The sequence below is a fragment of the Lactuca sativa genome, chromosome 1, assembly GCF_002870075.4.
Source record: "Lactuca sativa cultivar Salinas chromosome 1, Lsat_Salinas_v11, whole genome shotgun sequence".
NCBI classification, from domain to species: Eukaryota; Viridiplantae; Streptophyta; class Magnoliopsida; order Asterales; family Asteraceae; genus Lactuca; species Lactuca sativa.
Window position 1 is genome coordinate 150,767,775 of NC_056623.2, and position 72,089 is coordinate 150,839,863.

The window sequence follows — 72,089 nt, forward strand, 5'->3', positions numbered from 1 at the left end:
AAGGAATTGTGGAACTCGGGCGTAGAAGTATATGATTCCTACATGAAGGAAATTTTCCAACTCCGAGAGATGATTTACTGCACCATAAGTGATTTTCCAGCATATGGAAACTTGTCAGGATATACCACAGAAAGAGGAAAGGCATGTCCTATTTGTGAAGATGACACATGCTCGTTATCGTTAACAAATTGTAAGAAGAATGTATTCATGGGTCATAGAAAGGCCTCTTCTAATAAAACATGTGTATCGTACACCAAAACATTTGTTCGATGGTAAAATTGAAGACAGAGTGACAAGACCACCAATGAAGGGAGAAGATGTATTATCATGAGTTAATGACTTGAACATTGTGTTTGGAAAGTGTTGTAAAAAACCCGCCCTAAAAGTATTTGGAAGAAGAGGTCTATTTTTTGGGAATTGTCATATTGGAAGCACCTGGAGGTCCGACATTGTCTTGATCCGATGCATATTGGGAAAAAGGTTTTTGAAAGTTTGATAGGCTTGTTATTGAATATTCCTTGGAAAACAAAGGATAGTATCAATGATCGAGAAGACTTGGTCGAAATGGGAATTCGGCCGGAACTTGCACCTATTAAGAATGATGGAAAGCATACGTATGTACCACCAACTTTTTATACCATGTCTAAGGCCGAGAAGACCAAATTTTTTAAATGTTTGCATGGGGTGAAAGTCCCATCCGGCTATTCTGCTAACATTTAGAAGTTGGTGTCGATGAAAGACTTGAAATTGCTTGGTATGAAATCTCATGATTGTCATGTTTTGTTGACACGTATGATTCCTATTGCAATTCGTGGAATAATGCCAGACGGAGTCTGACATGAAATCACAAAGATCTGTTTATTTTTTAACATGATTCATTCGAAAGTGATTAACCCCGAGGTGTCAGATTCATGGCAACGCGATATTATCATCACTCTTTGCCAACTCGAGATATATTTTCCACCTTCCTTTTTTAATATCATGGTACATCTAATATCCCATCTTGTAAGAGAAATTAAGGCTCGTGCTCCGATATTCTTATGGCACATGTATCCATTCGAGAGATATATGGGTTTCTTAAAAGGGTTTGTAAGGAACCGACATCAACCAGAAGGAAGTATTGTTGAAGGATATGCTACAAAAGAGGTAATTGAGTTTTGTACAAGCTATTTAAAAGGTGTGAAAAGTATAGGGGTTCCACATTCTCGACATGAGGGAAGACTTGAAGGGTTTGGGACAATTGGATTGAAAATGGTAGTTCCAGACAGAAACCGTTTCCACATTGCACATTTTACAGTTTTACAACACATGACAGTGGTTGCTCCATACATAAATGAGCACAAGTTACTGTTAAAAGCAAAAAAATAAATAAAAATAAGAGTGATAAATGGTTGACCACTGAGCATAATAAAACTTTTTCACAATGGTTGAAAGACCAGGTGAAGCAAAGTTATCGGGGAGAAAACATGGATCCGTTAGTAGTGGAGTTAGGGAACAGCCCACAACATGTTGTTGCAACATACTAAGGCTACGACATTAATGGGTATACATTTTATACTAAGAAGCAAGATGATAAAAGTACGCGTCAAAATAGCAGGGTGACGCTAATAGCCTCATCGACAGAATTTTATAGCACAAATCAAGAAACAAGGTCGAGGATAACTAAAAATTCTTATTATGGTGTCATCCAAGAAATTTGGGAATTGAATTATAATTCCTTTGCTATAGCAATGTTGAAGTGTAAATGGGTCAACAATCGACAAGGTGTTAAAATTGACAATGACTGTTTCACACTTGTTGATCTTTCCACAGACGGTTATGCATCTGAACCAATCATTCTAGCAAAACAAGCTACCCAAGTATTCTTCATGGAGGACCCAAAAGATTCGACATGGCATATTGTCTTGCATGGTAAACAGCGTATAGTTGGCATTGAAAATGTAGTGGACGAGGAAGAATACAATCAGTTTGACTAACTACCCCCATTTTCTATAAGTATCCCATCTACAAATGTCAATATTGATGATACTGCTTATTTAAGATCAAATCACAATGAAGGATTATGGATTGCAAAAAACCGCAAACGGAAAGCAAGAAAGCTAATAAACTATTTATTTGTCGTGAAACAAAAAAAGTGATTATAAATTTTAGTACTTTATAATAACTATTATTACAATTTGTATTTTTACAGTAACACGTCCTGAGAAAAGACATTAAAATGGAAAATAATGGAAGATACTTGAACATGATTCAAATTATTTTGAGAATTTTGGTAAGTTATAAATAATTCTAGTATTTTTGGTTAAAATATTATATGATTTTCATTGCATTTAGTAAACTACGTTAAAAAAATGCTCTATAAATGTTATATTTATTTATGTGTATGCATGTAGATATGTATGTATCTATACATTTATAATATTAATATTTACAGATGTAGTATAAGGATTACTTGGCTATTTAAAAAAAAAAAAAAAAAAAAAAAAAACCTCATAAACTTTCATACGGATATTTATTGCGTTTATAATCATTAACACCTTTATGAGTATACGGATTCTTAATTTATATGCCAAAGGTACTCATAAATTTTATAAAATGCTAATTTTCATAGACTCACATAAAAATGGGTGTGAGTTCCAGTTGCTCCACGATCAAAAATTTGAGGAAAACGCTACTAATTTTCGAGAAACCAGTACCTCATGATCCATTAGATCATGGTAGGTGCAATTTTAGGCGCGCATTTTTCCCCGCTATATTCAATTTTAAGGTTTAAGGCTTGAGAATGCAGTTGACGGGGAGACCATAGATATCAAATAAAATTCCGTGAGAGCATCAAAGGGCAAACCACTGTGACGAAAGCAAGCAGAGAGCAGTTCAATCGTTTTGTGAGAATAGGTAATTCTTCTAATCATCATTTTCCCCCATTTCATCAAAAAAACCCAAGATACAGGCACAAATTAGTGTGATAGTATCAAAAAATTTCAAGTTCTTTTCTTTCCTGGTTTCTGTGCATATAACAAATTGTAACTCCTGACTTTCAAGTTAGGGATTTAGTATTTTGTTACAGAAAATATAACTTATAATTGGTATTCCGGTTCGACCCGAATGACTTCAAAGATGGATTAGAATGTGCTGTTTGTATATTAGAGCTCGATGAAGGAGAAAAAACTCAGAATTCTAGCAAAATGTAGCCATGGGTCTCATGTTGAATGCATTGATATGTGGTTTCATTCACATTCAACTTGCCCGATGTGCAAAAACCATGTTGTTTCCGATCAGATTGAACTTTCAGTCAAGCATTTGTTTGAAATTCGTCAAACACAAGAAGAATCGACAGAAAATGGGGATTCACAAACTTTCCTAACAAATATCTTGTTTTGGGGAGATTAAACTGAAGTTAGCACGTTGACTTCTCAATTTGAAGAAGCCAACAATCATCATCAAACACCTATTTCAACTTCTAAACCATCTTCTTCTTCACCATATTAACAATAACTTCCTTAATATGTATATCTGAAATTATGTTACTTGGTTTTGTAGGCATACAATGGATCAACCACAAATAAAAAAAAAAAAAAAAGTGTGAAACTGATAAGCGGAAACCCGAAAAACCAAGTGGATTTGGAAATTGAATTTGATGAGCTAGGCCAAAATATCGGAGCTACCCAATCTGTTTAGCAATTATTGTGGAGTCATGGTAAGGACGATATCTATCCTCATATTGCGTTGGGATGAAGTTCCTAAGGCTGAAGTTGATGAATTGTGGTAAAACATTAAGGTATTTCTATGATCCTGTTAATTGTACTTTCATTTAATTCATATATATATATATATATATATATATGTGTGTGTGTGTGTGTGTGTGTTACTAATATTTATTGTAAAAAAACAGAAACATTGGAATATAGAAGATGATAGGCACAAAAAACAAGTACTAAAAATTTGCAATCAGGCATGGAAGGCTTACAAGAGAAGGCTTGTTACCGAATACCTAAAGAAGGGTAAAAATCCATACCTAGACGAGCCTACATGGAACGCTTTTGTTCAACTCAAAACATCACCGAGCTTCCAGGTTTTGCTTACTTTACCCCTCTTTATATGATAATAGGACATTGTAATATTTCTAATTCTGCTACTTCTTTCCAGGAAATAAGCAACAAAGCTACAGAGACTACAAAGTTGAATAAGTATCCGCCTCGGATAGGCCCACGTGGTTATGGTGTTATGAAACCTGAATGGGAAAAAGAGATGGAGTCTGGTGATTCAACAGAGCTCCATAATATAAGAAGTGAACGTGCAAGAAATTTTATCCTTGCTAGGTTAAAACATGATCCCACAGGGATATACTCGTTACCTACTGATCTCTAATCCTTGGCATCTGAATTGGTAAGTTAAGTATTCATTTTGTAATGTTATCATTTATATTAAAACTATTTATGATTTAATTACCCTTGCAATTTTATTTGGACTAACAGATTGAAAAAGATACCCAATTATCTCATGGAGATTGGTTTCCTGGACCTGAAGCCGATGTGCTTACAGAGGTGTTAGGACCCGAGCATCCAGGTCGTACGAGGTCTGTTGGGCACAATGTTGGCTTGAGACAATCCATGCCTATGATTGATAAGAAAAAAAGGAAGAGCCATGATAAATGTAACTTGGAAGATATTAAGGAGAAGATGAAGATCGAGGTTGAGGCTATGATGGAAGCCAAGATAGAAGAGATGAATGATCAGATTGAAGAGATGAAAACATATATGCATTATTTTCTCTCAAAGAATGAAGGCATACACATTACCAGTCCGGTGTTGAAGAAAAATAGTGTTGTCTCGACTGTATCAGATGAGTTGGATGGGATAAAGGTAATCATGTGTTTTTTTCTTATATACAAGATATTTGATCATATATTAACATATACATTATATGTTTGCAGACTCCTACTGCTTGCGAATTAGTGATACCATACAGCGCGATGAACTAGAAATATGCAAAAGGGATGGTCTTTCCATATGGGAATGTACAAATACATTCGGTTCCTTTAAATGCAAATCATTTGAGGGTATTCATAGACAAGATCTATGACCAATTTGATTGTATCCCTCTTCCTGTCTCAACCAAAGAAGCGAGTAAGCTGATGAGGTGCTTCATGGTATAGTTCAGTGGCCAAGGAATGCAATTAAGATCATTCAGGTACATAGAATTATCATTAACATTTTTTAGTATTAGAGTAATAAATAGTTGCGCAAACATCTAACTTGTTAACAGTCCTCACAGTTCAAGCCAAATGTTGAACAAGATAAACAATGTTTCCTCTCTACCGGTAGCTATCGACTCGGTAATTTCTCCAACCTTATTAGTTATTATATGTATATGTTAAATTGTACCAATATGTGATAATCAAACAATTTTTTAATGTTCATACAAAAACAAAGCAACCTCGCATAACTAAGAGTGTGCAAGTGATCTCAAAGGGTGTTCTGAAGAAGACCCAGCCAACAAAGGCAAGTTTGATACCACATACTTCTAATAAGCAAGTCGAGCTAGAAAAAATGCCCCTACTCATGAGAAGAATGTATAGATATTTGATGAATTGTGAAGCTCCTTATGATGCGATTTATGTTGAAGCCGAACTAGGGATCCTTGGAGCTAAGAAAATTGAAACATACATTTACCCCGAGGAGATTTTACGTCTGTTAGTAAACAGTGGCTTGATATTAGTGTCATAACTTGGTTTCAAATGTAAGTACAAATAATAATGTTTAAATTATTTTTGTTTATAGTCTTTACATTTATAATGTATATGTTTTGGTTTGTAGCATGTTACATTCAATGCTTGAAACATGTGGTGGGAATAAAGTGAACAAATGTGCTTTCATTTCCCGGAGTGAGATTCAGGCAATGGTATGTGAGTCAAATTGTGAGGGTGTTGTAAGTTACATTGTTGATGCAATGCGCTTCCATGAAGACAAACAGTTTTTTGTCGCACCCTATTGGCAAGGGTATTGAATCTTACTGCTTTGATTTTTATTGGCTTTACTTCTTTATTGTGTATACTAAAATGTATTAAGATTACTAGATTGCATTTGATGCTGCTAGTAATCTGCCCTAACCAAGGCATAGGGTATGTCTTGGATTCTCTAAAAAATCCGAATGAGAAGCCCGTGGAGAACTACATAGTCGTGAAATATGTCGAAGAGTAAGAAATCTTTTTGTATTTTCGACTGTTATTTCTTTCTATGTTTTTTTTTTTTTGTAATCTTCATTTTAGGGCTGTGGAAAGGCTTAAGGAAGATATCGACACAACAAATTCAATGAATTGGACACTCGTTGAGGTAAAAGTACTTTATGGGTACCCTGAACCTGCTTCTTGTTAATTTTTTTTTAATAAAAACTAATACCTGGAACACGGAACCTGTTGTTCCATCATCAGATCAAAACCATAGGTTCAAAGTAAAGTTCTCTAATCCTTTATTGTTCATATTTGTAGTGCAACCAACAACCATCAGGTTGGGAGTGCGGTTTTTACGTCATGAGATGGATGTTTGAGTTCGTGTTGACTCGACAAAATGAATTCCCAAACAAAGTATCTTAAATCTTTGTGCAATTTGTCTAATATGTTAAACATTCTTTATTAAGTTATAATTTATTTTTTAATCTATATATAGAACAACTAGAACGATAAAAATCCGTTTCCGGATTGGGTGTTAAATGAAATCATCGTTATGTAGAGTTCAAGGTTTGAGAGTAAGTATTTGAGTCAAGTGCCCCTTTGAAAGGTTAGTTATTCTTACCTAATTGTTTATTATACCATTTTGCTTTAATGTACTTGATTATTATAACATTGCACTTGCATTTCATTTTATACAACATTGTACCTAAAAAAACTCATGAAGACATTGTACTTTTAAAAATGAACCTACTGTAGCATCGTACTTTCAAATCTTTATCTTATTAGGACGTTAAACTACGAAAAATATATATTGTAAAAAAATACTTTGAATTTGGAGGATCTTGCTATTATGGGATATATGTCTCAATGTATAACAATAGGAAGAAATGATAGTAAGATGTCTTAATAAACAAATGAATGACTATGTTGCTATTTCCTGCAATAAACTTAGTTTTTTCTTCTCATGAGAGTTATATGTTCCCTTTTTTTCATTAGTTGCAACTTTTAGTTTCTTTTCTTCTCTTATGTGGCAGGTATGTGGCTGCAATTATGGAGTTTGACATCTACCAGATGCATCTATTTGTCTTTTTATATATTTAATTTTCATTGATTAGGATGGAAAAATTTGGTTTATTGCAAATTATGTTTGAATTGGATATTGTTAATTTTAGAAATTAATGACTAATCATGCTTTTGTTTTGACTTTTATATACATTCTGATTGTTCATGAAATGTTTGTGTGTATAAATTATTTATAGACATGTTTTTTTTAATAGAAAATTGTCATTATTATATTTAATTTATGAAATATATTTATTTAGAATGTCCTTAGGCAATAAGAAACCGTACTTTAAAATATTTTATAAGGAATACGGTTACATTGAAAGAGTAGTATTCTATGTGTTTCGTTAAAGAATAAGGCTATTTTTAAAAAACCCTAAAACCGTATTTTATAATGATTATAGAGTATTGGTTTTGCAACCGTATCATATTATCTTAAAAACCGTACTTTATTATGATTGTAGAGTACGGTTTTGCAACTGTACTATATTATCTAGAAAACCGTACTATATAATGATTATAGAGTACGGTTTTACAACCGTATTGTATTACATGTTCGAATAGGAAACCCCCATATAGACTAAGGCTGCAAAACCGTATTCTATGTTTCGTTTTAACGATATTCTATGTGTTATTTTGTAGTAGTGGGAATGTATAAATATTAAATAAAAATAATAATTTACTCAACATACACACAATCATACATAAACACACTCATACATAGTTTAACGTTTTGAACCATGTATGCGGTGTTTCTTTAGCATCCTTCATGTCTAATCAAGAAACTAGTTTTGTAACTCTTGGACAACATGTTCTTGCAAGTCATCTAAAGTAAGTTCAAAATTCTTTTAAAAAGTATTTTTTTTATCCCAGGGTTAATTTTGTCATTTTGTTTTTTTTTAAACTATATTCAGGGTTAGCATGCATTATGGACATTCCGATGTGTTTGATAAAATGGTCCGTATAACTCGAGGTGGTATTAGTAAAGCCTCTCGTGTCATCAACATTAATGAAGATATATATATATATATATATATATATATATATATATATATATATATATATATATATATTCACTCTTTATTTCCTATTTTCTTATTTTTCATGATATATCTTAATATAATTAAGGTGGATTAGTGGGCTACATTCTTCTAAGTGTTAGTAGTTAGTTCATGGCCATTTCATGGCTTTTTGCTCCTTATTTGTTCAATCCATCTTGCTTCGAGTGGCAGAAGTGAGTTCTTTTCTTCTTTTTATAATTTAGACATCATTTTTTATATTTTATACCCACATTTTTACCTTCATTTGTTTTTATCATTTATAGGACATTAGAGGACAACGAATATTCTTGGCATAATTTTTATTGAAAAGTAAGCTGTAAAAATTTGTTGATATTGAAAACATATTTGGAACATCATTTGTTTGTTATTTATTTTAATGATTTTATAGGCAGATAACCATAATGCCTTGACTATTGCTAGCTTTGTGGTCCTTTTTTTTTTTTTTTTTTTTTTTTTTTTTTTTTTTATGTAAGTTAAACATTCTGTTTGTGTTTTGCTTTCTTTTGTATTTTCTTTCTCTTCATGCTAATGTATATGTTTGAATTGCAGATCTATCTTTTAGACGTCCACATATTTTACACTATTATATTTGTTGTTGTTGGTTTCTTTCTTGGAGCTAGAGATTGTCTTGGTGAGATAAATTTACCTTTCCGTCCTTGTGTACTCACATAATATATGAACATCACTAGGAAGACATGTATATTTATTAAAAAAAAACTAACGCATAATGTATATATGGCATACTTAATAAAAACTAATTCATATTATCTTTAATGCTTTGAGATTAGGCCTTTAAAATTTGCCCACAAAAACTTTGATAGGTCCCCCAAAGCATTCATGGATAATATCCACATTTCAGACATGTGTTCTTGTTCTCCGTATGTAACAAAATTTGTTGAATTCCATTTTTTGTTATATTAATGTTTAATTTTATTTTGAATGAACTCCCTTAAAGTAACTAATTAGGTTCTTGTAAAAGATAAGTTTGGTTAGGGGTGACCAAAAACCAAACCGACTAAAGAAAAACCGATAAAACCGCAATAAACCGCAACAGAAAAACCGAAACCGATGCAAAACCCAATGGTGCAGATTTAATTTTTGCAAAAACCGAAGGTCAACGGTGCGGTGCGGTTTTTATCCAAAAAACCGGTCCGCAAAAACCGAACCGCACCGCAAGCATGTATATTAATAAATCAATTAATATATATTATATACATGCTATTTAAAATACTTATAAACGATAATATATTTATTATATGTTTACTTTGTTTTTGTGTAAGACTATATGGGGTACAAAACAAATTTTCTATTGTTAACCAAATGTACTAATCGACATGTGTAATAAGATTGTAACAAATTAAGACAAAGTTAACCAACCTTCGATTATTAATTAGTTTGTGAGAGTAGTCACATGGTCTTACGCTTTAAAAAACCGTACCAATAAACATAAAAAACTGCATCAAAGTTTAGACATGGTTTAAAACCGAAACCGCACCGATACAAACCGAAACCGCATTTAAAAACCGTAAAACCGAACCGTTGCAAAACCGCACCCAACGGTTTTAAGAATGCAAAAACCGCACCATACGGTTTGTGGTTCGGTTTGGCCTTAAAACCGCACCATGCTCACCCCTAAGTTTGGTGATGCTTGATTTCACCCTTTTGGAATGAGGTTGTAAAGAATCTAAGAGAAGAATATTATATTATTAATTTGTGAGTTTTTGACTTCTATTACGTGACTCTTATTAGGTGAAATATTACTATTTTTCCATCATAATAGCATTCAATGGCATTCAATATGCAACTAAAAGTAGCATGATTTCTTCAATCATATTAGCATTCAATGGCACAAACACAAAAAAAAACTTTTATTTTACTGTGACAAACAAAAAAGGACCACTAAAAGCCTAAAACCGGCAGTGGCATAAAAAGTGTCATTATAAGGTTTTAGTCGGAACGTTTCTAATGACACTTATTATGTGTGCCGCGGATTCTTTGGGATGCCTTTAGTGGCATTTTTTGAGGTTTTTAGTGGCACATTTTGTGTGCCACTAAATGACATATTTTTTTAGCGGTATATATTAATAAACATTGTGCACAAGAACCAGTTTATTACCACCAAAATAAGTGTAATATGATCAATTATGTTGTGCAATAGACTTTATTTTTTGGGGAGCGAGATAAATATGCATAATTAATTAAAAAGATCGAGCCCATTATTGGAAAAATCTTGATCATGAACGTTTGGAAGATCCACTCTTTAGGACAATATAACACCAAAACAAAAAGTACCTTTATTTTAATTAGAAAACATAAAAACGAACTAAAAGAAAAACGCATTAAATCGAAAAGCTGTAGATGAGAGCAAAGGTCATGTGAGTCAGAAGTGTAAGTCTGTTTCAGGGGGTTGGTATGAAAGTACCTTAGTGGCCATCCTCCATTATGCCAAACTTCCTTTGAGAAAAAGCTCTGAAGTACAATAGCTTATCTAATGAAAAGAAATAGATTAAGATTTGACGATGATTGCAATAAATCAAAACATGAATTATATATTACTAAATCACTATCATTTAGTTATTATCAGTGGTAGATCAACACTAATATTTAAGAATGACATCTACCTTAACATTCAGGGCGCCTTCTCCATACAATTATCATATTTGAGTAGATTCTTGTCAATGTAAGGTAGTGGCATTCGGCTTCTGTTTAGGATGTATTCTCCGGTTGTTACCTGAAATCCTGTGAGATCTCCACCAATAATGTGATTCCATGACTTGTAATAAGACAACGCATCTTCTCCATCTGTGTCTCCATCATCATACACAAAACTAACCCCACACTCCTTTGTAACTTCATTAGCAAAAAGTAATGGGTTCCACGTCACAGCAATAGTAACTTTGTCACCACATTCCATCTCATTTATCCCAAACATCCAATGGCTTAACAATGTTAAAGACTTTACACCGACATTAAATAATCTGTCAATGTAATGTTCATATATCCAGGTGCGGTTCTGTGTTATATTACTAGTTATGATAACCGGAACACCAAGGAACTCATCCTCTATAGATCCACATGTCAGCACACAACAGAAATTCAATCCTTTGAGGTTGTTAGGAGATGATGGGATGGTAAATGATATTGATGGGCCCATGCTTTTCTCCGTAATCCAATTCGGCATCTCTTCACCTCCATAGATTGTGCTGAATATTCCAAATTCATAAAACATCTGCCAAATACAACCACCTTCATTAATCACCACAATAATTATATATGCATAGATATTCACAGAGACATATAGTTGACTAGAGCAAACCTGGATTTCAGATTCCTCTCTTCTACCGTCAAAATAAGTTCCTAAGCGCCTTCCAATAAGAAAGTCTAGCTTCGTCCAACCCAGTGCACGTAATACCGTTTCCTCAACACCTTCCATTGATTGTATTTTGACTAAGCCATTAATTTCAAATGAAGAAGATGCTAACAAATTCCGGTTTATTACAAGCTCGAAATGGGACATTTCAGGATCAAATACAACTTTTCGTAGCATAGGCTTATTAGAATCATTATAGAGTTGCATAAATCTTAGTGTATGTGGAGGATGCTCGACCGACATCAACATATTACAGTTTACCATACTGAGTATCTCAATCATAGGAAGGCTTCTCACACAACTCGGCAGCGAAACAATAGGATTGTAGTCTAAATATAACTCCTTTAGCATGACTAGGCAACTAAAGTCCACGGGAAAGGATTCAGTCGACAAATTGTTATCGGCAAGTGACAACCTTACTAAAGATCTTGGTAAAGGAATCGTAAAGAACTTCAAATCACTTGGTATAGCCTCAAGAACCACAGAGGAAGATGTCTTTGTGTTTGTGCCAATGCTACTCTTGAGTTGTATCATTGAATTTGTATCTCTAATCTTGATTTGAGATTCACCGAGACTACATCCCTTTAGCAACAATGTTTTAACCTTCTTCAATAAGCCTATGCTTCTTAGAAGCTTTTCAAGCTTGTTGCAGTAGCTCATGTCAATGAGGACAAGTTCAACGCATTGATCAATTGACTCACAAACCTCAAGCAAACCAATGCAACCTCTAAGTATTAACCTCTCAAGTTTAGGGAAGTGGCTAAAGCCACCAAGAGTATGGAGTTGTTCACAGAAACTTAAATTAAGAATCTTCAACGATCCGAGCAACCTTTTTTCTTTTGAGCATGATCCAATCAATTGCTAAAATTGAGATAAGTTAGAATAGTAGTGAATATTATCAACTCAAATATAAAAGTAATAAATGGATATAATTTACCTTTAGCCTCTTATGAAGTCGTTGTGGATAACTGTAACAAATTCCAAATGATTCTATATTACTATATGACATGTCAAGAGCAACCAGATTTTCCATTGGCAAGTCTGAAGGTATAGACTTCAAAGGGAACCCATGCATACACAACCATCTTAATTCTTTTGGAAAATTCTTGTATGAGCCGGTTATTTGCACATAATTGAGTTGTAGAAGCATTAGCCTATCCATCTTACTCAATACATTTGTTTTCAAAGCAGATGATCCATTTAAGGTCTCTTTCTCATGCATTCTCATGTCAAGGGCAAGGCCTAGAACATTTTCTATACCCTAATAAGAAAGGGGATGAAAGAATATTTTTAAATGTAATAGAAATGTATTTAGAAATATAAAATGGTTTAATATATATATATATATATATATATATATATATATATATATATATATATATATATATATATATATATATATATATATATATATATATATATATATATATATATATATATATATGGCCTCTAACCTTTTTTTCTTTCAGCATTTTGAGTGACTCCTCATGACACCATAATCGACTTTGTTCCCATGGATTGTCAAGTGCTTCTTTACGTGCTAGGAATCTTCCCATCTCTTGAACCAATTGATGCATAATTAATTCGATATTCATCAATTCATTATTCCATCTCAAACTAAGGAGGCATTTGTCAATAAGATTCGTGAACCCAGATCTTGTGTCTATATCACATGCCTCTAATATTGTTTTAGTAACATCTTTATCCATTCCAACAAAAAAACAAGCAATATGCTTAAACAAGTCTTTATCATTTTTGAACAACAAAGAGTCAAAGCTCATTCTCAAGACATTACTTATAGGGGGGCCGTTTTCTTTCTTTAGCCCTTTTATGTACCCCTTCCAGTAAATTAGATCTCGATTATGTAGACACTTCCCCAAAACTTCAAGAGCCATTGGATGTCCTTCACAATACTTCACTAGCTCTTTTGACATCTCTTCGTAACCCTCCTTGGGATCGTTGCACATGAATGCATGAAAACACAAAAGTTTTTGTGAATCGATCTCAGATAAGCCTTTAAGCTTGTACATTGCATGTTTGGGTTTTATGTTCGTTTTGAATAGTGCACAACTCTTTGTCAACCATGAGTCTTTTGTTGTTATCAGTATTTTGGTTCCTGCATGAAAACCTTCACTTCGAAGTAAGCTATCGAGTTGGGTGAGTGTACTAATATCATCTAGAACTAAAAACATTTTTTTTTTTGCTAGTACATTTGCTATCATTGATGTGTATAAAGAATTATCATGAACTTCAACTGAAATTGGTTTTGAAATGTCATCATAGAGTTGCTTTTGTACATCAAACATTCCATTAGATTTTTCGTCACATCTCCTAGTGATATCTTCAATGAATCCGCTTGTGGCAAATTCATGAGAATGTAGCACATAGACATATTTGGCTAAAGACGTCTTCCCGATCCCACCAAAACCGAATAGAGTAAGTATATTTGTTGTATGTAAAGAGGCATCTTTCAACCATGAGGTGACAAATTTAACGGAATTTTCCATCCCAATAAGGTGTGGAAGTGGCATCCTTGAGGATATGTGTAATCTACGAAAGATTTCATTAACAATTTCGTCAATAAGCTCCACCTCTAGCCTGAAATTTGATTTTAGTAAGAACCAAAAAATATAATCCAGAAAAACTAACATGGCATACTGGAGATTTAGTTTTTAGAAAAATCTAAATCAAGGTTATATCATAATTCATATTATCATGTTCTTTAATTAAGTTTTCCGACCATAAACATTATCATATATTCACTTCTACCCATATAAGCATCTAATATGCAAAGTGATAATTATTATCTATAATAAGACCAGAGCTATCAATGTAATACAAGATTCCAAATATTATTTTGTTTGTACAAAACCATCAAAACCAAATATCCATGTGGTATTGCGTGAATCAGATGTCACTGAATGGTTATAGCTAGCCTTTGCTATTTACAATAACATTTATATATCATAATAACATATTATATGATTAGTTTATAACCCGTGAGAATCACAATTATAAAACTAATTTAACTTTGATATTAAAAAATCAAAACTATTAATCAATTATTAGGGGTGTTCAAATGCGGATATCCGAAAAATTCGGATACTAGATATTGATATCCGTATCCGTATCCGAAATTTCGGATACCCGAAATTTGGATATCCGAATTTTCGGATACAGATTCGGATAGGTGTACGGGTATCCGAAAATTTTATCTTGCTATTATTTCTCAACCAATAAAACAACTATAAATAAACCTTTTAGCATAAAGTAGACTAATTGTATGAACTTAAATAGTATATAAACTCAAAAATACTATACACATAAAATGTTAATGTTTTTCTTCATCATTAATGCATAGTATCCAAAGATCCATTTATCACTACAAAGCTTCCAATCGTTTCCAAACAGTTTTGGTTAATTTTCAAACATTTCCTACCTTTCACTAAATAAACTTCATGTAGTCAATGAAAAACCACTTTTAAAATGCTTACAAATAAATTGAATATATAACAAAGCTACGATTTGTGAATTAAAACTTACTTTTAAAATATGTATAGTGAATTGAAAATGATAAGAGGTAGTAATGGATTCAGTATGAATTTTTCGGATATCCGAATTTTTCGGATATCCGAAATTTTCGGATAATATCGGATCGGATTTTTAAATTTTCGGATCGGATATCGGATATCGGATTTTTTTGAACAGCCCTAACTAAGTGTAACGTCCATGTATTACATGAGTTCGTTTATGATGAAAATTAAATATAAAATTCTAAACATTTGAAAAGTTTAAATTTATAAGAAAAATAAGGAAAATATTCAATTATTAAAATTAAAGTATTTTTTTCTTTTAATTTTAAATAAATAATTTAGATAGATAAATAAAGAAACTAATGTAGTTTTAATTTAGAAATTTAGAAATTAGAAAGAAAGTCAATTAATGAAGTTGATATGCATTTATTATTATATTTATTATAATTATTATATTTAAATATTATATAGAATATTTTAGAATAGAAAAAACCATAAAATGATATGTGGAAAAAAAATTATTTAAAATAACCATAAAATGACATGCAGCAAAATAAATGAGAATGTGACATGTGACAAAAAAATATTTTTATTTATTAGAGTAGATTTGAAGGTAGTAAGTAGAATGATATAAAAACTAGTAAAATTAAAACCATCTTAAATGTGGTTTACGAATTAAAAGACAAAACTGCAAAAATGGTCCCTGTGGTTTCTCATTTTATGTGGTTACGGTCCAAACATTTGAAAAGTTGCAGATATGGTCATTCTCAACAAGTTTTGTTGTGGTTTTGGTCCCTCATCTGTTAGTTGGCTGTTAACTTCCTTAAAATGACAATTTTACCCCAGGGACCATTTTCTCAGTTTTGTCTTTTACCATACTATAAGGACCATTTTTGCATACATTCTTTTTTATTTTATTGAATTATTATATATTAATAGCTATTATTTTTAATATATAATATTATATATTAATAAATATTCTTTTATTGGATTATTAATTTATTTTAGTTGATTTCGTTTAATTTTTTTTTGTTGGAGTAATTCTTTTTTATTGAATTATTATATATCAATACATATAGTTTTTAATAAATAATATTTATGTCATAATAAATATTATATTATTGGATTATTAATTTATTTTAGTTAATTTTTGTAATTCCTTTTCTTAATTATTTTTCATTGGATTATTACTTTTAATTTATTATTTTATTCATATATTAATATTGTTTTTTTTATTATTAATTTATTTTAGTTAATTCTATTTTTAAATTTTTTTTTGTCGAGGTAATTCTTTTTTATTGAATTATTATAAATCAGTACATATAGTTTTTAATATATAATATTTATATCATAATAAATATTATATTATGGGATTATTATATATAACAAAACAATATTTTTTTTGAATTATTAATTTCTTTTAGTTGATTCTTTTTATAATTTCTTTTTTGTTGGAGCAATTATTTTTTATTAGAATATTATATATCAATAAATATTAATTTTAATATATAATATTTATATTATAATAAATAATACATTATTGGATTATTAACTTTTGTAATTTCTTTTTTGTTTTTTCGAATTATTAAATTATTGAATTATTACTTTTAAATTTATTATTTTTTTAAGATAATAAATATTATCGTGTTGGATTTTTATTTTATTTTTAATGTATACTATTAATTGTTTTTAATTTTATTAGCACTACAAAGTTGCCGAAATACATAAAAGTATCACTTATCATCCTTAAAAATTGGCAGGTTCACCTCCAAACACCTACATCGGAGGTTCAATAGATACCCTATCCTATTCCACCCAGCAAACGCTGGTAGCCACCTGCGACAACCACTTCATAATCCAGTGGAATCCTTCATATCCCACATATTGCACAACAAACCCCTATAACAATTATAAGTGGTGGTGGTGACCGAGTGATGGTGGTGATATTTTCCCTATGGTTTCTCATTATAAGCTACATGAAATGAAAGTGTTTGGAAGTGGTCCTAACGATTTCGATGATGAGAGACGACGATTTGGCGTATCCCACGATTTTGTGGTGGAACCAATAAAATTAACGAGAAGTATTATTATAAATTAAAAATAAATTAATAATCCAATAAAATAATATTTAGTATATGAAGAAAATAATAAATTAAATGTAATAATCCAATAAAAATAGTTTAAAAAAAGAAATTACAAAATTAACTGCAAGAAAATAATAAACCAATAATCTAATATTTATTATGATATAAATATTATATACTAAAAACTATATGTACTGATTTATAATAATTCAATAAAAAAATTACTTCGACAAAAAAAAAATTAAAATAGAATTAACTAAAATAAATTAATAATCCAAATAAAACGATATTTAGTATATGAATAAAATAATAAATTAAAAGTAATAATCCAATAAAAATAATTAAAAAAAAGGAATTACAAAAATTAACTAAAAAATTAATAATCCAATAATATAATATTTATTATGATATAAATATTATTTATTAAAAACTATATGTATTGATGTATAATAATTCAATAAAAAATAATTATTCCAACAAAAAAAATAAACGAAATCAACTAAAATAAATTAGTAATCCAATAAAAGAATATTTATTAATATATAATATTATATATTAAAAATAATATCTATTCATAAATAATACTTCAATAAAATAAAAAAGAATGTATGCAAAAATGGTCCTTATAGTATGGTAAAAGACAAAACTGCAAAAATGGTCCCTGGAGGTAAAATTGTCATTTTAAGGAAGTTAACAGCCAACTAGCAGACGAGAGACCAAAACCACAACAAAACTTGTTGAAAAGGACAAAATCTGCAACTTTTCAAACGTTTGGACCGTAACCACATAAAATAAGAAACCACAGGGACCATTTTTGCAGTTTTGTCGAATTAAAAGCATATAAACATCATTAAATGGATTATCTAAATGAATTTATTTATAACAAAATACTAAATGCACAGCAAGTTGAATGGTCAACCTACATATATCTATACTAACAAATAAAATTCATTTTGTCACATTTTGTTCTCTCATTCAATTAACCATATTTCATTTTGTCATAATTTTGAAATATTTATTTTACATTTGTCATTTACTTTATTTTTTAATTTTTCAATATATCATTAATTTAGTTTTCATAAATTAAACATATCAATATGACTATTAATTTGAAATTTGAAATTTCAATTTTCTTTTCAAATAAATTTAGAGTTTAAACTTTCGTATTCAACATTTTGTTATAATTAACCTATTTAGTACATGGGTCTAACAGCTAAGCACATAATTTTATTTTATATTTATTTTTTTGCATGTTTTTTTATATTTTTTTCTGATAATTTTCATTTATTTCAAATTCCAAATTCCAAAAACTTATTATTTAATCATTCGTATTTAACATTTTGTTTTAATCAACAACTATGGCATACATGTCTCACAAATAGTGAATTAATTTATGAAATCACGTAATTGCAAAACATAGATTCAGCAACTAGAATTTACTTAAGACATCCAAATTTAAATACATAAAAAATATGCCTATTTATGAAGAAATGTATTGAAATTCATAAGGAAAAAAGATGATATTGACTTTTCATGTGCTAATTAATTAATATTAAAGGTGTATGGAAATATGGGTAACAAAGTGGTTACCTGCCATTTGCAACCATCCCTTTCAAATCTACAACTTCCGAAAGCGCTTTATTCCATAGGTCTATCTTTTGAGCCCATTTACTTCTTTTATCTGCATTTGTCTCTGCCTCCATCATCCGTCTATGCTTAGTCATGGCATCTCCAAAACTACTTTCTTTCTTCATGACATCGGTGGGTGCAACATGATAAAAGATGGGGATTACAACAAGGTTGGATGTCCTTCGTTGCTCAAGGATTAGCACCAACTCATCAAGGCACCACCTTGAAGTGGCATAATGCTTGGACAACACAATAACATAAGCCCTAGATGCTTTAATTGCACTCTCCAATTCTGGTTTAAGATCTTCCCCTGTTTCAATCTCTTCATCATCCAAGAAGGTAGTGATATTGGCATGCACGAGGGCATTATAAAGGTGATTTGTGAAACTATGACGAGTGTCAAGACCTCTAAAACTTAAAAACACGTCATATCTATGACATTGAATTGATGAAGAAGATGAAGATCCTTCTGAAAGATCAGAGAGAACAACCATGATGAGTTATGGGTAGAGGACCGTTCGCCCTCCCCACGATTTTGTGTATTTAATTCTTGTTTCTCCTTATATGTGGGTGTATCCCAATAAGTTCAAAACTCTTACTCCAGATATCATCAATTATCAATTGATTTCACCGTTTATCTCTTGTGTCTCTCAAAAAGTAAGTATTGTGTTGTTATGTTTTTAAACCCACGCTTTCCTCACCTCTGCCTCAATCTCAGGATCCAATACATAATGTCTCTACTGAAAATCCAAATTATTATTAGCTTCAGAACTTAAGTATAATCAACAATTTAAACCTCAATAATGATACCTTATATTCTACAAAATAAAAAAATTGAAGTGCTTAAAAAGCAATACATATGCACCTCCAAACTTTTCCATGTGAATTTTAAGTGTAGCGTTTAAAGAACAATCTTTTGAAATTTGAATTGATCTATCCAAATAATATGAATTTGAAACTAACAAGTCACACTGCATATTAACTTTTAATTACAAAGTCTATGGTACATGAATCTTCATAGGTAAATGCACTTGATACACAAATATATATACATATTACTATCAATTGTCAGTAGCATCTTCTTTTTGAAAAAGATGTGTCGACTTTTCTTTGAACCCCCCCCCCCCCCCCCCCGGGAACAGGAGTTCAAGTTAACCTAACCTGAGTTTTAACTACAACCTCATATGAAAAGACTATCAACGGTATGCCCAAGCACGCAAATGAGAAACTGGCCAAAAGTTATCGTATTCAAAAGTAGATATTATCCGAGTTTCCTCTTCTGGTGCAACTATATATGAGCATGTCAATGAAGGGTTGATTATGTGACAAACGTGACTTAAGTGAAAAAGTGATAAGGGGAACATCACCAGTCAATTTACCATTATTCAGTCGAAAATTTAAGCTTGTTCATTATCAGTGTTAGGCTTACAGTTCAGGATCACAAAGAATCATACGTAGAGAATCGTGTTTGTGAATTAGAAGATATAAAGGAATTAAAAGAAGTACATGTTGGACTCTGTAGTACACTGACTGAAATACAAACTGAAAAAAAGTGACTGAGATAATCGAAATTTCAATCCCCTGCTAATGAACAAACAAATGATTATGATGTGATATACGATTAATAAGATAAAATTGCCTACAATACCTTATAAGAATGCCTTCATAGTTCCCTGCCTATAGAGCTACAGGGGGACCTGAAGCGGCGAGAATAGCTAATAAACCAACAGCGACGCGACAAAGAAGGATGACGAGAAAAAAACTACAGAAGGAAAGACGGGAATTTGCCGAGTATACGGTGAGTCAACGAGGAAGAAAGGGAGAGGCGAGAGAGGAAAGACAGAACGTTGGGTTGTGGAGAGGGCATCACGTTATGTTTATTTTTATTATTCTAATAACCAATTGCTAATCAATATTTCAATATATTACACTATATATCAATTTGCAACGTGGGTGAAAGTTTCTATTGACCGTTTGCAACCTCTTCATTTTTATAAATAGCATATTTTATCTTCTATTTTTTAAATATTTTATAAAATTATATTTTTCATCCTTCTATTTTTTTTAATGTCACTTTAACGCCTTTCATTTTAAACTTTTAGTCAAGCTTCTCTAGGTTTCGACATACATTTTTTTATTATTATTTTTAGCGTTTTTGTTTTTATTTTTATGTACCTTTCCTATGTATCACATATAATATGATTTTTTTTTATTTGAACTTTCGTCCGTTAACTTACAAAAATAATCTTATTTATTTATTTTTATGTATATGTTGCAATGTCGGTATAAATTCAAATTTACTTACATTCGACGTAGATTTTATGTACATTTTCGTACTTATTGTTATGTAAGTTTCCTATATATGAGTTCAGTCCCATATAATCCGTTTTCATTTAACGGTATAAATTGAAGTTAATTAGTAGTAGTGGCACCAACCTTCTATATTTATCTAGGAACAAATATAATACAATTGTTAAAATTCAACTTACAAAATAGATTATTCTCACTATTGGGACAATTTACTAGTTAATATTATTATGAGTAAGTTGTTGGGATAATTATACAAATTTCAATTTATCATGTAAAACTTTAAAAATATCTTCTTTTGTTATTAGTCCATTTTTTGTTAAATGTGTAAAAAACTATGATCTTGGAAAATCTCGACACCAAAATAGGTGGAGACATAATATATTTATAAAACAATAATTTACACATTGGGTACAAGAGAAAAGGATAATTGCATAATACACACTTAAATATTGCAAATGCTTATTTATCACTAATACCCCCCCCCCCCCCCCCCCCCTCAAGCGAAAAGGTGGTGGTCCTAGACGAAGATGGGAACAAAAGAACTCAAGTTGAGGTCGAGGAAGACTCTTGATAAAGCTATCTGCCATCTGAAGGTTGGTTGGACCAAATTTTCTATAGAGTTTGCCTGAGGCAACGAACTCACGAATAAAATGATAATCTAAATCAGTATGCTTAGCCCGATTATGTGAGACCGGATTTTGGCTAAGAAAGAAAGCATTTATGTTGTCACGTAATAAAGTTGGATGATCTGGAGGTAATGCATGGAACTCGCGAAGTAGATGACTTATCTGAACGATCTCGACTGCCTTGTTTGCCATAGCTCTATATTCTGATTCATAACTTGAACGAGAAACGGCAGATTGTTTCTTTGCACTCCATGAGACAAGATTTCCACCTAGAAGATTGAGTAGCCATACGTGGAGCGTCTAGTCTCAACACATCGAGCTCAATCGACATCAGAATAGCCAATGATGGAGGATGTCTTTGATTTAGTGAAGTAAAGACTAAATGAAAGAGAACCCTTCACATATCGGAGAATACGTTTGACCCCTTGAAAGTGAGAGACTGTTGTAGCTTGTAAAAACTTACTAACTTGATTCACGGAATAGGAGATGTCTGGTCTAGTGATCGTCAAATATTGAAAGGACCCCATAAGAGACCAGTAAAGTGTAGGATCTTTGAAAGGAACACTAGCGTAGTGAACGACTCGTGAGGAGCCAAGGATGTGTGAATCAGTTTTGCATCTAGAAGATCAACGCGGTCAAGTATATCACGAGCATATTGAGACACACATAAGAATAGGCCATCATTGGTGTAGGCCACCTCTAGTCGCAGAAAATAATTCAAGTCACCAAGATCCTTTATTGAGAATTCATTATGCAATCGATCTATAAAGGAAGTAATCATCGATTCTTGATTGCCTGTTAAAATAAAGTCATCAACATAAACTAGAAGATACATGATACAAGAGTCGTGCTTAAAGATGAATAAAGAGGTGTCAGTGCACTACATGAGAAGGCATTTTAGTAGAAAAGCACTAAGTCGTTGAAACCAAGCTCGAGGAGCTTGTTTAAGCCCATATAAGGCCTTATCTAGACGACAAACGTGATCGGAAACCTGAGTGTCAACAAATCCTGGTTGTTGCTCCATAAAAACAGTCTCACTTAAATGGTTGCGCAAGAATGTATTTTTTAAATCAAGTTGATGTAGTTTCCAATGATGAATTACCACTAATGAAAGAACAATTTGAACGGTTGATGCTTTCACAATCGGGCTAAAAGTATGAGAGTAATTGAGGCCCAGAATCTATGTAAAGCGTTAAGCCACAAGGCGAGCTTTATACCGCTCAATTGTGCCATTAGAATTATGCTTAGTGCAAAAAATCCATTTTCATCCAACCACATTTCCCGATTGAGGTCTAGGAACAACTGACCATGTTTCATTTTGTCAGAAAGCATCTATTTCTTCGTGCATTGCTAACATCCATTTTCGATTTTTGGATGCCAACTTGAATCCTTTGGGATCATGAGATGCAAAAAGAGCCGAATAAAGGCGGTAAGTGTCAAGATGGGCTAAATCAACCTGATGACACAATTTAAAAATTCTATCTCCATCACGGGTGATCATCGGGTTAACAGGTAGAGAGTTGTCAACAATAGTAGTAGGAGCGGGTGCTGGATCAGCAATAGTGGGCTTAGGTGTTGGATCAAAGGCCGGTAGGTCCTGGTTGACGAGTGGAACGGATGAGACAGGTTCTTCAATTGAAATAGGCCTAGTGGAGGTAACTGAAGCATACCCAATTTGAATAGAAGTGAGAGGATCCAAACAACATGAGCATCCAAGTGCAACGAAAGTATATTATAAAGTATTTATTGTAGTTGGGGCTGCAAGTGAAACAATAAGCACGAAAATTAGAGTAGTGTGGTACTTGAAAAAATAATAACTCAAATGGTGATTTGCCATCCAAAACATTAGTAGGTAGCTGATTTATAATGTAGACGGCCGAGCTAAAGGTGCCAACCCAATAAGCATTGGGAATATGACTATTAAAAATCATTGTCAGTCTACTTTCTACAATATGACGATGCTTTATTTCCGCCCTACCATTTTGTTGTCGAGTGCAAGGATAATAAAGACGTTGAAATGTACAATTAGCTTCAAATAAAGAGCGTACGTTGTGATTCACAAATTTTGTTCCGTCATCACTTTGGATGATTTTAATTTTTCTAGAGAACTGAGTCTGGACAAACTTCATAAAGATTGTTAAAACAGGAAAAAAAAAAAAAAAAAAAAAAAAAAAAAAAAAAAAAAAACGGATTTGTTTTTTAAAGAATAAAACCAAGAAAATATTGAATAATCATCAACAAAAACCACATAATACCGATAGCCATCCATGGAAGAAACTGGGGAAGGTCCCCATAAATCACAATATACTAAATCCAATGGATATAACGAACGTTTATCATTTAAATCAAATTGCAAACAATGTCCTCTTGAAAGTTGACAAGAAGAACAAAAAATTGGTTTTGGTACAAAGATGTACCAAATAAATGTCCCAAACTATTTAAAAGCAAAATTGTTTCAAAAGCAACATACCCTAATCGGCTATGCCATAGTTCATAAGAAGCCTTTGACCTAGATTTTGAAACCGCCATCAAAGCATTGTGTCCATCATGAAGAACGTATAACCTATTCTCACATCTTCCCCGGGCTAAAACCTATTTGGTTATTCGATTCTGAATATGAAAAAATGATTGAGAAAACACAATGTCCACAGGATTATCGGTTCTCGGTTCTCAATTTATTAATAGATAAAAGATTCTTGGCAATATTAGGAACAATCAAAATATCTTTCAAATGAACATTAGATATCATAGATGAACCCGTATGAGATATAAGTAGAACATTACCATTAGCATTAGTAACCTTGGCATTACCCAAGTATGGAATCGGATTAGTAACATGTTCTTGAGATGGTGTCATATGGGAAGTGGCCCTAGAATCAACGTACCAATCCGGAGTAGATGTATTAACATGGCATTGAGCATGAAAAGCGACTGCAAGATTTGTAATGTCCAAAAAATAAGACCCGAAATTTTTAATGTTTAGATTAATAAAACAACAACCAAATACATTGTTATAAAAACAAGATTATCAAATGTATCAGTACATCCTCAATATCATAATAAATCACAATGATGTGGAAACGAGTGGTGTGTGTTTTGCAATCATCCCGAGCTCTTCCCTTTGGAACTAGAAGTACCTGAAAAATCAACTGAAAACCGTAAGCACAAAGCTTAGTGAGTTCCCTAAAATACCACATACCATACATAATAAACACATAATGGGCCCCGCCCGACATCAAGCCTCGCTCGGTATATAGATCAGGCTCCGCCCACCATACATATAAAAATATAATACAAAAACACATACAAATGCAATAATCACAAAGATAAATAGAATACAAAATGGTCATCGGGCCCTGCCCGGTAAGCCTAAAAGTACATAACACATGCAAGGGTCACTCAGACATCTAGCATCCTAACATAACAAAATCATGGGCCAGTATTAGTGCCTTCGAACCGCTAAACACAGTGAGAAAACTCACCTCGCACTTTCAACTCTCACATAAAGAATCTTTGGATATTGGCTTGCTAAAATCCCCACACTATCAATACCAAAATAATCACCCAATCAATAATTGGATCCCAATTCACATAAAGAGTCTAGACTAGGGTAAAACACATTTTTATCCTTCCCTATGTTTGGCCCAAGGACCAAGCCCAATCCAAATTGTCCAAAAGCCCAAAATTCCAAAATAATCATACCAAGCCCAATTATGGCCCAACTTTCCAAATTGGGCCCAAATATCTTTAATGGGACTTTTCCAAGCAAACCCAAAACAAGCATCAGCCCAAAAACCTAATGGACCAAAAGGCTCTAAGCATCAAAATCCAAAAATGGCTCAAAATGAAGCCTAAGCATCCGAATCCCATCCTGCTGAGTACGCGGGGCATACTCAGCACGTACGCGCGGTGTACTCGCTTTAGGGGTTGTATACTAAGCATACAGGCTTGTATGCCTAGCGTACTCCTCCATTTAGCCAACGTCCATTTTCCAACTCTTAATCAATTAAGACCTCTATCCAAACTAAGATCTAACTTCCTTAAGATGGTTTATCACATAAAGTTGCCAACTTTACATGCATGCATGGCTTAATGAGGCTCTTAGAGCTCAAAAGAGCTTAATAAAGGACTTAATGCATGCATGAGACCATAAAAACCATAAATTTTGCACCTTTAAGCCTAAGGAACCCTCCAAACATCCAAATCTACAACATTTAGCTTCTAAAACGACCTTAACCCATCAAGACCAACCAAAAAAGGACAAAGAAGCATAAAACCATAACATGAAGAGATCTAAGCAAAGAGCAGACAAGGTATGAACTTTATACCTCATAAGACTTGCAAAATGAGTGTTGATTCTGGATTTCTAAGCTTCACACTAAGCAATGCACTTTCAACCTTCTTCTATCCCTTCAAAACGAGCAAAATAAGCACCAAATTCTTCTCAAGAGCTCAAAGAATCGAAAATGATGGCTAAGGGTTTAAATTTAAGGTTTAGGAGGTATGAAGACTAGTAAAGAGAACAGCCCTAGGGACCTAAGGAGGGTATATAGGGTGCAACACCCTAAAATAAGAGTTTCATTAAATCCTTGTATGCTCAGCATACAAGGCTCGACTCCGCGATCAAACCTCCCCTTAGTATGCTAAGCGTACCATGCAGTACGCCCCGCGTACTAACCCCAAGGAACAAATTGCAATAATTTGAAATAAAAAGGGCTAAAAGAAAAATATCCCAATTCAAGTGTTACAATTCTCCCCCTCTTGAATCAGACTTCGTCCTCGAAGTCTGCTACTCCAAATAACTCCGGATAGTTCTCCCTCATCTCATCTTCCGACTCCCAAATCCACTCTGAACCCTTTCGGTGCTGCCATTGCACCTTCACAAACACTACAACCTACTTCCTCAAGGTTTTCGTCTTTCGATCCATAATCGCCACCGGTCTCTCAATATAATTCAGGCGGTCATCTACCTGAATATCCTCCAATGTACCACTATAAAATCATACACTAAGAACTTCCGCAACTCAGAGAGATGGAATGTGCTATGGATCTGACTGAGCTTATCCAGAAGATCTAAATGATAAGCAACCCGGTCCATCCGGGCCAAAACCCTAAACGGATCGATATACCTGGGTCCCAGATTGCCCAGCTTCCTAAACCAGATGACACCTTTCCATGGTGACACCTTCAGGAGAACCATATCCCCCACCTGAACTCTAAATCTGATTGGCGAATATCGACATAAATCTTCTACCGACTCTGAGCTATCTGGAGCTCACTCCGAACTCGCCGAATCAGCTCAGTGGTCTTGATTAGCACCTCGGTACTCCCCATAACCCACTGACCAACCTCGCCCCAACAAATCAGGGTCCTACACTTCCTCTCGTAGAGCATCTAAAAAGGAGGGCGATCAATGCTAGCATGATAACTGATGTTATACGAAAATTCCACTAAAGGAAGATATGTATCCCAAGTCCCACCAAAATCCAAAACACACGCTAGCAGCATATCCTCTAGGGGCTGAATAGTCCGCTCGCTATAACCATCGTTCTACTAATGAAATGTTGTGCTGAAATGGAGACGAGTGCCCAACTCGTCATGAAACCTCCTCAAAAACCTGGAAGTAAATCGGACAACTCTGTCAAAAAACCACCGGAACCGGCACCCCATGACATTCCACAACCTCCCTGATATAAATCTCAGCCAATTTTTTCTGTAGAAATACTCTCCTGAATCATAATGAAATATGTGCTCTAGGTCAACCGATCCACGATGACCGAGATCGAATCCACTCCACCCGTAGTCTGGGGTAAATTCATGATGAAATCCTATTGGATTAGGTTTCTTGTTGGGACATGATTTGTGGTTTATACTTTAATTTACATAGCTTTTAGAGTTCTCGTTCTAGGACCAAAAACACCATGAATTCGGTGGTGTTTGGACCAAAATCATTAAGTGATTTTGGTTGGGCTTTAGGCTGGGACTTTGTAATTAGGTCTAGGTATATATATTGTATTGATTCAGCCGTGTTTTGAGTTAGTCATTCTAGTTGTTGATTTCGAGATTTGAGAGAGATAGAGAGAGACGAGAGACATATAGAGTCTTATGTACCAGATTATAGATTAATATAGTGTGTATTGAAGATTCAACATTGTATTCTTATTTTATATTTACAATATGTGTCATTCACTTGTTTGAAATTCCACACCAATCTAGTGATTTGGATTGATACCTAGATCAAGGTTTTACAATTGGTATCATAGCAAGGATTAATATCAATCGATTTGGCACCGTTTCTTGAAGTTTTTTGTTTTGGAGTTTTTTAGTTTTTTTGATGAAAATAATTGTTCTTCTTCTTCGTGTTCATCATTTTCTTAGAGTTCTTCACTATTTTTGGAGGATATTACGTTAGAGATCGTTTTTGGTAAATTACCAAATTTGGGATTCATTGGATATGGAAACACGATCAAAACCTTGATTTCGGTTGGGTTTTACTGTTCTCAGTGGCTGAATAATGTTCTCGGTAACAAGATATAGGGTTCTCGGCTTGGAAGAGTTCTCAGGAAAGATATATTGTTATGGGTCAACTATTTTCAGTCAGGCCTTTCGGTCAAAGAGTTGCCCTTCAAGGTTCTCGGTCAACAGGGTGTTGACTATTGGTGTTTTCGGTCAAAGAGCATTTATTTTTGGTCTTCGGTCAAAATCAAATTGCACAATTGGATTTTTACTGTTGGTAAATAATGAGCTCTTACAACAGTTCAATCACCACTTTTAGTACCAAGGAGGTTAGTGAAACCTCAGGCTCTTAGTCCTGTGAAGATAAAGTTAATAAATATCTTGAGCAAAATGAGTTATTAGTTAGAGAAGTTTTTGATCTTAAAAATGAAATCTATGAAATTAAGAAATTAAACAAGCATCTTAAAGAAAAACTAGAAGCACAAAATAAAGACCTAATTAGAATTAAAGATTATCATTTTTCCAAAGAGAAAATTGCCAACTTAACTGTTGAACTTGATGTGTTAAAAGCTAAATTTCAAGATGCTAAATTTAACTTTAAGTAATTTGATGTGTAAGTGAGATAGTTGAATCTATGATAGAAAGACAATTGAAATGGAAAGATAACTAGAAAATGGCTTAGGGTAGCATAGTGTTCCACCTCCTTTTAATGATAATTATGTTTATGCCTTTAAGACTATAGAAATAGAAAAACCTGCCCAATATGGCCAGCCCCTGTATCAATTTTAGTTAAGACTGAACAGTTTGCCCCACTAAAAGTGTTGAGGTGAACGATATTGATGTTTCTACTTCATGTGCAGAGAAAGTAACAGTGCAAGACGGGTGCGAGAAAAACAAAGATAATTCTCGTTTTGTGGGAAATTCTTCAAAAACTAATATTTTGTTTCCTGATGTTTCTAATAATTGTGTGAACCAAGACACTAAGTATGTTGATTTTGTTTTCAAAAACTTGTGGTGATGTTAATTTAAATTTAAATTCGATTAATCCAACTACTCATAAATATAAGCCACCAGAACAAGTTAAACAGACTGCTTGCTGTAAGTGTGCCCGTGGAAAGAATCTGAGACAAGGCATGGTCACGCAACCTGGGATGGGCAGCAACAACTTCCATGTGAAGAAACAAACGTGTTTCCAATGTGGAACACCCAGTCACATTGCTAAAAATTGTCCACATCGTTCATATGTTCCCTATTATGAACAAGGTTGGAAGAACGTGCCAAGGGGGAGATTTTCTAAAAGAAATCCTTCGAGGTCACGTTCACGCAATGGTGATTGGAATGCCAAAAAGGCCAAGAATCAGACTCCCAAGGACAAAAAGGGCATGTCAGACAAGAAGCCTAATTCGACAGATGGTTCAGCTAAACCGAAATCGGTGAGGGCGAATTCATCTCAAGGATTGTCCTCTAGCTCACACTTATGATTCAAGTCTAAATTGAAAGGTAGTTCCATTTCAAAATCAAGTGTTGAAGCACCCATTAGGTTAAACATCAAAATGCTTAAACCTAATTACCAATGGGTTCCTAAAGGTCACATTTCAAAATCGTCCAAAAGTCTTGTAACTTCTTTATGTTTCTTATCTGATAAACAAGGTATGTCATGGGAAAGAATATCTCGTGTAGATAGTAACGGTAAAGCCGGTTTCAAAACGGATTGGGTTTCCAAAACTAATTAATCCCGCACATTGTGTGCTGGAACGGCTATGGAGGAATATCATTAGACATTGGTATGTTCATAGTGGTTGTTCCAGGCACATGCCAGGAGACATCTCTCAACTGCACGACATTTAGAACTTTAATTGAGGGTCATCTAGATGCAACATCAATTGTTGGATTATGGTTTGAATATTCTTGGCACTCCTATTTTCTGTGATAATGATGCTGCTATTCAAATTTTTAAAAATCCAATTCAGCATTCTAAAACCAAGCACATAGATATTAAAGTTCATTTTATATGAGATTGTTTTCAGCATAAACTTGTTCATTTGGAACAAATCCACACTGATAATAATGTGGCTGATTTGTTTACAAAACCTTTTGGAAAAGCTCGTTTTGATGAGCTTGTGAGTTTTCTTAAAATGTTTCATTTTGAAGACTGACTGAAATTTTTATACATTTTGTATTTTATTTTTGTTTTTGTTAAATTTGTGCATATTTTTTTTCCTTCTTTCTCCTCTATGCTCAAATTTAGGGGGGATTAAAACCAAACAAAAATCATAAAATTCAAAATTTCCAAAAATATTTTTATTTCTGTTTTTTTTCTTTTTCAGAAAAATCAAAAATCCAAAAATATTGTATTGTTTTTTAGCGTATTTTAATTTTATTTTTACTTTATTTTTATTTCTAAAATTGCTTTGTCTTGAAACATGGATGAGCAAGGAAAAGCGACCTAGAAAGAAATTGACGGTCATTACACTTCACACTACTTTCACAAGGAATTGATGGCTTGCAAATCTAAACTGTTTAAGTTTCTTGATCTCATTGTTACAAAGTGCTCTAGATGTCCGAGCTTAATTGCCTTGGTTAATCTAATGCAGCCGAAAGGCACGCACTCACTCTCATTAAGCTAGAGAAGATGGGAAGTTTTTATGTTCAGGTCGGTTTTGGTAGTATCTCTCTACGAACTGTCGTATTCAAGGAACTGAAGGCATGAAACTTTACAAACTGTCAGTTAGGCAGTATCTTTCCAAGAACCGTCATATTTAAGGAATTGAAAGTTTGAAATTGTACAGATTGTCAAAATTGGTCTTCTCAGTTATCTTTACCTAAGAACTGTCATGACACCAGGGCGATTTATCCAACTGGGAAATAGATATCGCTGAACATCCCGCACAGTGTCTTGACATTCTTTTTGCCATGCAAAACTACGGAGACTCAAATATATTATCGGATACATTCTCCGCAGGTAATGAATTAAAGGTTATTGACACTAGGGCGATGCACCTCGCAAGGCACGATTATCATTGAATGTCCCGCAAAGGGCCTTGACCTCGTGTCATGCTAAACTATGGAAATATGTCTTCGAATACATTTTTCGCAGGAATGGTTTTGTTAGTTATTCCTCATTAACTCTCACTGGCACTAGAATGGTACACTCAGTTGAGATTCAGAAACCATTGAACGTCTCGCCAAGGGCTAAGTTAACTTGTTAACTTGAAAAACTATATTGAGATCTTTGATCAAGGATATGCAGGGGCTAACATCAAAAATACCCACGAGTAGTTCTCCGATACTCAACAAATCGCAGTGCGTTCCTCCGTGTTCACACATATACTCCGAGTAGTCTCCATTTGGGCCAAGGTTGGGACATTGAACAATTGTGGTGAGAAGGGTCTTTATGACTCTGTGATCCACAGGGACTTCTAGTGTCACACCCCCGAACCAGACGACGGAAACGTCTAGGGGCTTGGGTGACTTCATCTTGAAATATGATCATAATGTATACAATTGAAACAAGACAAAACCATCATCATACATAACAAAATACAACCATCATTGTTTACATCAAGTGCAATATCATAAATTACATGCCAAAATATTCAATGTATGATGGAAACAAAATATGACAAATTCCACACGTTCTTGTTGACCTTTCCGCTTAACGATTCCCTGAGAATACAAGTTATTTTGAAAATGTCAACATATATAATGTTGGTGATTTCATAAGCATGTTTGAATGAAAAGTTTTGTATTGTTCGTAAAACTCCAGAAAATCTAATATTTTCTGAAAAATGGTTTGAAAGTGGTGTGTCAGAATCAAGTATTAATGCATGTGTGTTTTCTGTTTTTGGAATGTATATAAAAAAAATGTAATCCGGAAAAGATCTTGTATTTTCTGTTGTAAGTAGAAAGTATTGTTTAACTGTATTTTTCCCCAGATAATCCAGTATTTTATGTTTATAAAAGTGTCGTGGTCTCAAACCCTAAGACCGAATATCATTGTATGTATGTTTTCGTATCAACAAGATTGTATATGTATTCCGTAATTTTATGATGGAGTTACTCTCTATGTGAGTCGTTACAACCATACTTGATAATGACTAATTCGCCTGTCATGGCGTTTTCAGGCGCCGACTTGTTGAAGGTAAGGTTTGTCACCCTAGACTGACCTAGTCTAATTGTAGCGAACGACTCAGGTGTAGGGTGTCACCCCGTATAGATCTATACACAAACTCTCGCTATCCCTCCAGGAGAATTTGGTTATAACTACAAGCTACGATTATACACTCAGGAGGTGTCAACCGACATGTCTCACTAGGTCTTTAACTGAGTTTACGCGAATATTGTATTACGTTGTAAATATTGTTTCTGTGTACGTTTAATGTTTGCAAAGTCCAACAAATATGTATGTGAATGTACGAGGCCCAAAAAGACATGTAAAAGGACCTACTAAGGCCCACTAAACATGTAAGTTATTTCCAGGCCTAAAAAGCATGTAAATGGACCACTAAGGCCCAATAAACATGAAATGTAAGTATTAGGCCAAATAAACATGTAATCAATGTATTAAGTTCGTTTGTTATTACATTGTTTGTTTTAGCTCGATGGTTTTCCAAAATTACATAAAAAGCCCACTTTTTGTAATGATGACATTTTTGGCCCATTTAGTCGAAAATTTACAAATTAGGCACATTATTGGTAAAGTTGACACTTTAGGTCCCTTAAGACCAAAATTTTACATTTATGGGCTTATTTCCAATAAAATGACATTTTTAGCCCAGTTTTGTTAAATATAACATTTTCGGCCCAATATCATGAAAATTGACATTTTCGGCCGAATTAATAAAAGTTTACATTTTCGGCCCAATTTAATAAAATTAGCATTTTCAGCCCTTTTTAACCGAAAAACAACATATTTGGCTCAAATTTGTTTAAAATGACAATTTAATCCTCAAAAGTCATAAATTTTCCAATTTTGGGCCATAAAACCGTGAAGGCCCAATTTAAGCCCATTTTGTGAAAACTTTACTCTTTTGGCCCTTTTAAAACCATGAATGTCATAAAAACCCATTTTTACATAAAAATGACTCTTTGGTCCTTGAAAATTTTTAAGTATCATAAAAGCTTCATATTTTTGTTTATTTGTCAAAAATTGTCCCTTTTCAAGATTTTGTTGAGTTTTTCAACATTCTTAACATGTTAACACTTTCATCTTTATGGTAAGTTGCATAAAGTGTTTTAGTTACAAGTATTGTCAAGTTTTGATAGAGTTTTTGAGATTTATGAAGTTTCTTCACATAGTCACAACATATAACTTAGAAAACACACATAAACATGCACAAATACATAGATATATCATATAAGCAAACTTGTATTCTCCCCCAAAACATAGTAAAACCGAAAATAAGGGGGTATGAACTCACCTTGGGTTTTAGATTCGGATTTGATGAAGAGATGAGAGGAGTTAATGTTATTTTCGGCCTAATCTACACCCTTGATGAGATTTTCGAGTTCTAAGAGCTTTATGGTGCATAGATCACGGTTTGAAGAGCAAATGAGTAACAAGTTTTAACAAAATCATGAAGTTAAACTTCTTGAGTAAGAGTAACTTACCAAAATGGATGAATTTTTGATGAAGTTCTCTTGAAATACACACATAAACTCACAAAATTTTGAGGAGGAAAAGGGAGTTCTTGAGAGGATATTTGAGAGAATTTGAAAGAAAAGTGAAGGTGGTGAGGGGTGGGCTTGGCCGAAAATCAAGAAGAAGAGAGGGAGAGGTTAACTATGTTATTACATGTAGGGTTAACACATGCTTAGATACATGGTGTGCAATGGCTTGGTTATCCTCTAAACAACAATGAGGTGTCACCATTTAACTCCACGCAAATTCTTTTTTAATAGTTGGGGAGAAGAGAAGAAAGGAGAAGTAGTTTGGGCCTTACATGCTTGACTTCGATACTATGAGGCCCAAATGGATGGTTCTCGGCCCACTGGGCCCTTATGAGGGTTCATGGCCCAATAGGATAAAGGAAATGGAGTTTATGGCCCATTAGGGCTTACGAAACCAATCATGGACCATCATGGCCCAATAGAAATAAAATGAACCATTCTACGCTCAGTATGGCCCAACATACTAGATCTTAATGAAGGTGGGTCCAATTAGAGCCCAAATAGAGTTCATTGGTCAAACACAACCAAATTTAATGTTTACTGGCCCATTAGGTCCAATAAGAAGATCATGGCTCATTTGAGATTGAATGGAAACATTACGGTTACGACCTAATGTTGGATGTATAACATGCATTTAATTTGGTTATTGGAATGAAGATCATGTATTATCAAGCTTAAAGTTGCAGAATACATCAAAAGTTGATTACATGTAAGGAGAATTTCCTAGCCGAGAGTACTAGTTGTGACATCTAGTCATGGTCACTTTTCAAGAAGCATATGTGATCAGTGAAGAATATTCATTTGAAGGAACAAGAAGTGAAAATTATTTTTCAACACACAACCTTTCAACCCCAGAAGCAAGGTGAAGCTGTATTTGAATTTATGTGACGAATTGTATTGAAACCTCCTCAATCAATTTGTTGGTATCTATGAACCTGCTGAAGTGATACAAAAGAATCGGTCTCTCTGTAATTATCTCTGAAGTATTTCAAAGTTGAAAGTGCTGACTTTCGAGAACATATACAAGAAGCCTCTATACCCAATGTGCGTTAAAAGTCAAATTTTAAAGGAAGTCCAACTATTCAAGATGAAATCATTCATGTAGAAATTCACATGTTCATCTTGAAGTCGTGAAGAAATCGAATATAAAAGCTGAAAGTCAGGAACAAAGAAAAGATTGAAGAGAAAAGAAAACTATAAACCAAGGGGGAGATTGTTAGGACATGATTTGTGGTTTATACTTTACTTTACATAGCTTTTAGAGTTCTTGGTCTAGGAACGAAAACACCATGAATTCGGTGGTGTTTGGACCGAAATCATTAAGTGATTTCAGTTAGGCTTTGGGTTGGGCCTTTGTAATTAGGTCTAGATATATATATTTTATTGATTCAACAGTGTTTAGAGTTAGTCATTCTAGTTGTTGATTTCGAGATATGGGAGAGACAAAGAGAACCGAGAGACATATAGAGTCTTATGTACTAGACTATAGATTAATATAGTGTGTATTGAAGATTCAACATTGTGTTCTTATTTCATATTTACGATTTGTCTCATTCACTTTATTGGGATTCCGCACCAATCTAGTGATTTGGATTGATACCTAGATCAAGGTTTTACATGTCTAAGTCCATAACTATAATTGGTATGTACTTGAATTGATAGTAGCACAGTCCTTTTGGGTTGTCTTCATACTAACAACTAGACAGGATGACTTTTGGAGAGAGAGGTTGAATTTATTATTTGAATAATAAAATGAAATAAATGATTTATTAATATGTTATGAAAATAATATATTGACTAGAAATCATGTTATTTAATTAATATTTAATCATAAATTAATTTGGGATTAATTTTGGGATTAAAAGAATTAATTAAATGTACAGGGGCTATTTTGCAATTACTCAATAGTTGCGGGTTTGGGCTCTTTGACCACCCTAAAGAGGGTTGGACGAAAACTCTAGGGAGGCCCTAAGGATTTTCATCCTTGTGAGCGAGAGTCCATGGGCTGCTTAGGCCTTAAGCTGAAAACTAGGGTTTCCTCCATCATGTTAAGTGATACCGCCAATTTAATTGTTGTATTTCATTTAAATCAAATTGTCATACTAGGTCAATTAGAGTTTGTTGTAAAGAATTATTTTCTCCTATTATTTCTCACATTCATTGTATATGTATGTATCATTTTTTTTGAATAATACTATCAGATTTTACATCTGAACTATTGATATCTTCGTCTTCATATGGTATCAGAGCTCGGCTCACATCCTTCTTCTCCAAGTTCTTCTCAGTCTTCATCCCCAGTTCATCCAAAATCTCCAATCAAAATGTCAGACCACTCATCTTTCTTGGTTATCCCATCCATGAAAAACCTTACAGTTGTAACTTTCCCTGCAACCCTAAAACTGAACTCATCCAATTTCTTGGCCTGGAAAACTCAAGTTTAAGCACTGCTCTACGGTCTTGATCTCTTCAAATTTCTCGATGGATCTCACCCCAAGCCATCACGTACTGTTAATATCGATGGAAAACAAGTTCCTCACGACAACTATCCACAATTGTTCTGGCAAGACAGGCTGATCTTTGTTGCTCTTGTTGGCAGTGTCTCTGAAACAATAGTCCCTATAATCCAAGGTGCTGATTCTTCTCGTGATGCTTGGGAAATCTTGGAGAAAACCTATGCCACTCCAAGTCATGGTCACATAAAACAGCTAAAACATCGGCTGAAACAAACTACAAAACTCCCAACCCAATCTGTTTCTGACTACATGCAATAGATCAAAACAATTACTGATGTATTGGCAATCCTAGGAAAAGAAGATGGATAATGAAGACATCATTGATAGCATTCTTGATGGTCTCGATCAATCTCAATACAAACCTATACTAGATTTTGTTCATGCTAGAGATACCCTAATCTCATTCAACGAATTACATGAGAAACTAATCAATCACGAGCTTTCTCTAGCCCAACAAACTTAGGTCACTGGACTTCACCAACCAGCAGCTGTGTTTCACATGCAACAGAACGATCAGCAAGGTTCAGGCCATCGTTCTTGGCCGCCAAAGAATAAAAATGTGTCTTCTACCCATTACAGTGTTTCTCCTCATCATGGACAAGGCATATTGCCTACTCCCAATTCTAATGCCCATTCTAATGCAGGTTCAAAACCTTTCCTTGGCAAGTGCCAATGGTGCCATCAAAAAGGGCATTCTCTCACACACTGTCAATCGTTCAAGAAGATGCATCCAAAGATCATTCCTCCACCCTATGAGCGTAATATGCAAACAAAACACACTCAAGTCAATGCCATGGTCCTAGCTTCTGCTCCAGATCAAGCTAGTCGGATCTTTGACAGTGGTGCATCACATCACCACCAACCTTAAAAACCTTTCGTTCCATGGACTGTATGACGGAACGGAACAGCTCGTAATAGGTGACAGATCAGGTCTTCAAATCACTCTTACCACACACATCCATTATTCATAAAAATGTTCTGTGTGTTCCTTCTTTAGCCAAAAATATAATTTATATTTCACGTCTATGCCTTGATAACAATCTTCTCATGAAATTCTACTCTTCTGTTTTTGTTCTTAAGGATTGAGCAACCAAACTCAAACTTCTCCAGGGAACGGCAACCAAGGTCATGTATGAGCTTCGCTCAAGACGTGTACCATCCTCCCCATCCTCACCCACAGTCTATACCATGCATAAATCCGGTTCCACTACCTGGCATCATCGGCTTGGACACCCACATGATAAAGTTTTCAAGCTTTTATCTTCTTGTATTTCTTTTAGTTCTAGTTTTCCTCTTTATTATAATGCATGCAGTATTAATACAAGTCATCAACTTCCTTTTGCAAATTCGTCTCTTACATCTACTTCTCTTCTTGACTTAACATTTTCATATGTATGGTGTTCACATATAACATCTTTTGACAACTACAAATACTATATAATATTTTTTGATCATCACACCAAATACATATGGCTTTACCCTCTCAAAAATAAATATGATTCCTTCAATGTCTTTATCTGATTTCAAAAGCATGTTGAAAAAAATTTCAACACTAAAATTAAACGTTTCTTCTCCGATAATGGTGGCGAATTCATCAAACTCACCTCTCATTTCACTTCTTGTGGAATTTCTCATCTCACTAGTCCACCTCACACTCCTCAACACAATGGTTATGCCAAAATAAGCCATTAACATATCGTCGAAACCGGTCTTTCCTTGCTTTCTCATGCCACACTCCCACTCACATTTTGGCCGCTAGCATTCACCACCATTGCCTACCTTATCAACCGACTTCCTATCCCAACCTTAAATAACCAATCTCCCTATTTTACCTTATTTCAAAAACATCTCAAGTATCGTAAACTCCGTTCTTTTGGCTGCCTATGCTACCCTTGGTTATGACCATACTCTCCTCACAAACTCCATCAATGTTCCACACCTTGTATTTTTGTTGGTTATTCTCCCACTCAAAGTTCCTACTACTCCCTCGATCCCACTTTTTACAAAAGATACACTTCTCGTCAGGTTACCTTCATTGAAAATATTTTCCCTTTTTCTAAAATGACAAACTTCACACACCAAATTGAACGTACAAACATAGCGGTTTGGTCCCCTTTTTCTGTTTCAGTTATTCCTCAATCTCACTCCTCAACCTCTAATTCCACTCCCAACGATTTCACAATACCGATATTCTCTACTCCATCATCAAATACCTCATCTACATCCACCACTCCACAGCCATCCACTCTACCCCCACTAAAACCAAACACACGTCAAAATCGAAAACCCAACTCTAAATATCATAATTCTTATTACCAACTTTACACTCTCTCTTTAAATCCATTCACCGAACCCCCTACTGTGACAACCCGAATTTTCTATCTTGTAAAGCCAATCAATTCAATCAAAAGTCAGACGTGTTTCTGTTATCTTTTAGACTTGTTAATGGTATGTTTGATAGTTCTATGCTTAGTACACTCAAGGATTGTGTGTTAGGAAGTATTAACTTGAGATCATCGGGTTGCAATCGAGCCGGAAACACCTTCACAAGGAGTTTACGGCCGCAAACTAGGGTTCACGACCTTGAACCCATGTTGGCCGTGAACCCCTCTTTATATATAAGGTGTTCCTTCATTATTTCTTCATTTCTCACATCTTCAAGTCAAGAACTCTCTTTTCTCTCTCAAGTATCAACAAGAACACTCTCATTTCTCTTCAAAAATTGTAAGTGATTCTTCCATATTTACTTGATATCCTTCTTATTCAAGTGAAACCCTTTGATTTCATCCATGAATTCAACTATTTTGGGTTAGATCTTCAAATCATCATCTTTTCACCAAGAACACACACCTGTTCTTAGGACCGTAAACTCCCTAAAGACTTCCAAAACATAAGTTTCTCTTCTATCATCTTGTTATCCATTAGAAACATTTCGTTCCAACCATGAAACAACCACTAAATTGCATGATCTTCAAGAGTTCACGGCCGTGAACCCTTCATTGGGTGCGTGAACCCTTCTTAGATTCAAGGTGTGGTCGTGAACCCTTCATCCATGGCCATAAACCCCTCATTGATGCAAGATAGGACCATAAACCCTTCATAGGATCAAGTTTGGGTCATGAACACATCATGTGTTCTTGGCCGTAAACTCTTCTATGGCCGTAAACACTTATAGTGTGGCTGTGAACACCCTTCATTCAATCATTTGTGATTCTAACACTTCATTGGAAGTGTTTCCTAGTTACTAAGGTTGTTTCCCTTACATGTTAGTTGTTATATACACTAATTGTATACATATATGTGTCATTATATGCTTAATAGGATCGGTGTGTGCTCGAGACTTCAGTTGGCATACTTAGCATCCTATATCGATCTTTCATTCGAATCACTCACTACAGGTGAGTTCATACCCCTAAACTTACATTTAATGGTTTTTAATGCTTTTATGGGGGGTGGGGGATACAAGTAGAAAACATTATAGTTATATAATCAATCATATGTGATTTATAACTATCAAACAAAGGATTTCTTATACTTCAAAATTGTGTTATCAAACAAACTGTTTCAAATCATTTTATAAACTGAAATCAAGTCATCAATAATCATTCAAATGGTTAAAACTCTTTTTATATGATAAACTCTTTAAATGTTTTACAAAACTCTTTTAAACTTATATGTTGTCAAAATCATGTCTATAATAGATATAGTTATATAAATAAGGTTTAAAGGGCTTAGGACTGATAACTCACTTTATTTCCTTTTCCTTATTTGGATGTGGACTTAGGGTATCGGTTGTTTGTCTGAATGTCATTTAAATCTTAGTTATATATTATGTATATGTATGTAGATATAAAAGTAATTCCAATCAGTTCAAAACCTTTGGGTAGCAAAGGTGTACAAACATGATCAACCATTAAACTACAGAGCTTACTAGTAAACTATAAAATGTATAGTTTAGAGGATCACTACATACTATTTCTAGAACAATGAAACTTACATGAATCAGTACTTACATGAGTTAGTTCATACATGAGTCAATTCAAACATACTATAATAAGAACAGAATTGAACATACTATAACAAGAACATAAAGGAACATACTATAACTACAACATGAAGGAACATACATACTAATTCAAGAGGCAAATAACATTAATGTGAGCCACTATTTCATGGCATAGCAATATACTATTGTGTCACGTTTTGTAACCAGAGTCTCCTGGAGGAAGAGCGTGAGTTTGTGTATAGATCTATACGACATTGACCATCCTACACCTTGTTGCTACCTACAATAGGACCCGTAGGTCTACGCGTGACAAATGTCATACCATTTCAATGTCCTTGAAACGTCGTGTTTTATACTAGTCAATCAAGCATGGTTATAACCTCATCACATTTTACCTTAATTTAACAAATTGGTTTTAAGGTAGTTAGTACTTGAGTAGTTACTTTATACAATACTACGGTACATCTTCTTTTTTCCCATTACATTCATATAGTGATATTCTCACATAAAAGGTAATGTAAACTATTTTCTAGTAATGATAGTCATATACTTGGGAAGACATTCATTTTTACAAAAGAACAAACATACAAAACAATTGGGTCTTGGTAGAAGAGTACTTTCCATTTTAGTAGAAAATATAGGATTTTCTAGGAAGTATACAAACATTTACATCAAATCACTTACAAACTTTTTCATCAAACTAATGCAAACATTTGACACAAAAATACTTATGAACTCACCAGCTTAAATGTTGATCTACTCTTTCAAAATAACTTGTATTCTCAGGTCGACAGTAGATAGGTACAGATACCAGGTTTTGAGAAGACGGAGCATATTCAAGACTCGTCTTTTATTTTGATATATATATTTTTGGTGTCTTCCAAATACATTCAAAACACACTTGTATTAACCATATTATTAATGCAATGGATAATGTTGTTGCTTGTTTTACTATTGTGCATTGTTATGATACAGAACATGACGTCCTCCGCCATTGTTAGAGCTCTACAGTATCTCTCACTTACTAGGCCGGATGTAGCTTTTAGAGTGAGCAAGCTCTCTCAATTTATGCATGCTCCTACCTTTCAGCACTGGTCGGCTCTTAAACGCTTACTTTGTTACCTCTAAGGTACAAACACTATGGGACTTCTACTACAGAAAGGTTCGGCTCTTAATCTGCATGCTTTCACAGACGCCGACTTGGCAGGTGACAAAAACACTTATCGAAGCACCATTGGTTATATAGTTTTTCTTGGTTCTAACCCCATAGCATGGAGCTCAAAACGCCAAAGTACTTTAGCCCAAAGCACAACAGAGGCTGAATTTCGAGCGGTCGCATCTGCCACAACCGAGGTTCAATGGCTTGAAAATCTTCTTCAAGAGCTCAATTATCATCTGTTTATGGCTCCCACAATCTATTGTGATAATTTAAGTGCTACCACATACTCCGCAAACTCAGTTTTTCACTCTCGAATGAAACATCTAGCTTTAGATTTTCATTGCGTACGTGAAAAAGTGCAGCTTGGTTCTCTACGAGTTACACATGTCTCGGGGGATGATCAATTAGCAGACCTACTTATGAAACCATTATTAAAACCTTTCTTTCAGCTGCTAAATTCCAAGATTGGTCTTACTTCCCGCTCGTCCATATTGTGGGGGAATGTTATGTGATACCGCCAATTTAATTGTTGTATTTCATTTAAATTCAAATTGTTATACTAGGTCAATTAGAGTTTGTTGTAAAGCATTATTTTTTCCTATTATATCTCTCATTCATTGTATATCTACGTATCATTTTGTTTGAATAATATTATCAGATTTTACATCTAAACTATTGATATCTTAGTCTTCATATAGTAAATCCTAGCTTTAGGACTAAGCAACCTAAACTATAAAAGGAGCCTCACCCCCTCTAAGTTTCGGCTATCACTTTGAAACCCTAGAAGAGTCGAAACTTTGAAAAACTTCCCTCCTCTCTCTTTCCTCTCATCCTTTTGCTTGGTGTGTTTGTGAGCCATTAAAGTTGTTACACTTGTGACACTTGTTCTCAAAGTGAAGATCTTCAAGGAATCCATTATAATTACAATATAACAATAAAGGTATGTTTTCTAATACTTGTTTTGTTAATTTTAAAAATTGTAGAAGCATGTTAGGGTTTCTTGCTTTGTATTCAATGCTTGTATGTCTAATAGAGAAAACATAGATCCAAACATTTAGGGTTACATTCACACATAGGATTGTTTATTATGCTCAAAACTCATCAGTGGTATCAGAGTTATTGGTTTTTCTTTTCAATTAGATTTGATGTAATTCATTGAAATTGACAAAAAAAAAAATTAGGGTTCATGGCAATTAAATCCTAAGCCTTGGCTTTTTCACCAATTAGGGTTTCATAACCATGTTTTTCAAAAATTGGCAAAGGGTTTTTAACCCTTTTCATTTACCTCCTAATTTTCGAGATCTCGGGTTTCCTAACCCTAGGGTTTTCGAAAATAATGCAAGGATTGAAAGCTTTGCCTACCATCCCAAGTAAAGAGTTTGAAATCTAGGGTTTTTGGGTGGGTTGTTATTTTTGGCAATTATCTTGTTAATTGTTTAATTAGATTATTAAAGATTTTGAAATATCCCTCTCAAATTTTCGAAATCTAGGGGGTTAGGAATTAGGTTAAATTAATTTTTTTAATTTAATGGATAATCCTTGTTTGATTTAATAAATTAAGTGAATGTTTAATTAACAGATAATTATTAAATCAAAGTTTTTAAATTTTTAAATTTTAATTAAAATTCTTTTTAATTTTCAAAATTTTAAATGGATTTAAAAACCCTACTATTTTGAAATGTTTAAAACACACCCTTATACTTTGAAGACATTGAGAATATCTTTTGTTTACGAGTAGTCCAGGAGACAAGATTTGATCTCAGATATATTGCAAATCCCTCGGTGGATCAACGGTCGACTAGGCAGCCAGCCTAATCAGAATTAGAATAGGCCCGAACAGGTGACGAGGTCGAATCTTGCCAATGAGCATCTATAAAAGCCTGTAGAGAGGAGCTTGACTGGTGGCGAATCAAGAGACCAAGATCAGTTCTGCCCTTCAAGTAACACAAGATACGTTTAACAGCAGACCAATGGTTTTCTATTGAGGCACGCATAAATTGACACACCCGGTTGATAGAAATGGCAATATCCGGATGTGATAAGGTGACATACTGTGAGGATCCAACTCTTCGATGATATGTAGTAGGATCAAATAAAGGGGCATATCATCAATAGTTAATAGTAGTCATTAGCTGAGAGGAACTCATCAAAGAACAAGATGGCTTACAGTCAGAGAGACTGGATCATTGAAGGATCTTAAGGATATATTTCTATTGAGATAGAATAAGATTTTGCTAATGAAGAGGAACTCATCAGAGAACAAGTTGGCTTACAATTAGAGAGACTGGACCATTGAAGGATCTCAAGGATATATTTCCATTAAGATAGAACAAGATTTTGCTGATGATGTACAACCTCGATTCCCAAGAAATAGTGAAACGGACCAAGTTCTTTAATGGCAAAAGTGAAGCTTAGATGACTGATAATGCTAGTAATAGTTGCTTGGTTGTTACCGGTGATGATAATATCATACACATAAACAAGGACATAAGCAAGAGTGCCACCAAATTAGAGGCTATTTCATGCAAACTGTTTCTTGTAAGTCATCATGTAGAAACACATTTTTCACGTCTAATTGGCGTAGATCCCATTTTTTGGTCACAGAAAGAGACATAATGAGCCGAATGGTAGTTGATTTGATGACAGGGTTGAATGTCTCGTGATAGTCTGCTCTCGGTTATTGATGGAAACCCTTGGCAACAAGGCGTGGTTTGTAACGAGTGACATTTCCCTGTGGATCTGTCTTTATCCTGTATACCCACTTACAATCAATGAGGTTATAATTTTTAACATAAGGGGCTAGAGACCATGTTCCATTGTTTTGAATTGCTTGAAACTCTTCATTCATGGCAAGACGCCACTCCGAAGATTTGTTAGCAATGGTAAATAAAGTGGGTTCACTTAATGAAGGAGAAACATGAGTAGAAGTGTAAGCAGATGGATCAAATGGAAGTTTACGTTTGACATTTTGACACAAATTAGGGGGCCGAAACCTAAGAGGAGTAGGAGGATGAGGTGGAGATGGAGATGATGGGGTGATTGTGATGTAAGGTCAGTAGGTAAAGGAGTGGGAGAGGGTGGTTGATCAGTGGGAATGAGATCAAGAACCATTAGTGGAGGTGGTGTAGGAAAGCCAGAAGTATATGATTAGGTGAGGGGGTGGTCGGTGGTGAAGGAGGAGAGTAAAATGGGAAAACATTTCATTGAAACGAACATGTCGAGCAATTTATATGCGTTTAGTTTAGGGGTCAAAACAATGATAGCCATGATGTATAGGGTTATAACCAAGGAAAACACACAAAGTAGAAAGAGAATCCAGCTTGTGGCAGTTATAGGGACGAAGATAAGGAAAACATTGACAACCTAAAACACAAAGAAATGAATAATCTTGTTTTCGGTTTTAAACTTGCTGAAAAGGGGATTGGTTTGATGAAATCCTGGATGGTAACTGATTTATAAGGTAAAAAACAATTTCAAAGGCAAACTGCCAAAGCGTTGTAGGAGATGCGATTGGGCAAGAAGGGAAAGACAATTTCAACAACATGGTGATGACGATGCTCAACAATCCCATTTTGTTCACTAGTAGGAGGACAGGAGCGTCGATGAATGATGCCAAAATTTCTAAAGAAAGGAGTGAGAGAGCGGAATTCACCTCCCCAATCAGTTTGTACATTTTTCAATTTGGTGTTAAATTGGCGTTCAACCATTTTAGTGAAATTCGTAAATGTAGAATAAACACCAGTTTTATGCACAAGAGGATAAAACCACATGTATTGAAAATGATGATCAACACACAAGAGAAAGAATCTGCAACCATCAAAAGAAACTATGGGGGAAGGGCCCCAAACATCACAATATACAAAATCCATAATTTTATTGCTACGAAAAGAAGAGTTATGTAATCAAAGTTTGGAAGACTTACCCAAATGACAAGAAGTACATAGCGAAGAATTGAGTTTTGTAGAAATGGGTAAAGAACAACTAGAAATAACATAATTAAAAACACATTGATTTGGATGACCGGACGTTGATGCCAAATAGCAGATAAAGCTTTGGTTGTTGTGAAAGAAATCTTAGGAATTAACTTGAGTTAAGGGAGACAGAGTGAGTAGGGACAATTATCACTTGGACCCGAAAAAAGGGTAGTGTGTGTAGACTCGTCCTTCACAACAAAGAAAAAAGAGTTAAACTCAAAGTAAACATTATTATCATGACAAAAAAATTTAACCGATAATATATTCTTTTGAATCTGAGGAACATGAAGAATGTTTGTAAGATTAAAAGTTTTATAGGGTGAGAAGAGTTTTGATGAGCCAATATAAAAGATAGGAAAAGCATTACCATCACCAAAATGGAGTGAATCGTTACCATGGTATGTGTTGGAGTTGCCAAGATTTGATAAATCACGGGTGACATAACTATTAGCACCGGTGTCAGGAAACCACGTAGTTGCTGGTGTGGATCCGATATCTGAAGAGGCTGCAAAATTTGCTTGAGGGTTGGACCTGTGAGAATTAGTAGACTAATTTAGACACTTAGATAAGGAGGGTCACTGAAATTGTTGATTGGGAGGGTCATTGTGACGACCACAGTTAGAATATTGGCCTCGTGGGTTACCACGAAAGTTTCCTCTGTGGTTGTTTGATGGTCAGGATGCTGCATAATTAGCCTGTGATTGTGTGTTGTTTGAGCCAATAGGATTTCATTGATAACCCAACTAAGAGCCTAACAAACATAAGTTGTTAAGTTGAGACTGAATGACTGTGATATCAGGTCAGGAATTAGATGGAGTGCCTCCGATAACAGCAACAAACACTTGTGGTGAGGCAGCAATAGGTAATGTGGCTGGTCTGTTGATCATGTAATCGTGGTAAGAGATAAAAGACCATGTAGTTCGTTGAAGGTAATTGGTGGATGGCGGGCCAGAAGATTCGATTTTAAACTTTTGTATTCATCTCACAAACCTGAGATTGTAAGTATAACTAGATCCTAGTCCTTCATGGGTTCACAAATATTAGCGAGAGCAGACGCATATTTCATTGCTCGGCTAAGATACGTCAGTAGTGTTTCATCATTTTTCATCTCTATGCGAAGTAACTATGTTTTTAAGGTATGTTCATAGGAAGTAGAGTTTGGTGCATACGCATATTCTAACGAAAGCCACAAATGTCTAAAGGTTGTACCTTGAACATGTTGGAAATACGCTTATAGATGGTAGATAGAATTATCATTCTTAAATGTGTATCATTCGAAACCCAGCAGAAGGATAACTAGGGTTATCAGTTATTGCATCTGCTATGGTAATTTTCTGTTTTGGACATTTGATGGTGCTATCCACATAGCGGATCAAGTGATTGGTGATTAGGAATGGTTCGAGCATTGCCTTCTAGAAATCATAGTTAGTAGGAGAAAGAGTGAATGCAAATTTGTGAGTATTGTGGGCGGTTTTCTTTGCAATGGTAAAGGCAATGATAGTAGCCATGTATTGATCGAAAAGAAATTGAGATGATGGAAAAGATGTCGCCGATTTAGGGTTGGAGGCGGCAGAGGGAACTTGGCTCTAATACCAAGTCAAGCCTTGTATCTTATTCAATTACATAGATATTACATCACATTACTTTCTATATAATAAAATATCACATTTAGGTACCCTCTACTTATTATAAATATAAACATAGTCTAACAAGTGATGTCTAGGACGTTCGCACAACAGCCATGTTTCCATAAAAACAGAGCATCATGTTGAAAGCGATGGGTTTAGGTTTGCCAGTTTGGTATGCGTGAAGAAGAAAGATAAGAAAGACACACTGAAGTTGTTTAAAAGGAAAAAAGAAAAGAACATAAAGGGGGGCCATATGCCCAAAAGGAGGGACCATATCCGCAAAAGGTTTCAGCTTTTGGACCCTTGGTGCAAGTTGAAAAGATTTTGGACCCCATCTACAACTTTTTGCAAACCATGCACATGGACCGAATTTGCAGTTTATCTTGATAAAAACCGAAAATACTAAATTCAAAGCCCAAAATGAAGGCATTGAACTCAATCTCGACTATTGGCAATTGACGGGTTAAAGCTTCTAATATGTAAGGAACAAGGATGAGCGCTTTACATGCAAACCTTTGGCAAATATACCTTAGGTTTTTATGTTGCCATTTCCAAGCGTCCATTGCAAGGTTACAACTCCTTTTATTTTGTTGCATCCTGGAAGAACGATCAGGAACTTTGATTATAAGATATTTGGTTGTATGTGTCTTTCATTCAAGTGGTAAGAGAAGGTTTTAGGGACAGAAAGCATACCTCCCATGCATGACCAAGTATTTCGGACTACTTCTGGGATAAAGCTCTAAAGCCAAAGTTCTTTCCTGATGTATAGAAATAAAAAGTATGAAGTTAATATTTTGTTTATGGATGTGAATTTTTATGTAAAGAGACAAGTATTTCCCCTTGAAAATTCAGATCTGATATTAGTAAACAGTGAGTTTGGTTGTGTGATTTCACTTGTTCTTGCCACACAAATACTATGTAACAGATAAGAATGATATCTACCATTAAAGCGGATGTCGTCTGTATCCATTTCAATATAAGGCAGCATCAATCGCCTTTTGCTTAGAATGTATTCTCCTGTTTGTACCTGAAATGGAGTGAGATCTCCACTAATAATGTGATTCCAAGATTTGTAATAACCCAAAGCATCTTCTTCTTCTTCACCATCATCATACACAAGACTCACCCCACACTCCTTTGTAACTTGCTTACCAACATGAAATGGGTTCTCCCTCACAGTAATAGTAATGTGATCATCAGCTTCCATTTCAATCCTCCCAAACATCCAATGACTTAACAATGTAAAACACTTTCCAGCAACATTAACTCTTCCAATGTAATGTTCGTATATCCAGGTCTGGCTCTTTGTTTTATTTCTAATCATGATCATGGGTAAATAAAGGAACTTTTCATCTACAAATTCATGCTTCTCATTCATAAATCGAGATGCCAACACATAGCAGAAATTAAATCCCTTGAGCTTGTTAGGAGATGAAGGGATGAAAAATGATATTGATGGGCCCGTGCTTCTATCTGTAATCCAATTCGGCATCTCTTGGCCTCCATAAATTGTGCTGAATATTCCAAATTCATAATACATCTGCCAAATACAACCACTATAATTAATCACCATAAATTATATATTCACACAAAGACGTATAGTTAGCTAGAGCAAACCTGGATTTCAGATTCTTCATATCCTCTATCACGTGTAGAAGTTGCCACACGTCTTTCATTGAGGAACTCTAGATTAGTCCAGCCCAAACTACTTATTACCTTTTCCTCAACTCCTGCCATTGGTTGGATTTTGATCATCCCTTCAATTTCAAACGATGAAGTTGCAAACATCTTCCACTCTAATAAAAACTTGAGTGGGGACATTTTTGGATCAAATAGTACTTTTTGTAGCAAAGGCTTATAATCAGAAAAGAGGATCAACTCTCTTAGTGTATGTGGAGGATGCTCGATTGATGTCAGTGAATTACAGTTTTGCATGCTAAGTATCTGAAGCCTAGGAAGGTTTCTCACACAGTTGGGCAGGGAAACTATAGGATTCTCATCCAAATATAATTCCTCTAACATGGATAGGCAACTAAAGTCCATGGGAAAGGATTCGGTGGACAAATTGTTATTTTCAAGTGACAAGCTTACTAAAGATCTAGGTAAAGAAACCGCAAAGAACTTCAAGTCCCTTGGTATAGCCTCTAGAACAGTAGAGGAAGAGGTTAATGTGCTTATGTCAATGTTGTTAGTCTTGAGCTTTTCCATTGAATCCATCTCTGTAGTATCTATTTGAGGTTCACCAAGATTACATCCCTTTAGCAATAGTGTTTTAACTTTCTTTAACATTCCTAAGCTTCTTGGAAGTTTTTCAAGCTTGATGCAATAGCTCAGATCAATGAGGATGAGTTCAAAACATTGCTCAATAGAGTCAGAAACCTCAAGTAAATTAGAGCAATTTCTAACTATTAACCTCTCAAGTGCAGAGAGTTCGTCAAAGCCACTCAGACTACGAAGTTGTTCACAGAAACTTAAATTTAGAATCTTTAGTGATCCAAGCAACCTTTTATTTTTTGAGCATGATCCAATCAACTGCTGAAATGGAAATAAGGTAGAATAGTAATGAATTATTCAATTGAAATAGGAAGAATAATAAATGAAGATAAATTACCTTTTGACTACTATCATGTCGATGTGAATTACTATAACAAACGCCAAATGATTCAATATTGCTATAAGACAAGTCAAGAGCAACGAGATTCTCCATTGGTAAGTCTAAAGGTATAGTCTTTAAAGGGAATCCATGCATACACAACCATCTTAGTTCTTCTGGAAAGTTCTCATAAGACCCAATAAGTGGTACATAATTGAGTTGTAGTAGCATTAGATTATCCATGTCACTCAATGCATCTGTTTTCACCTCCATTGATACACGCAACTTTTCTTTCTCAAGCATTTGCATGTCAAGGGCAAGGCCTAGAAGATTTCCTTTACCCTAAGAATCACAAAATATTTTTAAAATAGTTACATAAACAATACAAAGAACTCTAAATATGCATAATACTAAGGGCTACATGCTAGAAGTTGCAATTTACTTTCATTTATTTATGTAGTATAGTATCATACCTTCATTTCTTTATATTACATCCCTGAACTTTCAATTTTTTACTTGTGAAGACATAGCACATTGATAAATCTATCCGATTATAGCATCGAACACTCAACTTTTTCCTTATCAGGACATTATACATGTAGCAGTGAAATTTTCTTTGTATTCGGATGACATGACATTACTATATTTGGGTAGATTTTTTAAAAGTACAATGCTATAATAGGATTATATGAATGTATAATATTATAATAAACAAAATCAAAAGAAATACAATGCCATTTCTTTACGTATGCATAGCCTCATACCTTTTTTTGTTTCAACACTTTGAATGACTCAGCGTGACACCATAATCGACTTCGCTTCCATGGCTTATCTGGTGATTCTTCATGTACTATGGACCTTCCCATCTTTTGAAGCAATTGATGCATCATGAATTCGTTATTCCATCCAATACTAAGAAGGCAGTTATCAATGAGATTCGTGATCCCATATCTAGTGTCTATATCACATGCTTTTAATATTGTTTCAGCCACATCTCTATCTATTCCAACAAAAAAACATGCAATATGCTTGAACAATTCTTTATCATTTTCAGATGGCAAAGAGTCAAAGCTCATTCTCAAGACATTATTTACAGGAGAACCAGTTTCTTTCTTTAGCCGTTTTATCCGATCTTCCCAGTAAGCTACATCCCGATTATGTAGAGACTTGCCCAAAATTTCAAGAGCCAATGGGTGTCCTTCACAATATCTCACAAAGTTTTCTGACACCTCTTCATACCCTTCATTGGGATTGTTGGACATGAACGCATGAAAACACAAAAGTTTTTGTGAATCAATCTGAGATAAGCCTTTTAGCACATGCTTTGTATGTTTGAGTTTAAGGTTCGTTTTGAATAGTGCACAACTCTCTGTCAACCATGCATCCTTTGTTGTTACTATAACTATGCTTCCTGGGTGAAAACTTCTGCTTCCAAGTAATGCATCCAACTGAGTGAGACTATCAATATCATCAAGAACTAGAAGCACCTTTTTATGAGCTACTAAATTCTCTATCTTTGAGGTGTATGTAGAAACATCATGAACTTGAATTGATGTTTTCTTTGAAATGTCATCACAGAGTTGTTTTTGTAAATCAAGCAACCCACTAAATTTTTCATCACATCTCCTACTAATATCCCCAATATAGCTACTTGTGTGGAATTCACGAAAATGTAACCCATACACATATTTGGCTAAAGATGTGAGGATGCATCTTTCAACCATGAAGTGATGAATTTAACTGAAGACTCCATCCCAATAAGTAGTGGCAGAGGACTCCTTAAGGGTACATGTAATCTATGATAAACGTCCTTAACAATGTCTTCAATAACCTCTGGCTCTATCCTGAAAAAATTGATTTTAATAAGTACAAAACACAATCCACAAAACTTACAAACCAGATTGAGAAATTAAATTGAAGGAGTATGGAAATATGAGCAAAAGTGTTTACCTGCCATTTACGTCCTTCCCTTTTATGTCAGCAACTTCTGTAAGCGCTTTCTTCCATCGGTCCATCTTTTGAGCCCATTTACTTCTTTTATTTGCATTTGTCTCCAACTCCATTGTCTGTCTATGCTTAGCCATTGCATCTCCGAAGCTACTTTGTTGCTTCCTGACATCGGTGGGCTCAACATGATAAAAAATAGGGATTACAACATGATTGGATTTCATACGTTGCTCAAGGATCAGCACCAATTCATCAAGACACCATGTGGAAGAAGCATAATTCTTGGATAACACGATAACAGAAGCCCTAGATGCTTTGATCGCACTCTCCAATTCCGGTTTCAGATCTTCCCCGGTTTCAATCTCTTCACCATCCAAGAAGGTAGTTATATTGGCATCCATGAGGGCTTTACGAAGGTATGCAGTAAAATTATTACGAGTGTCAAGGCCTCTAAAACTTAAGAATATGTCATATATATGACCATGAGTTGATGAAGAAGATGAAGATCCTTCAAAAAGTTCAGAGAGAACAACCATTATGAGTTAGTCCTTGTGTCTCTCAGAAAATAAGTATTGCTTTGTGAAGCTTTCCAGTTTCCTCACTTGTAGCTCAATCACTAGATATACCACGCATAATTTCTGTGCATAAAATCCAAATTATTAATACTTTATGCAACTTAAGTTAACCAATTTATTGAATATATCTATCACAATGACTAGCATCACATTCTGACGGAGTTGTTCAAAAAAAAATTGTAACAAACAAGTCACTCCATTTCTAAGATTTGGATTTCAAACTCTATACTATATGAAACTTTGGAGGTAATGCCCCTAGGAACAAGATTTTGAGTTAACCAGATCCTACATGTAATAAAAACATCCACATGAAAAGGCTACCAAACAACATTTTAGGTATTAAAACTACAAAGAAATCCCTCATGAATTTTGTAGCTTGAAACAAAAACCTAATCCAGCTTAATTATTTGCACATAAAGTGAGAATTACTTGATTGATTTAGGATCTAGACTTGTTCATATCAAAATTCTAATTTTGATTCAAGGTCTACAACACCCCAAGATCTGGATCTGGCTTCAGGAGTTCAGGTTTCAGCGAGTTTGGCAGAATTGGAGCATCACCAGGGCAATTAATAATTATGACAATCTAATATTAAATCCTGTTCACAATGAGTGTTTAGCTTACTTTTCAGGATATCATCATTCAATAAGAATCATATGTAAAAAATCCTGTTTACGAATTGGAAAATATATAGGAAGTAAGCAGTAATTTTCGAGGACTGAAAATTTTCCACTGTGCAGAAAGATTTGCTCGTCATTCTGGACTTTACCCAAGAATATGATGGACTGACTCTCAATTCTCATCTTAATTGAATCATAAAACTAAACAAAAGTAACTGAGATAAACGAAATTTCAATCGCCTAATTATGAACAAACAAACGAATCGATGATTATGATGTGGTTTTTGATTAATAAGATGAAATTGTCAAACAATAAGTGAAACTAAATTGTAAAAATATGCTTTCGTAGTTACCTGCGTACAAGACGACAGTAAGACCTGAAGCTTCGAGGATAGAGAAGGAACGGTGGTCAGACGACGAGGAGAAAGTCAACGAAGAAGGAAGGGAGACAATCATAATATATTTTTATTTTTATTTTTTAAACAGGATATGTTAAAACCTTTCTTCGTTTGACACAAAAACTAAAACTTTTTTTCGACAAAAGTCATGATAAGTGTTGAGTGTAGTGTTGAAAATTTTTAATTATTAATATTTTATTGAATAAAATAATTGTGCATTTATTATTTTGTTCAGATTAATGGAAACTTTTTATGTTTTAAACAAAATTGTAAAATTGGTTCGGTGGTTTGTTAAAAACTATTAGAGGTGTATATGGACTGGTTTGGTTTAGTTATTGGTCAAAACCGAACCATAGTCATTATGATTGGTTAATGCATTTTGGTAACTATTTGGTATGGTTAATATTCGTTATGATTAATGGTTTTTGTCGGTTAACGGTTTTGCTTAATAGTAAATATTGGTTAACCATAATGTTCAAATTAATATAAATGGAGAAAGCATATTAGCATTAAAAATGAAAAGAGAATACAAAAAAGTCATCGATGCCAATGTTTATAATTTACCTTATAGTAATAGAAAAAATATGTACATTTGATACTCTGGGTGATATAACACATAGTCACATTTAAAATAAAAAACATTTAATCAAATAATTTCATATATTAATAATTGATATTAACATTAAAATAAAATCAAACATTTATATATGTTCAATGCGATTAAATAAAAAACTACAAAATAAAATAGTCAAACATTCATATTATGCGCTATCTAGATATTTAAAAAAAAAAAAAAAAAAAAAAAAAAAAAAAAAAAAATCAATCGTATACATTCAATGTGATTGAGTCAAAAACAGTAAATAAAAAAAACCAAATAATTAAAAAAAAAGTACATTCTTAATACATTACAACGTCAAAAAATAACAAAAAACTTAACTTACTTAGAATTCTTTGATTATAAAGTCAAAAAATTCTTCGAATACGTCTATAAAGTCAAAACAATCTTTGATGGTTTGATTGCTCGTTCGTCTCCTAATAAGTGAGGATTAATGAATTATATTTTGAAAGTTTAATAGGTCTTAAATAAGTTTGATTATATTATTTTATATATAATCTATAATTTTTATATATTAAAATATAAAGTTAGCGGTTCGGTTAATAATGGTTTACTTAACCTATAAAACCATAACCGAACCATTAGTTATTGGTTAACAAAAATCAGAAACCGAACCAACGTTTTTAAAATGGTTTGGTTATTATTGTTTGGTTATATTGGTTAATTTGGTTTTGGTTCGATTTTTCGATTATTATGTTCACCCCTAAAAACTATGAATACAGTTTAAAAAGTTTCGGACTCGTATTGAATTTCTAAAATCAACAAATTTTCATGATTTTGCTCATAAAAAAATTAAAATGTCTATTTTAACCTTATACTTATTTTCTTTTTTTTTATTTTTACGTTAAAACTTTTTTATATAAATAAAAAAATAAAATAAAATAAAATAAAATAAAATAAAAAGTCACCCAACCATAACAACCCCACTGTTCTTCCTTTTGACTTTCTTTCTCTCTTCCTCTCTCTCTCACATACAATTAATATTTGCAGCTCAAGAACAATTTTATAAATTTTCACAAACATAATAAAAAATACTCAAACACATTAAGTTGGAAGTTAACAAAGATTTGAAGGATTAATTTCATTATTTCAACAAAACCAACTTCTACGACAAACATTAAAATAATGATATTATTTCAATATTCTAGGGTTTATATATTTGGGCTTATATGTGCAAAAAATGGGCCGATTTCATATACCATTATAACGAGTTTGCAAATAATATAAGCGAAATCACATGTGAACTTTGTCACATGGGATTTTGATCGCTATATTTGAAATTCTCTTAACTTTTGGCTATAAAGTGCATAGTGTTTAACTTTCGGGCTATATTATAAATTTTAAATAACAAACATTAAAATGATTATAAGTTTGAGGATTAGTGTGATTCTTTCAACAAGACCAACTTCAACGGCAAACATTAAAATGATGATGTTATTTTAAAATTTTAGGGTTTATATATATTCTGGGCTCATGTGCCGTAAACTGGTAAATTTCATATGCCATTGAAATGAGTTCACCACTCATAGAAGCATAATCATAGTTAAGCTTAATCACCTTGTTGGTTAAAATTGAAATTCTCTTAATTTTTTGCTATAACACCCGATTGGAAAAAGGTTATAGGAATGTAACTAAGTTTCAAATTTGTTCAAAAAAATGTCATTAGTTTGGCCAATAAAAAAAATATTAGTTAAATAACGCATTTGTACATATAATAACATCTAAGTGTACATTTTTTTAATCACACCTTAAAGTATCTGGTTGCTTAATTCGCACATTTAATCCTTAACTGACATCCAACACATTAGTCTACATATACCCCCCCCCCCTCTAAATGAAGCAAATTGATTATAAGTATCCCAAACGATTTCTATCGGCTGAGAATGTAGACCATTCATCAAGAATGTAGACTAGCCTGTTGGTCCCAAACAATTGATTCAATCAAGTAACAATGAGCAATATGAAGACCAATAGTGAATACATTAAACTAAACTTTATTGATTATGAATAGATTCGTAAAAACTCAAGAGATAATCAGAGAACATACATTTATTACGAACACAATCTTGATCGATACCCTTCATAAAGAGGGTTATCGAATATATAAAGAAAGACCTAATGACCTGGCTTAACGTACAAAATAGCTAAACAAAAAAAAAATAAAAAAACCACTTACAAAAAGGAAGTCTTTTGTTATATGGAAACTCTTATCTTCAAATCAAAGTTATCATAATAAGGAAGATATCTTTCTAGCTCTTGAGATTATTCATTTCCAAATCTTCATTAGGTTTTGTAACATCTCGAAATCTAGAAGGTCAGTTATGAAAATAAATTCAATTTTTAGGGGCCAACTCGTCGAGTTTGTGGCATAAAATCGACGTGTTGAAAACTTTTGGGACACATGTTTTTAAGGATTAACTCGTCAAGTTGGTGTAGGAAACTCGACGATTTGGGCGCTATTTAGGAAACCCTAATTTTGGGGTTTTGCACCTTATTTAAACACCTTAAGTTCCAGGTGTTGGCCTCATTTCCAACCTCCTTAGCCCCTAACCCTAATCTCGAAACCCTAAAGCCTTTTTGAGTGTTGTTAGCCCTTTGTGAGTGTGTTTTGGTGTGTTTGAAGCTCTTGGAAGAAGGAGAAGCTTGGTGTAAGGTGGTGATTCAAGTAGAAGCCTTCAGATCTTGATTATTTGCATCATTTCCAACATATTGTGGGTATAAAGTTCTATCCTTGCTTAATATATTACTAGATTTATTTGGGTTAATTTTTTATGCATTTAGCCATGTTGGGTGATTGGTAGGGTTGAAGGACATCCCAAGTGCTATTCTTCCATATCTATAGCCCTCTTGAGCTCTTTTGGCATAAAGGTGCCAACTTTATGGTCCTAAGGGCTTCATGTATTCATTAAGTCCTTCTTTTGGTATGTTTTAAGCTTTGGAGCTTATTCTAAGCATGAATAAGTGTAAAGTTGGAAACTTTACATGGTCATCTAGCCTCATGGTCAGATCTGTATCGTGAAGTTGTGCCCTTGCGGATTAAGTGCTTAATTATTAAGTCCTTACCCTTTTAAGTTTACGGTTTGGGTTTTGAACCTATTTTGGTGGTTCTTAAGGGTAAAGTTGGAAGTTATACCCTTCTTAAGTCCATTTCAGTTAAGATATGAGTGAGGGAAGTTGTTAGTTTTGATTATATCAGTTTAATGGATTAAGTTGTATAGTCTCGGGTGAACTCGACGAGTTAGATGGTCAACTTGGCTAGTTGTTTTGGTTTTTCCTGATTCTGAATTGGTGTAGGTCAACTCAGCTAGTTGATTAGACAACTCGTGAGTTGGACCGGTTTCTTCCTGACTTTGCGGTTGTGAGAGGAACTCGACGAGTTGAAGGATAAACTCGGCGAGTTGGGTCAACTCAGGCCGTTGACTTTTGTCTTATGCCTTTAGTTAAGTTTGTCCCAAGGAGTGTTTGAAGCAATCTGAATTGGAAAATGTAGGCTTAGGATAAGGACCATATGTGATTGGGCCCAATTTGGAAAATTGGGCCATTAGTGGGCTTTCATGGATTTTGTGGTTTTATATCTTGTTGGATTTAGTGTTTGGGCCTTAATTATGAATCTTGTTGGGATAGGGGTAAAATGCTCATTTTACCCCAAGTATGGATTATGGATCATGGTTTGGAACCCAATTGCTTATTGGTTGATATTTTGGTATTGTTAGCTCGAGAAGTTGTCAAGGCAGCCGCTAAGGATTTCTTGTAGTGAGCTTCAGCATTCGAGGTGAGTCTCCCTTCGCAGAGTTCGTGGGTCGAAGGCACCAATGTCGGCCCATTAGTTGATGTTTATAGTAAGATGATTGTCTTTGTGATAATTGTCTGGTTTATTGGCATTTGTTGATGTTTTTGTGATTATTTTGCTTATGTTATTATGTCGTAGTGGTAGGGTGAAATAGACCCAGTATCCGCTTGAAATCGACCGAAGGGGAGGCCAACACCTAGTTATGCTCGGTAGTATCCAGTTGGAATAGACCAAAAGGGAGGCCAGCACCCATATATGCTCGACAGTATCTGGTTAGACTAAACCGAAGGATAGGCCAACACCAAGATATGCTCAACAGTATCTAGTTGGAATAGACCGAAGGGGAGGTCAACAACCAAATATGCTTGGTCGTACGTTTATTTTATGGTATGCGGTATTTTAGGAACCCACTAAGCTTTTTTCTTACAGTTTTCTATTTATGTTTCAGGTACCCCGATTTTCAAATGAAAGTGCTCAGGACGATCGCAGCGTATACACCCGTGTTTTCTGCGATGTGTGGTCTTTGGGAATGAACTCTGATAAATGTTTTTATGCTTTTTTATAATGTTTGGATAAAGTCATAATGGTGTTTTAATTATAATAAAAATGAAATTTTTGCCTCTGATTTTTGGGTTGTTACAAGCTGGTATCAGAGCCTTGGTTTGAGGGATTCAAGCTTACTCTCGAGTCTGCCTAAACTCAAATTGAGGGTTTGGTGAAGTTTTTATAAAATAAACATTTAACTAAAAAGGAACATCTAATCAAAGAAAGGGGTGTGATGTGTGCAATCGGCTAAGCTCAAGTACGTGGTTCCCAAAATACCAATACATGTTTATTATGATATGTGATGTGGTTATGAGAATTGGATGCTAGATTAGGGCTAAGGATATGCTTTGTATTATATGATAGGAGAGATGCCTTTTATGTGCCTGATTGTATGAGCTTTGGTATTGCATGCTAGTCTGTATATCTGATAAGTAGATGGAATGGCTTGTATAGTATATGCTGATTAGATTTTTCGTTGCCTGAATGTTGCTTGCTTTGTGCTTTTGGAGGCTCTTAGCAATGTGAGTTAGCTACTAAGTGAATATTCCAAGTCATATGTGGCATAGGCTGGATAATCTCAGAGTGATGAACTTGACCCTATTGCACGGTTATCGTTTGAGTCCAACTATTCTAGAATTGAGTCTTTTACTCAAAGAATTATCTGATCTCTGTTGCATGTGACTATATTCATGAGGTAGCTAGTTGAAATTAATGGGAATCCTTCAGCAGCTGAGGGCAGGGTGAGGTTAGGAACCTAGGAAAGCCTATGATATGCTTCAATGGATTGGTGGTGCGGTTTAGTGGGTTTTGGTGCTTTGGCTTGAGGAAGTGACTTAGAGGATTTAGGAGGATTGTTGAGGAAAGTATGGATATCTGTGGAAGATAGTATTAGGCTCGTACTACTGAAAGTACAAGATCCATACTCGAATCAGTGAGAGTCTTAGAGAATCTAAGAAGCTGATGGGAGGAGGATTCTGTTGGGTTTTGAGCATTCTAACACTTCCTAAGTGTACATGCAACCCTAATAACCTTGGATCTATGTTTGTCTAATTATCATGCAAAGTTGATTTCCAAGGCTATGATCCTATCTAGCATACATAGGGAACAATTCTAAAATAAATAATAGATAAAATTACATACCTTGTTGTTGAAAGTGTTCCTTGAAACCTTGTGAGCCTAGCACCTCAAGTGTGATGCCTCAAATGCTTCACACAACACCAAATGCAAAGTATAAACTTAAGAGAATACTCTAACACACTCAAAATTGGCCAAGCCCTCTTGTTTATCTTGTGTAGCCAATTTTGGGGAGAGACATGGTCATTATATAGTGTGTTGCATTAGGTAAAACCCTAATGTAACATGACTCTTCATTTCTCAATCCATGGGTTAACTCCATGGAGCATCCATGGAGCACCTTATGGGTGGAACCCAACTTGATAATCCATGGAGCCTTTTAGCCCACTATATAAGATATGGAAGATTCATATAATCTACCCATATATTTAATTAGTTATTCTTTTGATCACTTAATTAATTCTAAATTAATTCTTGATCAAAACTAATTAAATAATATTATTAATATATTAGAACTTATAATATATTAATAAACCATATGTGTTATTTCTCTCATTTAGTTTATGCAATTGCATGGTTCCATGCAACCCAAATGGACCATGCCGGGCCGGGTCAAGTATTTACCAGAAATAGTTATGGACTTAGACACCTTGTCCAACAATCTCCCACTTTGATAAGTCTAATAACTATAACTGCAATACTTCAGGAACCGATCAGCAATCGTAGCTCTTTCAAGGTCTCTCGGAACTGAGAAGATGTTGATACGCCATTTAAGATAAGTGATCATATAATCCTCTGTTCTAGATATCAGCAGGACAAATACATGGAACAATGTCTTACTTATTGTCCATCAGTTTGTTTCCCGATTTCCGATTTGTTTGACAAAGAACTTAATTGAACACATCAACTTAGTTCTGACCGGGCCCGGTACATAGGTCAAAAAAAATCATCGAGGGGCCCAAATATCAGCTTCTAATCCAAGAAGGAACAGATAAACTTCGACTCATATGTTTGTTCTACCACTCATTGAATTACACACAAAAGCACATTTTATAACATCGAGTTACCAATGCGTTTTCGTACAATCAATGCATAACCAACTCGTAAGTAACAAATCATATCTCTAGGTTTGAATACTTATATGATATTACCGTCTCACGATCACTCGAGACAAATTCCTTGAAGTGATTCCAGTGAGCGTGAGTTGTGTCCAATGCTCAAAACTTATGAGCACTCATGATTGTTGTAGCCATGTCCAACACCTTAGACCTCTGCAACCAATCATGACAGTCTTGATTCATACCTACTTCCGACATATGACCGACTGTGGAGGTTTGAATAATATGATATACCAAACATAATTATTCTGGAAGTCAAAACATGCAAAAGAAATTATAGTAAACGATTGACAAAAGATAGTAACACTTTACTCATAAATAAACACAACTTTTATTCATCATCAAATGTCAATTACACTTTACAAATTTCATAATTTATCTAACTACTAAAACTTATATCATCCTTCAGCCCTATGCTCCGAGCATGCTGGTGATGCTTAACCGTACTCAGTCCCTTCGTGAGGGGATCTGTTGGGTTCTCATCTGATGATACCCTCTTTGCCACAAGGATTCCTTCTTCTATGCGATGTCCGATAAAATGATATTTTCTGTCGATGTGCCTGGATCTCCCGTGATCCCTTGGTTCCTTGGCTAAGGCAACCGCACTCTCACTATCACAGAAAATTTCCATGGGCTCATTTATAGCTGGTACAACTCCAAGGTCTCCAATGAAGTTCTTTAGCCATATTGCCTCCTTTGCTGCCTCGCTCGCTGCTATATACTCTGATTCACAAGTGGAATCAGCCACTGTCTCCTGCTTGGAACTCTTCTAAGTGATTGCTCCTCCGTTTAAGGTAAAGACCCAGCCCGACTGAGAGCGGAAATTATCCCTATCAGTCTGGAAGTTAGTATCACTATACCCTACAACTCTCAAGTCATCACTCCTACCGAGGGTAAGGATCCACTCCTTAGTCCTTCGTAGGTACTTGAGGATATTCTTTACCGCAGTCCAGTGTGCCTTGCCAGGATTCCCCTGATACCTGCTAACCATGCTCACGGAAAAAGCTACATCAGGTCGACTACACGTCATAGCATACATGATCGAGCCTACTGCTGAAGCATAAGGTACTTGACTCATTTCTACTATCTCAGCCTCGGTACTTGGGATTTGTGTCTTACTCAATCTGGCGTTACTCTGGATGGGTAACTCTCCTTTCTTGGAGTTCTGCATGCTGAATCTCTTCAACACCTTGTCTAAGTATGTACTTTGACTAAGTCCATTTAGTCTTTTACTCCGGTTTCTCAAAATCCTTATCCCTAGAATATAGGCAGCTTCTCCTAGGTCCTTCGTAGAGAAACACTTCCCAAGCTAGGACTTAACTTCCTGCAGAGTTGGGATGTCATTTCCTATGAGTAGTATGTCATCCACATACAATACCAAAAAGCTAACTATACTCCAACTAGCCTTGACATAAACACAAGATTCATCTTCACTCCTAGAAAAGCCAAATTCCTTGACCTTTTCATCAAAGCAAATATTCCATCTGTGAGGTGCTTGCTTTAATCCATAAATGGATTTCTCAAGCTTACACACTCTATTAGGGTACTTGTTGCTGACAAAACCTTCTGGCTGACTCATGTAAGCATCTTCAGTCAACTTTCCATTAAGGAAAGCGGTTTCGACATCCATTTTCCAAATTTCATAGTCATGAAATGCAGCTATAGCTAACATAACCATGATAGACTTAATCTTGGCTACTGGAGAAAAAGTCTCATCATAATCCACTCCAGGAATTTTAGAGAAGCCCTTTGCAACCAGTCGAGCCTTATAAGTGTGTACATTACCATCCATGTCGGTCTTCTTCTTGAAGATCTATTTGCACCCTACAGTCTTACGACCTGGTACATTCTCAACCAAGTTCCAAACTTGATTATCATACATGGATTGTATCTCGCTATCCATAGCCTCTTTCCATTTTGCAGACTCGAGGCCTGTCATGGCTTGCACGTAGCTGTTAGGTTCATCCAGACCTACTAGTCTCTCATCACTAATAAGTGTCTCACCTTCCGCAGTAATATGGAAACCATAGTAATGCTCAGGTGTATTCCTAACTCTCGTGGAACGCCTCAGAGGTACATACTCGTCAATTGGCTCAACAGGAGTTTCCTCCTCAAGTTGAGGGCTAGGGTTTGAAGTTCCTTCACCGCTTGACTCTTGAAGTTCTTCAAGGTCAATTTGCCTCCCACTGTCTCCTTGGCTTAAATTCCCTCTCTCGAAAGACTCCTCTTCTTGCTACAAAGACCACATTACCACTAGGTCTGTAGAAGAGGTAACCAAAGGATCTTTGTGGGTAGTCGATGAAAATACACCTCTCGCTTCGGGGTTCTAGCTTACCATGAGACTCGCGCCTCACAAAAGCCTCACAACCCCAAATCTTGATACGGTCTACTTTAGGAACTTTACCAGTCCACATCTCGTGAGGAGTTTTGGCAACTTTCTTTGTAGGGACTAGATTAAGAATATGGGCGGCAGTCTCTAAGGCATACCCCCAGAATGAGATTGGTAGTGAAGCTCGACTCATCATAGAACGAACCATATCCAACAAGGTTCGATTACGCCTCTCAGCCACACCATTCAACTGTGGTGTCCTGGGAGGTGTCAATTGTGAGACAATCCTACATTCCCTAAGGTAGTCGAGGAACTCTGAACTAAGATACTCACCACCTCGATCAGATCGAAGCATCTTAATGTTCCTGCCCAATTGATTCTCGACTTCTTGTTTAAATTCCTTAAACCTTTCGAAAGTCTCTGACTTATGCTTGATTAAGTAGACATATCCATATCTACTGTAATCATTGGTGAAAGTCAAATAATAATGATTAGTATCCCTTGTGGCATGTTTGAATGGCCCACACACATCCGTGTGCACAAGTTCCAACAAACCTTCACCCCTCTCACAAGAACCTGTGAAGGGTGACTTTGTCATTTTTCCAAGTAAGCATGATTCGCAACTATCATCAGACTTTAGGTCAAATGACTCCAAGACTCCATCCTTTTGGAGTTGGCCTATGCGTTTCTTGCTTATATATCCAAGACGACAATGCCATAGTGATGATTTATCCAAGTTATTATTATTAGGAGAATCAATACACAAAACATCATTTCCTAAGTTATCTACAATAGATACAGTTTCATACACGCCATCACAAGGTAATGCTTTAAAATAAAGACTATTATTAAAGAAAGCATTAATCGAACCAACTTGATTATCAAATGAAAAGGTGAAACCTTGTTTATACAATGCATGAAAGGAAATAATATTTCTTGCCATTTCTGGCGAATAACAACATTTATTCAAATCTAAACTAAACCCACTACTTAGCGATAAAATATAAACTCCAATCTTGGTGACAGGTGAAGCTTTCCTGTTTCCCATGATCAAGTTTATCCTTCCTTGCTCCACATTCTCACTTCTTCTTAGTCCCTACAAATCAGTACATATATGAATACCATAACCGGTATCAAGGACCCATGAGTTAGAATGGGGTGGGTTATTAGATAAGATAGTGTAAATACCTGCATGGTTGGGTTTAACTTTCCCATCCTTCACATATTGCTGGTACTTTGGGCAGTTCCACTTCCAATGTGCCTTTTCATGGAAATAGAAGCATTCAACCCCCTTTGGGTCAGAAGAAGGAGTGATGAAACCTTTCTTGGTTCCAATTGAAGAAGAGCCATCAAGGGTCCTAACCTTGGTACCCTTCGAAGAACTCTTTCTCTTCTTCCCTCGTCCTTTCCCGATTGCCAAGACAGGGGCGGAGTTAGTAGGAGTAGGAGTAGTAACAACCTCCTTACCCTTAAGACCACTTTCCGCGGTCTTTAAGAGTCCTTGAAGTTTGCTAAGAGTGACCTCTTCCTTGTTCATGTGGTATGTCATGCGGAATTGACCATAACATGAAGGTAAGGAGTGCAAAATAATATTTATTGCTAGCTCCTCGGGGAATTTCACATTAAGCTTCAGCAAGCGGTCCACAAATCTTTACATTTTTTGCATGTGGCCCATGATGGGTTCTCCATCCTTCATTAGGGTTGTTATTATGGAGGAGATGATTTCATACCTCTCTTGTCATGCACTTTGATGGTATCTTTCTATCAAATCTTGGTGCATTTCAAAAGGGTAGTAGTCCTCGTAGGACTTTTGGATATCGGCTGTCATAGTGGCCATCATGATGTATGCCACCTTGGTGTCATCCCTTTCATGTGCCCTAAAGTCAGTGATCTCTTGAGGAGTAGCAACTGTCTCATCAATCTCCTTAAGCTCCTTATCGAGGACATATTCTTTGTCCTCGTAGCGGGTAATCATTCGGATGTTTCTGATCCATTCATTAAAGTTGGATCCATCAAAAGTGACTTTCCCACACAAGTTCATAAGAGAAAAGGAGCCATTAGGATAAGAGCAAGAAGCAGCAGTGTTTGCAGACATCTGAAAAGAAGAAAAGTTTAGTTTCGAAATAGAGATAGTCCTTAATAAAACACCCAAATGTAGTATTAAGGCTAGGACCCAATCACAATATATTATACTTAGAAGAGGTATGTCGTAATCTAAGTAATAACATATTTGAAAGGTAGGTGAATGACGATTCACCAATTTCCACCAAAGTTGAAATATTAAAAATATTTAATTTGCTTCTTAAAAACTCTTAGGTTCTTTTGAGATTCAATGAACTTTTCAAAGGCATGTTTCAATCTCAAGTGTGCCCTCCAAGTTTTGTGACTGGGATGCCGAGGATCACAAAACGAGGTGTGAAGTAACCATGCAAATTACTTGGTACCCTTAATAAATTACCCCTCAATCGATGTGCCGGTTAACCACACACGCTCCATCGATACTATGACAAATATTAAGTCACCCTTGAACTACCTTGTTAAGTCCAAGTTAGTGTGCCGGTTAACCACACACGCTCCACTAACGACTTAGACAAAGTGTAAAGTGTAATTTCATGGATTAGCACCTTATTCACATTTTTCCTAAAGTAACTAAGATTGGGAATTTAATAAAACATTTAGTAACTTTATAATATTCATCATACTTTTAATGAGAATTTATAAGTCCTTGTCTTACCCGTTCGGCTAACGACCCTCCACCGGTCAAGCAAGCAGTGGGTGAGAGTGGACACCCATTAAGTTGCCATTTTATAGGCAACAACCTTATACCCACCTTATATACTGGCTTCGTGAATGAGGCGTACTAGCAGTAAGACGACTTTGATCTTATACATATTATATATATATATATATATATATATATATATATATATATATATATATATATATATATATATATTATTGACTTATAATATTATAAGTATAAGGGATGAATTTTAACTTTTAAAATTCTAAGTGTTGGAACTAAAGTTTTAATCAAGACTTTACTTGTTCCAAAACTTGATGACAAGTTTTGTAAACTTTCAAAACTTTTCATTTCTTGTAACTTATGAGTTTATTAGGGTATTAAAAATGAAGACTCTTCATTTTTATAACCCATGTGTTCTTTTAATGGTATTAAAGCAAAGTGACTTTTGGTTTTCCATAACTTGAGGACAAGTTATGGACTCCATTAAAACACATAAAGATCATGAATTAATCTACCCCATAGGTTACAAATAATTCCTATGATCATCTAAACATCATAAGATCAAGAACATGAATATGAACACTTTCATGAATCAAAACTTTCACTTAAAAACTTGTAATTTTGATAAATTGTTGTTGTAAATGGATTAACATGAACATTACACCAACTAAAACAAGTTTTAAAACACCAAAACAGTTTAGGGTAATATTCCTAGTCCATTTCCAGCAACAAGAACTGAAATTCTGAAAACTGCAGCCTCTACTCGTCGAGTGCATGAACTGACTTGACGAGTAGCTTGCATTTGGTCATGGACTCGTCGAGTCCCCCCATGGACTCGGCGAGTTCATACAGGCAGAAAGCAGAAAAGTCGATTTTTCAAGCAGTTTGCACAAAAATCAAACAAGCAAGCCTAGGCTCTGATACCACTGTTGGGTTTTGAGCATTCTAACACTTCCTAAGTGTACATGAAACCCTAATAACCTTGGATCTATGTTTGTCTAATTATCATGCAAAGTTGATTTGCAAGGCTATGATCCTATCTAGCATACATGGGGAACAATTCTAAAGTAAATAATAGATAGAATTACATACCTTGTTGTTGAAAGTGTTCCTTGAAAACTTGTGAGCCTAGCACCTCAAGTGTGATGCCTCAAATGCTTCACACAACACCAAATTCAAAGTATAAACTTGAGAGAATACTCCAACACACTCAAAATCGGCCAAGCCCTCTTGTTTCTCTTGTGTAACCGATTTTGGGGAGAGACATGGTCCTTATATAGTATGTTGCATTAGGTAAAACCCTAATGTAACATGACTCTTCATTTCTCAATCCATGGGTTAACTCCATGGAGCATCCATGGAGCACCTTATGGGTGGAACCCAACTTGATAATCCATGGAACCTTTTAGCCCACTATATAAGATATGGAAGATTCATATAATCTACCCATATATTTAATTAGTTATTCCTTTGATCACTTAATTAATTCTAAATTAATTCTTGATCAAAACTAATTAAATAATATTATTAATATATTAGAACTTATAATATATTAATAAACCATATGTGTTATTTCTCTCATTTAGTTTATCCAATTGCATGGTGCTATGCAACCCAAATGGACCATGCCGGGTCGGGTCAAGTATTTACCAGAAATAGTTATGGACTTAGACACCTTATCCATCAAATTCTTAGGTATGTTCTAATTATTGGGTTGTATTTTAGTTTGGAGATAAGCTCCTAGGGAGGTGGTTCAGGTTTGGCTTCTAGTGTTGATTCGATTAGCGAGCAGTTGTGGGAGTTCATTTCAACAGAAATTTCTCACTGTATTTCAGAGATCTTGGATGAGCGCTTGGGCGCGATCCGTGCTGAAGTTGTGGCCATTTTTGGAGCTCGCACTCTGTCTCTCTGTGAGCAAGAGATCGATTTGGAGCGCCTGGGGAAGAGGAGGTTAGATTCGGTGAAGATGTTGGATCTCGGGAAGAGACCCAAGATTTCTGATCAGCATTTGAGAGGCCAGCATGGCAGAAGTCAGTGTAGCACGTGCGGGAAACGGCACAATGGAGTTTGTTGTTCTAGAGTATGGGTTGCTACAAGTGTGGCAAGGTTGATCATGTCAGTAGGGATTGTCCTCAGGGGGCAACCCCGTTATGTTTTCTCAGCAACCAAGTGGGCCATAAAAGGGTCGTCTGTCCGAGAAGGAGGGTAGGAGCAGTAAGTGCACCTGCTTCCGATATTTTGCTGTTCTTTGATAGTTGAGAGGGTAGGATAGGAGCCCCATTAGAGAGGAGTCGGGTTTTGCAGTGTCAGACAAGAGAGGCCAGGACTCCAACAGTCGATGTTGTGGGTACGTATCTTTTGCCATCTTTCAGTTTTATCTGCATTTTGTTGATTGGAATCTTTCATTGGTTTGGGTAAGTGTATTTCTTCTTTATCCTTTTGCTTATGTTTGGGTTATATCTTCAAGTAATGTTATATGTCATTTCCATTCCGTGAATTATTAGTGGTTAGTGAAGGGTTATTTCTCTTATAGCGTGTGTGGAGTATTCTATGTTATCTTGGTTGTAGTCGGGATCAGTTTGGGGGAATTGTGTAGAAGGTTTATGGTCAGGATTCAGTGGGTTAGTTGTCTAGTGTGGCAAGGATCTAGTGGTTTTAGCCATTGTGCTTGGATTGGTTTTTGGAGGTGCCAAGGGAAGTGGTTAGTTGTTGAGGCTTTAGTTGGAGCATCCATCCTTTGAACTTCAAAATTTAAGTTTGATGTTATTTTTAGCATCTGGGGTTATCAGTAATATTGGGATTCAGGGAGTGTTCAGCTAGTCTTCAGAGGTTGTACGGTCTTTTAAGTTGGCTAGTAATGGATCACTAACAAGGTTGAGCGTTGGTTGTCAGTCGATCGATCGTTGGAAAGTAAGAATGATTGGGGAATCCTTTAATTCTTGTGTGCTTTGAGGATTTAGTCTATTCAAAGTGGGGGAGAATTATCCAAGGATTTAGGAGCATAATCAGTTTCGAAACTAAGATGAGTTTCGCGTCCCCGTCGGGGAGGAAGAAGACCCTATTGGCTGTTTGGATTGAGGATTATGTGAGTTGGAAGTTCAGGAAACTTACCATCACTGAGATCGTGTTCTCTTGGTTCTTGATAGCAGGCTTTTTGGAACCACTTCGGGGTTCCAAGAATGGATCGAGTTTAGCTTGGGCGTTCGGTCGAGTGTGTGCTCGTCTCTGGGTGTATTCGTTTTGATAGATTAGTGGTAAGGCTTTAGGCTGTGATTATGGTAAGTGGAAGTGTTATAAGACTATGGGGTGGCCCGTAGCATTCACTAGTTGGTAGTTAGTGTAGAAGTGTTGTAAGACTGTGGGCTGGTCCATAGCATTCACTAGTGGTCAGTTGGTGTGGGAGTGTTGTAAGTCTGTGGGGTGGCCCGTAGCATTCACCGGTCCATGTTCAGTGGTGAGATTGTGGCAAACATGTGTTTTGCTCGCTGTTTCCTTCATATGGTTTAGGCCAAGGAGGGTCAGTTTGCAAGGCTGTTGGAGGGTCATAATATGTTTGGAATCAGGTAATGGTTGGTCGTGGGAGACTGGGTATGAGGAAAGACTACAGTTGGTCATGTAACGTTTAGTTTAGCATCGGGTTAGTGTCGAGATGGTTCTGGTAGTTATTTCCTGTGAGGCTTTCTATCAGAAGTCGCGAGGAGCGAATGTGTGGGAGTCTTTTGGCTCAACAACCAGACTGATGAATTGGGACCATGAAGGTCTCGGTGGATTTTAGAAAGCAGCCAGGAGAAATCATGACGTTTCGGGTAGTTTCAGTGTTTCAGGCAGTTTCAGTATTTTGGGCAGTTTTAGTGTTTCGGAAAGCCTCGGTGTTTCGGGCAGTTTCAGTGTTTCGGGCAGTTTCAATGTTTCAAATAGTGTTAGTGATTGGGTCTCATGTGTGTGGAGTAACTAATTGATTGGGAAATGCAAAGTCACTCATAGTGGGATTACATAATCTCAGAGTAATTGATTTGACCATGTTGCATAGCTCTCGTCTGAGTCTAATAGTTGCATGGATAAATCTTCTACTCAAAGGATTATCTAAGCCTTCTGTCAAGTATAGATGTTCTATAGTGGTATATTGTTAGTGGCATTGTCCCTTGGAAGCAGCAATGTGATCAGGGATAAAAAGCATTTTGTTGGAATGAAACTCTATGAGGTTGGCATGGTAATGGTTCGGTGTGAGAGGTCTGATAATGAGTCAAACCATTGAGATTTAGGTTTCAGATTTCAGGAGAGATAGGATTGGTTTTATTTGAGAGATTGACGGCTCGTTCTTCATTAGATTTGAAGAACTATTCGAAGGGTGGTTTCAGTAAATTTGGATAGGTTGCGGTACGTTCAAAATTGGAAGTGTTATGTTTGGTCGGTTACTCATTGAGAATTAGGCATGGAGTTTGTTTCAGTGGGAGTGTTCTGTTAGGGAGTCAGACCATCATATATTTCACTTCTCAGAAAGATAGAAGTGAGTTGCAGGGATTGAAGGTTTGGATGTTATCTTCAGGATAGAAGTTTTGGTTTGGGATTTTGGTTGTCTTGGGAAGATTGTTTTATGCGTAGAATTTTGATAATGTCCCTCAGGTGGATTGTTTTGTTATGAGTGGCAATAAGGATCGATTTTGAGGATGAAATCTAATGTAAGTGAGGGAGAGTTGTAACATCTGGAATGTAGAAGGTCAGTTATGGAAATAAATTCCATTTTAGGGGCCAAACTCGTCGAGTTTGTGGCATAAACTTGACGTGTTGAAAGCTTTTGGGACACGTGTTTTTGAGACTAACTCGTCGAGTTGGTGAAGGAAACTCGACGAGTTGGGCATTGTTTAGGAAACCCTAATTTTTGGGTTTTTCACCGTATTTAAACAACTTAAGTTCCAGGTGTTGGCCTCATTTCTAGCCTCCTTAGCCCCTAAACCTAATCTCGAACCCTAAATCTTTTTGAGTGTTGTGATCCCTTTGTGAGTGTGTTTTGGTGTGTTTGAAGCTCTTGGAAGAAGGAGAAGATTGGTGCAAGGTGGTGATTCAAGTAAAAGCATTCATATCTTGATTATTTGCATCATTTCCATAGGGAGATTTAGCTACGGGGTAGCTCCTGGGATTAGATCGATTCTAAAATCAACCTGACGTTTAGGAGATAAACCTGGGAGTTCTTCTGGAAAAACGTCGGGAAAATCGCATACAACGGGGAAGTCTTTTAGATCTTTCGTTTTCTGGCTCTTATCGACAATGTGAGCAAGGAATGCGAGATATTCCTTATGCAAGTACTTCTAGGATTGAATACTTGAGATGATGCGAAGGCTCGCACTGGGTTTGTCCCCTTAGATTAACAGGGTTTCGTTATTCAGTAGATTCAGACGGATTGCTTTATCGAAATGCAGAATATTAGCACGATGGAGACTCAACCATTCAATGCCAACAATGACATCGAAACTCTTGATCGAGACCGGTATGAGATCGATTGGGAATGAATGATCGTCTAACATGAGGGTACAATCTATGTAAATTTCGTTAGAGCTTTCGGTCTTCCCGTTAGCCATTTCTACAATGAATGTTTCTTTTAGTGGTTATGGGGATTGTTTAAGTAAGTGTTTAAGGTTTTGGTTTATGAAGCTTCTTTCTGCACCACTATCGAATAAGACATAGGCATAAGAGTTGTTGATAAGAAATGCACCCGTGACTACTGTGGGGTCCGCTACTGCTTCGTTGTGGCCAATAGCGAGTAGTCTTCCTGTTCCTCTTGTATTCCCGGCCTTCAGACAGTTTTTCTTGAAATGGCCAACTTAACCGCAGCCATAGCAGTCCTGGCTCACACCCGAGCCGGAAACTTGCGAAACGAGTTTGGGTTGGGATCTGCAAAATAGGACAGTATGGCCCTTTCGGCCGCAGTTGGTGCAGTGCAATTCAGGGCAGGGGCCGTTGTGATGGAAGGGGAACTTAGGGCACTTGGGCAGATTCCCAACATAAGTTTTGGTTGGTGCAGGGGTAGCAGGAGTGGTGGCAGCACGGATAGCCACGATTTGTTGGTCTTTGGAGGAGGTTTGAGTTTTCTTGCCCTTCTTCTGATCCCAACGCTTCCTCTTTTTTTTTCAGTTGATTTGGGTGGTGCAGTGGTAGTTGTGGTTGCTGTTGCTGGAGTAGAAGGAGTTTCATGATCGATCAACCTGTCGGCCAACTCCTTGGCGCTGTTAAAGGTTACAGGGTGTGAAGATAGAACGTTTCCTTGATACGGGGGTACTAAACCCCAGATGTATCGTTCGATTTTCTTGCTCTCAGAAGGGATCATCTTAGGGCACATAGCCACCAGGTCGCAGAACCTGGCCTTATTAGCCACTATACCTATTCCCTTCATCTTGAGGTTCTAGAGTTCCTCCTCAAGCTTTTGAACCTCACCTCTAGGGCAGTACTCCTTTCTCAATAGGTCCTTTAGTGTGTCCCAGCCCATGGCATT

The 72,089-nt window shown here is 35.2% G+C and overlaps 4 protein-coding genes and 1 long non-coding RNA gene across 11 annotated transcripts; 2 read left to right on the forward strand and 3 right to left on the reverse strand.

The window, feature by feature from the left end:
- The first annotated feature begins 2,619 nt into the window (after positions 1-2,619).
- On the forward strand, positions 2,620-4,852 carry LOC128129870 (uncharacterized). Its single transcript, XR_008227799.1, has 4 exons — positions 2,620-2,895; positions 3,541-3,778; positions 3,893-4,386; positions 4,476-4,852. It is a non-coding gene; the product is annotated as an uncharacterized LOC128129870 (long non-coding RNA).
- Positions 4,853-4,956: 104 nt separating this feature from the next.
- On the forward strand, positions 4,957-7,369 carry LOC111916714 (uncharacterized). Its single transcript, XM_052768034.1, has 9 exons — positions 4,957-5,190; positions 5,266-5,335; positions 5,433-5,739; positions 5,817-5,999; positions 6,077-6,196; positions 6,269-6,332; positions 6,488-6,583; positions 6,666-6,776; positions 7,204-7,369. Exons 4-8 carry the CDS (start codon positions 5,818-5,820, stop codon positions 6,672-6,674), a joined length of 471 nt encoding a protein of 156 aa, XP_052623994.1. The 5' UTR covers positions 4,957-5,190; positions 5,266-5,335; positions 5,433-5,739; position 5,817; the 3' UTR covers positions 6,675-6,776; positions 7,204-7,369.
- Positions 7,370-10,921: 3,552 nt separating this feature from the next.
- LOC111916445 (disease resistance protein RUN1) lies at positions 10,922-19,402 on the reverse strand. The gene is made up of 4 exons (XM_023912125.2): positions 18,870-19,402; positions 13,117-14,260; positions 12,600-12,923; positions 10,922-12,523 (listed from the first exon to the last, which is right to left on the reverse strand). The coding sequence occupies exons 1-4, from the start codon at positions 19,400-19,402 to the stop codon at positions 10,922-10,924; spliced, it is 3,603 nt and encodes a 1,200-aa protein (XP_023767893.1).
- Positions 19,403-31,828: 12,426 nt separating this feature from the next.
- Positions 31,829-53,477, reverse strand: LOC111915872 (disease resistance protein RUN1). Of its 7 annotated transcripts, none has more exons than XR_006192902.2 (10): positions 53,339-53,477; positions 51,794-52,428; positions 50,608-51,687; positions 49,862-50,185; positions 48,868-49,785; positions 48,193-48,790; positions 47,944-48,008; positions 47,779-47,847; positions 46,017-46,153; positions 45,482-45,810 (listed from the first exon to the last, which is right to left on the reverse strand). XR_006192902.2 is itself a non-coding variant. In XM_042902894.2 (8 exons), the coding sequence occupies exons 3-7, from the start codon at positions 51,565-51,567 to the stop codon at positions 47,971-47,973; spliced, it is 2,838 nt and encodes a 945-aa protein (XP_042758828.1). In that variant the 5' UTR covers positions 51,568-51,682; positions 51,794-52,428; positions 53,339-53,477; the 3' UTR covers positions 47,176-47,847; positions 47,944-47,970. The 7 variants fall into 7 exon arrangements, 3 of the variants coding, with proteins under 3 accessions (XP_042758828.1, XP_042758829.1, XP_042758826.1); XR_006192899.2 differs by having other exon boundaries at positions 45,990-46,153; XR_006192905.2 differs by lacking the exons at positions 45,482-45,810; positions 46,017-46,153 and adding an exon at positions 31,829-31,966.
- LOC122194478 (toll/interleukin-1 receptor-like protein) lies at positions 51,790-52,326 on the reverse strand. Its single transcript, XM_042897397.1, has one exon. The coding sequence runs from the start codon at positions 52,324-52,326 to the stop codon at positions 51,790-51,792; it is 537 nt and encodes a 178-aa protein (XP_042753331.1).
- Positions 53,478-72,089: the final 18,612 nt, after the last annotated feature.

Bases quoted from the DNA above. Each gene is read 5' to 3' on its own strand.
- LOC111916714 (XM_052768034.1), top strand. From the start codon at position 5,818: ATGTTACATTCAATGCTTGAAACATGTGGTGGGAATAAAGTGAACAAA. The intron at 6,000-6,076 runs GTATTGAATCTT...TAAGATTACTAG, and splicing joins GTCGCACCCTATTGGCAAGG to ATTGCATTTGATGCTGCTAG. The intron at 6,333-6,487 runs GTAAAAGTACTT...TCATATTTGTAG, and splicing joins TGAATTGGACACTCGTTGAG to TGCAACCAACAACCATCAGG.
- LOC111916445 (XM_023912125.2), bottom strand. From the start codon at position 19,402: ATGGTTGTTCTCTCTGATCTTTCAGAAGGATCTTCATCTTCTTCATCA. The intron at 14,261-18,869 runs GTAACCACTTTG...ATCAAATTTCAG, and splicing joins GGGATGGTTGCAAATGGCAG to GCTAGAGGTGGAGCTTATTG. The intron at 12,924-13,116 runs GTTAGAGGCCAT...CTTTCTTATTAG, and splicing joins AAATGCTGAAAGAAAAAAAG to GGTATAGAAAATGTTCTAGG.
- LOC111915872 (XM_042902894.2), bottom strand. From the start codon at position 51,567: ATGGTTGAAAGATGCATCCTCACATCTTTAGCCAAATATGTGTATGGG. The intron at 48,791-48,867 runs GTTTGCTCTAGC...TGTATTTGGCAG, and splicing joins ATGAAGAATCTGAAATCCAG to ATGTATTATGAATTTGGAAT. The intron at 48,009-48,192 runs GTAGATATCATT...TCTATACATCAG, and splicing joins AGACGACATCCGCTTTAATG to GAAAGAACTTTGGCTTTAGA.
- LOC122194478 (XM_042897397.1), bottom strand. From the start codon at position 52,326: ATGGTTGTTCTCTCTGAACTTTTTGAAGGATCTTCATCTTCTTCATCA.